Source organism: Triturus cristatus, chromosome 9 (genome assembly GCF_964204655.1).
Source record: "Triturus cristatus chromosome 9, aTriCri1.1, whole genome shotgun sequence".
Taxonomy (NCBI): Eukaryota; Metazoa; Chordata; class Amphibia; order Caudata; family Salamandridae; genus Triturus; species Triturus cristatus.
This window is the reverse complement of record NC_140592.1, coordinates 1183738770-1183810858: the sequence shown is the minus strand read 5'-3', so window position 1 is coordinate 1183810858 and position 72089 is coordinate 1183738770. Positions and strand designations below refer to the sequence as shown.

The 72089-nt window shown below is 46.5% G+C and overlaps 1 long non-coding RNA gene across 1 annotated transcript; it reads left to right on the top strand.

Annotated features, from left to right (window-relative positions):
- Positions 1 to 12013: 12013 nt before the first annotated feature.
- On the top strand, positions 12014 to 70145 carry LOC146799590 (uncharacterized). The gene is made up of 4 exons (XR_014969287.1): positions 12014 to 12562; positions 13103 to 13190; positions 66153 to 66209; positions 69554 to 70145. It is a non-coding gene; the product is annotated as an uncharacterized LOC146799590 (long non-coding RNA).
- Positions 70146 to 72089: the final 1944 nt, after the last annotated feature.

Sequence of the window (72089 nt, the reverse complement as noted above, 5' to 3'; positions counted from 1 at the left end):
AAGAGCAATTTGTCAGAGGTTTTTGTCCGGAAAACCTTATCAACAGAGACTGGACCATACACATTAAAATAACTAAGGGTATATTATCAATAAGGAGTTTAACAATAACCAAACGACCTTCAGAATGATTCTTTTATGGCAAACAATCAGGACCCCATTTTTCTTTCCTAAAGCAGGAGAAGTAAACACATTACCCACCCAACATTTCTTCAGCTTGGAAGCCTCAGGCTCCGAAAGATGAGATTTCTGAAGCAATGCAATATCGTTTTTTTAATTTAGCTAGATGAGATAACTCCCGTTGCCTTTTAATAGGGTTACCTAACCCTTTAACATTTCAAGTAGTAACCTTGAATGTAAAATGAAAATAACATAAACAATCAACATGCCTACAGTAGCAAAATTGAGATCAGGAAAAAACAAATATGAAAGGGAAAAGGAATAGAGATAGAACTTTTGTATGATAAGAAGAGGAAGGAAAAAATGAGTGATGTAAAAAATAATAGGAAGAAGAAAATGATAGAAAAGAACCATATTAGGAAACGCCAAAAAAGGCGAAATACAACAAGAAACAAAAAGACAGTACAAGTCATACAAATGACGACTGAAGAACATACCTACAAACAAAAAGACGAAATGGGGGTTGCGACATCAGAAGACAAAGACAACAGCACTTGAGCTCCACTGAACGTCAGGGCAGCATGAATTGAATAAGGACATCAGCATACAGAGGAGACCATATGGGAAACAGGAAGCAAGAAATACACCAGTACTAGAAAGAAGAAAAGAAAATATGAATAAAAAAAAATTAAAGAGAAAGAAGCAAGGGAAAAAGCAACTTAAAAATTATGCAAGAGGAAAACAAACATTCAGAGCTAGATGTACGACCTTCACATTTTGCAACTCACAGATTGCATCGCTTTGCGTCTCGCAAAATGCAATTTACAACATTGTCTCTGACACTGTGAGCGATTCCTAATGGGGTCGCATTAATATTCATGAGGCAGGTGCTATATGCGACCCCATTAGAAATGGCCAGCACTCACTGGGATGGTGGCCTGCTGGGGTCAGCAGACCACCATGTGTGTGACTGCTTTTTTAATAAAGCCATTTTTTTTATGCAGCCCCTTTCCTTAAAGGCAAACGGGATGCATTTAAAATAAAAATGAAACATTTCAGTTTCGTTTTTTAAGAGCAGGCAGTGGTCCATGGGAATGAATTATACAGAAAGGAAACCAGCCCGAAAAAACTAAACAAAATAACAATCAAGTAGACTTTGAAGTATCCATGATATCAGCCCCCATGCTGTTGAAGAAATTCCTGTAATGCAGCCCACTCCTCATATGTGGGCCTATTTCCTTTGTAAGTAACCTTAAATAGACAAGGGTGAATTAGACCGTATCTGGCATTTATAGTTCTTAGTTGGGGACGGAGATCAAGGAATTTCTTCCCGCGATCTGCAGTGGCCTGAGCAACATCCTGAGGAAAAGAACAGACGATGACCCTCCCAATAGATTTGTTTTTTAGACTTGACAGCCGACATGACTTGTAGTAGGTCAGTATATTGCAAAAAGAACAAGATGAACCCACGTGATTTTGTTGAGACCCTTGGACTGAGTCTGTGAGCCCGTTGTATGTTAAGTAGAGCAGTAGTAGACATGTCTAAAATGTTAGGCACAAAAGTGTGAAATGAGACTGTCAGATTAGAACCCTCCATGTTTCCAGGAAGTCCGTAAATGCGAAGGTTAGTCCTGCAGTTTTGATTTACCAAGTCTTTAGTGTGCTTTTTGAGGAGAGTTATTTCAGACTCCTGAAAAGAAATACGAGAGCATGTAGACTGAAAAGATTAAATTTTTTGTTCCACAATGAGCATGCGTGATTCCAAAGAAGACCATTTGTCATCCAAGTGTTGCAAAGTTTTATTGATTTCCTCCATGAATGGTTTTAATGCATGAATTTCCTCAAGAATCATATCCATGGAAGCTGAAGAGGAGTGCACTGGAGACGGAGGATCTTTTTTAGGTCGTTTAGTAGATCTAACAGGCATCTTGCTTGAAAGCTGTGATTTTGGAATGGCACCTGGTAAAGGATCAGTTTTGTGAGAAGAATTGTCCTCCATGTTGTTGTTAGTAGAGTCTGAGTCAGAGTGTGTAGTATGTTTGGAGGAAACTGAAAGCTTAAGATTTCTTAATCTCCCCATATAGGAGAAAAGGAGGTTATGTAGAGCACTGTGTACGTTGTTTCAATCATGCAATAAGGAGAAGTAAAAGCAGAAGTAAACCACCGCTCTAAAAGAGTGAAGCACACAGGAATATACATAAAAGACCGCAAGGTCAACCTCCCTCTCAGGTAATAAAAATGAAGGTTCAAAAAACATTGTCTAGTATCTATATATTGGATGCCAATGACATATCAGTTATTTGTAGAGAAAAAAGTACTCCATAGATACAAATTACTGAGGAGAACAGGCTTCGAAGCCACGAAGAATAAGGCTTCTTTTACATAAGGGTAATGCCAAAAAACACAAAAAAGAAGAGAAAAAATATGTTGATACGAGGCTTGAAGCTTAGCACATTTTAAATTGCCTGTAGAAACATGAGCGCAGTGTAATTAAGCTGCCTCATAAAGAAAAGGAAAGCACTCGCCTTTCAAAATGGCGGGCGCGACCTAACTGTGAGGAGAAATCTCCTGGGGCGCTTATGGCCAGAAAGAGCACAAAAGTGGGAGTTATGCAAAGCTCCAGCGACTCACTACATCAATAGGGAGAGACGCCGTGAAGTCTGTTACCTCAGAGAGCGCTGAAGCAATCTCCAGCAACGAAAAGGCTCCTCGGTAGGTCAAGCCCAGCGCGGTCATACCATCTTGGATCGGCACCGAAACCACGCCCCCCTGTCCTGCCCCCTTCTGATGTGTTTTCAGATGTCTCTGGGTTGTACCTTTGTAGTGCTGTTCTGGTTATGGAAATATTCTCTTTTTTGTTTGGATGTTTATATTTTCGTTCAGACATCTTTAGCTTGAAGTCCTCGAAAAGAATGTTTCACATAGAACACTGTGGTTATCATTTGTTAGGATCTTTTGGAAGGCTTCTATCCTGACATCTCAGGGATAGCGCATTATCAGGAATTTAAGAATAACATTTGTTTGTAATGAACTTTTATATTCAGTGTTTTCTTCTAATATCACAGTTTTCAGTCCAAACCTCAGGACCAATGAGTACTGTAGACAACTGCAGGCCCCTGGGTATTCCTCAACACTATGCCTGGATGGAGCTCACAGAGTTTCCCTCTATGGAATTCTGCGGAGTTACTGAAAACCTCTGCATGATTCCGTGGAGTTCCGTTAGCGGACGGAGTATGATAGCATGTTTTTGAGGTGTGTAGAAAATAGAACAATCCAAGAAGGCACCTATATAAAGCCAGCCAGTAAACAACAATCCATAGAGATCTTTCAGTTTTGTAAACGTTTTTTTACAGGTTTGTTGGAAGTGGTCCTTTTTGCAGGGTTATCTCCAAACTTTTTGCTGCTTCCTCCTATTTTTTCCTGACCTGTGTTTGTTGGCTATAGGACTCTGGGCACTTTACCACTGCTGATCAGTGCTAAAGTGCATATGCTCTCTGTGTAAACTGTTATTGTGATTGGTTCTCCCTGATAGGCACTGAGTGTGCCAGGGCTTGTAAATCAAATGCTACTACTGGGCTTGCAGCACATATTGTGCCACCCACAGAAGTAGCCCTGAAAAGATGTCTCAGGCCTGCCACTGCGGTGCCTGTGCGCAGTTTGATAGCTGCCATGTCGACTAGGCAAGTGCTGTGTCCCCTGCTTGAAGGAGATCTCCAAGGGCTTGTGTATGCTTGCTTCCTGTTAAGAAGTCTCAGGGACACAAAATACTTCCTGCAAATCTGCTGGCACTGCTGGACTCTGCCATCTGTGAGTCCTACCCTTCCCTGAGGTGCCTCCTTCCAGTTACAGGGCCTCAGAGGTGGATTTTGCAGCTAATCTCTGCAAGAACCGTTGCGAAGCATCGCAAAACTGTGCAATATCTCTCCGAAACTACACCGGATGACGCGAATCCTCGCCGAGTCTCCCCGGGTGGCGCGAAGTCTCGCTGTGCCACCCCCAGCACTGACGCCGGACGGCACGATGCCTCGCAAAGCGATGCATCACCTCCGGTGTGCACCAAGTTTCCACGCATCACCCGCAGACCAGTATCGCCTTGGATTTCGACGCCTCACTTCCCCCTACAGTCCAGGTTCGACGCATCACTTCTCCTGTGTGCAGCAGAACTGTCGCCTCACCTCCCCAAGGACTCAGGAACTGACGCATTGCTGTGTTTTCTAACGCTTCCTTACGCTGCGGCTGTTTGGCCGTGTGAATTTTGACGCATCTTCGGGTACTTTGTGTAAAAGTCACGCATCCATAGTTTTCTATGGTGCAAGTTCTTGAAACATTTTGAAAGTCATATTTTTAACTGTGTATGTTGGATTTTTGTCGTTTTAGTCTTGTTTAGTTTAGAAAAAGATATTTTATTTTTCTAAACTGGTGTGGTGTCCATTTGTGGTGTTTTTACTGTGTTACTGTGTGTTGGTACAAATACTTTACACATTGCCTTTGGGATAAGCCTGTCTTCTCATGATAAGCTACCAAGGGGGGGAGCAGGGGTTATCTAAAGTGTGTTTCTCCCTTACCCTGACTAGAAGCAAGGGTCTCTATTTGGACTAAGGTACCTACCTCTGCCAACTAGAGACCCCCATTTCTAACAAGGTTAATATAGAGCGAACTTGACCGAAGCGCTTTGTGTGAGCGCCAGTGCTTCTTTTTGTTTGGTCTATCTTTAAGACATGGATAGATTCCATGATTTGCAGAGAATCACAGGATGTCAAGCTGATGCAGAGACTTGAACCTGTCTTCCCAATTCTAAAGAGGTCAACGCTAGCCGCCCGTAACGCCACATCCTCTCCCCTTTAATATGCATTACCCTGACAGAGAGTGTTACAGCACTGGAAACTAGACCTTAAAAAGTTTTTAAAGAATGTAAAAGATACGGTTTTTTCGAATGTCTGCTTGTAGACCTCAAAGTTAAAACTGAGGCTTTCTAAGTCACTTATGATATACCCTCAGCTAGGGCCTAATTCCACCTTGATTCTGAATGTAGTGAAACCTCTCGATAAGCGACGGGGCGGGTCTGGGGAAGGATGAGGGGGGCAGGTAAGGGGGAGTGTCAGAGGATTGCTGTTAGTGCAAGTGATAGCAGTTCTAATATGGTGATGTGAACCTGATTAGTGGGCTGAAGTACATACAGTTCATGTCCGTCCAATGAGACCTAGTGCAACTTCGGTGAAAAACCATGGGGCATATTATCAAGCATGGCGTTAGAATTATTGCGGCTTTAGCGGCAGAAAACTGCCGCTAAAGCAGCGATAATGGGCTTGATAATATGCCGCAGAGAATTCAAATAGAAGCCCATGTTGACACCAGAACACAGGCTTTTATGGGAATTCTCGAGGGCATATTATCAAACCCATTATCGCCGCTTTAGCGGCAGAAAACTGCTGCTAAAGCGGACATAATTGTAACGCCCGTTTTTTGATAATATGCCCCCAAGTGCGATGAGGAACGGCGCTGTCAAGGGATGGAAGTCGGATGCAGAGGAATACTAAATGCGTCTCATCTTGCACTGAGCATGCATTACTGGTGGGGCGGGCAGGAAAGCGGGGGTAGCTCAGAGGCTTTCAGAAAAAAATGAAACGTGCAATTAGAGGAAACGTCCTGGGAAGGAAATGAAAATGTCGTAAAGAAAAGTACTGTTGGAAATGTGCGTTGTTCACCCTCTGCACGGAAGATGCTCATGATAACCAGTGGTCGAAGTGGGTGAGATCGGGGAGGGGGAATTCTTTTATTCTTAATAATCAAGATAGTTCATCGCTATACCAATATTACACAATCTTATGAAATCTTTAATGTGCCTCTTGGTGCATTACAATGAGAAATGCAAATGTCCCTTTATCAGAGGTCTGTTCTCTTGAAGATCCATTATCTTGATTAGTCCAATGCAAATTATGTAATTTTCAGAGATCTTCATCACTCTTTGTCTTAAATTTCTCCCACCTTTCATACCTAGAGATGGAGACCTGTCTGTCAGGAGTGGGTATCTTCTTCCTCATCCTCTGGATTTCACTGTTTTCAGACCCCAACATATCTATATTAGGGTTTTCAGAATCTTCACCAACTAGGCTGTTTCATGATGCTAGGCTTGTTTTACACCGCCCTTCTGTTCATGCAACCAGAGATCTGTGAATGCAATAAGTGTACTGAAATATTTCCAGTAAGCATAGATGCTGGCACACAGCCTGCTGGTACGATTCCATCAGGGCAACCCTTCATGGGCACAGGCCTGTACTGTCCGGGCATGGGGGCAGCTGAAGGAAGATCTCCTTGGGGTAGGGCTGTAGCATGAATAGAGCTATCCTGGATGGCAAGCAGGACACTATGGGACCCAGGGGCTGGGTGGACTACCACTAGACTCAAATCGAGCAACCGGGGTGTTGGTTCAAACCTGAATGTGGGTGGGCCTCGTCCACATGAACTCCCTGAGTTCTGAGCCCTATCTATAGACTACCTTTCTGGAGCGTGTTCTTGAGAATTTAAAGAGGAGATATTTTTTTTGAAAACATATTAAAATTTTTAAGTACCACTTGGGCAAGAGCCCGACATAATCCACTTGATAGCAAAACATCAAAGAATTAGCAGCAATGGAAATATCAATGGGTACACTTTGTATACAAAACAAACGAAAACAAACTATGAACTGTAAGCAGACGTTCCCACCTCACCTGCATCTGCAAGCAAAATTCAGTACACATATATGTCCAAGAAAAGGAAACGATGCAACATACATTTTGGCCCACAGGCTTCTCATGAGGCAGTTCCTATGGGGATTGCGAAGGAAGAGGAGGGAGATCAATGCCAAGGTATGTAGCCCACCGAGACCATATCTTTCTATGTTTTTGGGGGCAGCCCCTTGCTTGAAACACTGCCATCTCTGTACCCATACATTTATCTAGCTATTTCCGCCACTTCCCTATCGTTGGGGACGAAGTTCCCTTCCACAACTGGGCTATATCCCTCTTGGCAATGGTAAGGGCAAGAAAAAGTAAGTGTTGCTTATATTGGTTCCCTCCAATGTCCTCTGTACTATGGAGCAGGAACAATCGGGGATCATACGGCAGGTCCCAGGACAACACCTCTATAAGGCATGACGATACCCTGTGCCAAAAAGGCTGTAATGCTAAGCAGCTCCACACCATGTGGAGGAAGGTCCCTTCATCCCTGTTGCAGCGCAGGCACATGGGGGATGGCACGACACCCATCTTCCAAAGCCGAATACGGGTGTAGTACGTGCAGTGCACATACTTGAACTGAATAAGAAGATATCTGGAGGCTACTGCAGAGGCCCGAGGGCTAGCTATCGCCTCCGCCCAGTCGTCATCCGTCAGGTCAAGGATGTCATCCTGCTACGCCTTCCTTATTCTATGTAGAACCGTGGTGGAATGCGTCATCAGCGTCTGGTATATCTGTCATATTTTGTGTGCCCCGAGATCACCCATAAGAAGGAGGCCCTCAAGCGGATGAAATTCAGGGAGGTCAGCAAGATTTGAAAGCGCAGGGACCAGAACATGACGTAACTGGAGGTACCTGTAAAACTGGGTTTTGTGGAGATGAAACTCCTCCTGCAGTCGCTGGAAGGATTTAAAGACGGTGCCTCGCATAAAGTCCCCTAATGTGGAAATACCAATGTGGTTCCAATGGCGGAAACCCTTCAATGCGGCCACCTGGCGTAAATAATTACCATGCCACAGGGCATCGCCTGCGTCAGACGCATCGCCTGCGTCAGACGCATATTCCATCCCATCACTGTTCGGCTGGCGTGCAGTAAGGAGTCAAGCTTCTGACCGCGCTTTAGAGTAGTTGCAGTAGGGGAGTCCTCTCCATGGCTGCATGCTCTAACGCAAACGCCGAGTCGGTAGGTGAATTGTACCACCAATCATTGATAATTAAAAGGTGGGCCGCCACGTAATAGGAATAGACATCAGCAGCTGCAATGCCTCCACAATAAGTGGATTGTGCACATGTCTGCAATGCCACCCGAATCGCCCCTCCCCCCCATAAAAACTTATTATGGATGGCGTTAATTTGTGCAAACCACGCTCTTGGAATGTGGTATGGAATCTTTTGAAGACGGTAGAGCACCCTAGAGAGGGAGTCCATTTTGAGAATGGCAGACAAAGAGGTAGGGAGGCCCAAATAGAGGTCTCCTCGCGAAGGTTGACAAGGAGTGGGTTTATGTTGCGGGCCCATGAAATCTGCGGGAAGGGAGACACATACACCCCCAAGTATTGGAAGCCCTCTGTGGCATGTTTTATTTGAGATGCCCACGTAGTCCTAACTTGATGACCGCATACTGGGAATAGCACAGATTTAGCTGGGTTGGTGTGGAGCCCAGTATTCTGACCAAAGACCCGAAGAATTGGCAAAATACGTGGGCCTGAGATCCTAGGGTCAGTCATAAAAACTAAGACATAGTCTGCGTATAATGCAATGCGGTCCGGCTGTGACCTTGGCCAATCATAGCCTCGGGGCACCGCGTCCCTATGCACCCATGCTACCAGGGGCACGACAGCCAGAGCAAAGAGGAGAGGGGACAGGGGGCAGCCCTGCCGTGTGCCTCTACCAATGGAGAAGAAGGGAGAGCAATGACCAGCGGTGTGAACAGAGGCCATAGGTTTGGTATAAAGTAGGCAAACGTACGCTAGGAAACGTGGCCCAAATTTGATCACCCCTAGGAGTTGGAATAAGTACTCCCAGCTGAGGGAGTCGAAGGCCTTATCTATATCTGCCAAGAGTAAGGCCGCGGGCGGCCCAACTCTGGTGAACACATCGGATGTTATGCTGGGTGGCCCGGTGCGGCATAAAGCCAGATTGGTCTAAATGTACCAAGTCCTGAATGCAGGACCGCAAGCGGTCGCAAGAACTTTCCCCAGCAATTTGGATTCGAAGTTGATAAGGGACATAGGTCGATATGAGGAAGGGTCTTCTGGTAGGCAGCCGGGCTTTAAAAAGAGGACAATTTCAGCCTGATGCCAGTCCCGAGGTAGTAGTTGCTGCTTAAGAGCCTCTTGAATCGTGCCCAATAGGTGCGGGCCCAGCATAGTCACGTGAGAACGAAGAAACTCCATAGGGAACCCGTTAGGCCCCGGGACGCGACCTGAGCGCATCACATTCAATGCAGCTGTTAATTCGTCTAATGTATTAGGGACATCCAATTGGTCTCTTATCTGATCAGATAGCTGCTGGGGGGGAATATCCCGCAGTAACTCAGTGATTACGGCTCCCGAGATCTGTTCCTTCCGGGTGTAAAGCATAGCGAAATGATGTGCAAATTCATCCACCACTTCCCCTGGAGAGGTATGCAGGGCACCATCCCTACCCCTAATGGCTGGAACTGTGGCCGGGGCCTGCCTGGCCCGACACAGTATATGCAGCATTTTGCTGGATTTTTCCCCCCAAAGATAAATTCGATATTGAGACGCCAACCAGATTTCTTTCGCCTCCTCTGTAAGGTGATGATTTAGCTGCTGTTGCGCTAGTGACAGGTTTCTCCGAAGAGTCGGAGTGAGCTCTCTCGTGTATTGTGCCTCTAGGGGGAGGCACTGGGTCTCTAATTCAGCTCTCCGAGCGGCGAGCTTGCGTTTATTGTTAGTCCTATGGCTGATGTCCACCCCTCTAATGGTAGGGTTCAGGGCCTCCCACAGGGTCACTTTGGAGGGAGTGGAGTCGGCATTTAGGGTAAGATACTCTTGGATCACTGTGTGGAGACACTCATGGTAATCCGGTTCACGCAGGTGCCACGGGGACATCCTCCATCTAAGAGGGGGCCTGTGAATCTTTAAGAGAAGCCTCACCGTAACTGGAGAGTGATCTGACAGCCCTCTCGAAAGATGTGAGACCTGAGCAAACCGGTGGACATAGCTCCGCGATGTGAACAGATAATCCAAGCGAGATACGGAGCCATGCACCGCTGAAAGAAATGTGTAGCCTAACTCAGCCAGATGGTATTCCCGCCAAATATCAGCCCATCCCAATACCTCCACGAGCGACGACAGTTTAGAGGGACCAACGGGGGAGGCAGCCCCTGATCCCCAACTTCTGTCTAGTGGTGTCATAGTGTCATTCCATTCGCCACCCAGGAGGGACAAGCCCTCAGGTAGTTCACCCCACAATCTAGTCAAACCTTCTACGAACGTGGTCCCAAGGAGCAGGGGTGCATATACGCTACTGAGCGTGAGCGGTTCACCATAACGTATTCCCTTCAGAAAAACATATCCACCCAGTGTTTCGTATGGAGGAAGGGGACATGACCATGTATAAGGATGGCAGTCCCGCGGGAGCCCCTGGTGAATCCTGCATGGTATACCTGCTGAAACCTGAACCGTGCCAGACATGGGGCCTTATTGCCCAGGAGATGTGTCTCCTGCAATAGAAGAATGTCAGCCCATATCATTTGGCTTGCCTTAAAACGGCCCACCGTTTAACTTTGTTGAGTAGTCCCCATACGTTCCACGTCACCATGTTAGTTCACCAAGATGAGAGACCTTCGCGTGAGAGGCCATATAGCTAGTCTGGGTCTAAGAGCACTGATCTGCCTAGCAAGGAATGGGATACAATTTCTTCGTGTGTAAACAACAAATAACATAACTCTGTTACCCTGAAACCACCCCCCCCCCCCGGTATCCCCCCTCCCACCACCCCAAACTGCCAAAAAGAAGGAGCATCTGTCGCTGTTAGGAGCACCCCAGGACCCCAACCTCGGACCCCAGGGACCCCCCCAATGGATCCCAAACTCCCCGTACAACATAAACCATGGGGAACTAGTGGCGGTGCAGGTCAGCCACGTGCATAGTGTCCACCTCTACCTGGTGCAGAATGTTCAGGATACGTTCAGCCTTTGGGCATACAATAGTGTGCAACTGAGAGTATCACAGACTGCAATTCCGTCAAGATGCCAGGAGGTGAGGAAGCTATTCATGGAGCCACCCTCGCAGCCCTCCGGGAACCCAACAAAATGGAGGATGTTGTGCCTTGCGCGACCTTCTGCATCCTCGGCGCGGGTAGATAGCTCTTTAGAGATTACAGTCAATTTGTTGACCTGGTGTTGGAGGGTCTGCACGTTATCTTCCACGGACGTCACCCGCGTCTCCGCCTCTGTAATGCGGTCCACAGCCTTTCGCAGGTCCTACCACAAGAATGAGACCTCGGTACGTAATGCCCCTATTTTGGCCTCCAGCGTGTCCCTTACATTCATAATGGTCGATAACAAGCCACGTTATCCGGAATAGGGGCCAGTGGAGCGCCCCACCTGAAGACGCAGCAAACTGGTCCAAGGTGCTCTGCTTCGGGCCTGTGGCACCAGGTTTGCCTTTCCCCATCGTGGTGGTACAGAGTTGCAATGCTGGTTTGGACAGGGGGTAGAGCTCGGCCGAACGAGGCAGCACACCGTCGCAGGGGAGCCAACCAGCCTCTTAAGGGGAGGATGCAGCGAGCGCACCAAGGCCGGTCCTCACAGAATCCGCCCACCACTAGGCCACAAGCCGCACTGGATCTAATCTGGCCGCCTCTGCAACCAGCAGTGGGCAGCCAAGCAGGCCCTTCTAGAGGAACAAGACTCGCCGGACCACTAGCCCGTGGCGGACCTCCAACACCCCTGCATCCCAAGGCAGCGTCTCCTCCAGCAGTGCAAAGTTCAGAGGTACAGTGTTGACCCTATGTCCCCTAGGCCCCACGCAGGAGCACACCACCTCCCAGGTCCTGCCACGGGACGTGAACCGGAAGTGTAAAGCGAAGAATACAGCCGGCGGGCCGATGCCTAAGCACCCATTGTTGAGGGGAGAGTGTGAATGGCAGCACACTCGCTGCGCCGAGACCCGGTCCCAGGACCAAGCTCCAGAGGCATCCACTGAACACCAGCTTGTCCTCGGGTGCGGCACACCACACTGGCCCAGGTGAAGGCAGGGTAAACCTCCTTCTCAAGTGGGAGGTCTCACCCCAGCACCTGCACGCGAGCAAAACCCCGAGGGAGAGCTGATACGTGTGGTGCCGGCCAGGCCCTGCAGTTACGTCCAGACAGCTTCCCTACCCCCCACCCCAGAGGCCCCAGAGCAAGCAAGTGCCTGACAACGGACGGCACCCAGGCCCAGGCGAGCCCCGCGACCACAGCATAGAAGCCAGCTGGGCCGAGGAGCTCCCCTACAGCCCGCGCACCAACCCAAGGCCGAAACCTCCGCCCGGACAGGCCCACGGGCGAGACCGCATGACACTGGCCGCCCACACCTAGCCCCTCCTCATTGAAGCAGCAGGCCAGAGGGCGCTGTTCCTCAGCCGCAGTACGCTCCACACGGTGCTTGTGTCTGGCTGATACCCGCTGCAAAATCCCTCTCGGACTCAGCAACGGCACACCGACTGGAGTCACAGTCCCATGCGACCCGGATGAGCTGCTCCAAGATCGCTTCAGGTAGGATAATAGACAGATTTTGGCGGTGGATGCACAAAGCTTATGCAAGCTGTGTCCGCCATTCTGGCTGACCAAGCCACGCCCCCAAAAAGAGATATTTTGAGTGAGTGAATACTCTCTCTCTCTGCTTTCTAATCCAGTTCAGCTCCGTTGTCTATCCTTCTCTTTCATCTTCAGTTACACTTTAATGCCTAAACATTGTCTTTCCATGCCCACCCCGCAACCACCAACACTGGCCCTAAGGATTCAGAACGACTATGAATCTTTTTGTCTGGGGGAAAATGCCTCATCTTGTTTTCCATTTGACATGCTTTCTTAACATGCATACAGCTTATTTAATGTTGAAGTTAACTAGAAAAATAAAATTATTTTGCAACCAAGCTGTTGACAGAGCATTGCATCTGATATGTCACCTGAAAGATAATATTATGCCTGGTACCAGTCAGTAAGGGGAAGCCATTTGCCTTTCCACCGTGAATATATGTGAGGATTTCTGAATAATTTTTTACAATCCCCTATTGCACTCCTCTTTTGATGCAGGAGTGAGTGAGGTGGAGACTCAGAATGGCACCACATTGGTCTGCAGACATGGGGACCGCAGGTGAAGAGATGGCGGCAAGGCAGTGTGGTAACTTTTTATGTTTTCCCCTTTTACTATAATATTTGGGTGCCAAGGAAACCAGAAAAAAACGGCACATTGCCAAATGGAAAATAAGGAAAATGGGCCCTTCAGAGGACCCCAGTAAGTGACCATCCTTCTTACAAGGTGGCTATAGTCTGCATTAGGGGAAGGGGGTTGCCCCCCTGATGCATTTAAAAAAAAAAATGTATTGGCATTTTATGCAAATACAAAACACCTCAACAACAAAACGGGCCTCTTTGCTGTTACAATACTTCAAAATGTGGGTTGGTTGCAGTACATACATTGACACATGATACAGTCGTTGGTCACTTGGCGCTTACATCTTCGGTCCATTGCCACACCAATTACATAAATCTTTAACTACTCATAGACATCAGTATGCAGCAATGCACATTTACAAAACCCAGAGCAGCATCTCACCATTCTTCAGCCTTCGGATTTCCAGTCTGTTCCACATCAACAACTTCATTTTGTCCCCGAGCCCATGTCAGTAATGGTTCCTAGATGTCACGGGTCGAGAAGTGGGGAGGGGGGGGCAAGCTCCCAAAAGACAGTTAATTGTGTATGCCCGTAGGTGACGTCCGCTATCCAACCCTTGTGAGTTGGTGCCCTCCTCCTACCCCAGTGTAGCGCTATTTGGCGTTTAGCATATAATAAAAGCAAAGCATGCAATTTGCGCAGCTTGGGAGGGGTTTCTTTGACATAGCCCAATAATCCAAGGACTGGGGATGGGACCTCCAATCTTCCAACAATTTGGCTCACCGTGGCGAACACCTTGGTCCAACATTCCTCTATCTCCGGACAGTCCCACGCTATGTGCAAGAAAGAAGCAGGGGAAACCCGCATCGCCACAGCTTTCATCCTCTCTGAGCCCCATGCGATGCAGGCCTATAGGTGATCTATAATATCTGTGCAAATACTTGAAATGGATCAGTCGGAGTTTATAGTTGGGAGAAAGCTCTTTTAACTGTCCACAACAAAACTCCCACTGTGCTTCAGGTACTGGGGTGGGAAGTTCTTCATTCCAACATTGGAAGGATTTAGGCCTTACCAAAGGGGCAGATGTCTGCATGTGCGTGTACAGTCTCTTAACAAGTTTCCGAGGGGAGGGGGACTTCAGCAGGTTTTCCAATGCTGACAGGGTCGGAGGGGCGGCAGGGAAGCTCCCACAGAGGGCTCGACAAGTCGTAGGCAGCTTGTGATATAAGAACAGCTCGGAGAAGGATACCATCCGATCCCTGTCCGCAGTCGGAGGTGGTCTGAATTCGTTCTCAGGGAACAAATCTGCAAAGGTGTGAAGGTGCATAGTCTGTGCTAACACCCTGCTAATTCCATCCCCTACACAGGGCATCATTGGGTTCTGAGCCAGCGGGTTCGAGGAAGCATACAGCACAGGGATTCCCGCCCGCTTGCGCAGCTCCTCCCATGCCCAAAGAAGCGTTCCGGCGGAGTCTATATCTCCACGTGGGCGCTTTGACGAATTATAAATGGCTACTTTGAGCGGAACTGGTGCAACTGCATCTAGCTCTACAGCCACGTGAGGCTGAAAGGGCGTGGGGTGCACCCAGAAATGCAAAAAATGAGCCTGAGTTCAAAGCGCATAAAGGTGCATGTCCGGCGCTCCCAATCCCCCCTGTCGTAGCGGAAGTGTTAACATATCCCAGGACGCCCTGGCCTGTCCATCCGCCCATGCCAGGGAATTTAGCTGTGACTTGAGAATATTAAAAAAGTGCAGTGTGAGTGGGATCGGGATATTTACGAATAGATATAAAAACTTGGGCAAAATAACCATTTTGCTAAAGCTTTCCTCCCAGTCAGGGACAGTGGCAATTTTGACCATATCTTTACTTTTTCTTCCAACCATATCACAGCCCGCCCATAGTTCAGATTCCATACCTCTTGTGTATCCCGATTGATCCATATGCCCAAATACTTGACCTCCTCCGCTTCCCATTTTAGAGGGTATTCGGAGTGCACCACCCGTCAAGGGAAATATCACTGATTTTGCCCAATTAACAACACTACCAGCCAAGCCACCCAATCGTGTAAACTCCCTCAAAATTGGGTCTAGATTCTCCTCTGGGTTGACGAGATATAGAGTTACGTTGTTAGCATATAAGGAGATAAGCAGGCTTCTGGTACTAAATCCTATACCTCACGCCGTGTGGTGCTGCCGGATACGGGCAGCCAGGGGCTCCATTGCGAACGCAAACAGGAGTGGGGATAAAGGGCAGCCCTGTCTCGTACCACGAGATATGGGGAAGGGATTGGACAACAGCCCGTTCACCTTTTTTCGGGCTCTGGGCAAAGTGTATAGTAGTCGTATGCTTCTAATGAAAAGCGGACTGAACCCCATCCGACCCAGTATAGCAAAGAGATATGGCCATTCCAGTGTATCGAACGCTTTGGTGTCATCCAAGAACACCACCACAGCGCAAACCTCTGGGTGCAGGTAGTGTAAGGTGGAGAAAATAGTTAGTAAGTTATGGGAGTTGGATCTTCCCGGGATGAACCCCGATTGATCCAGGAGTGCAATCATGGGGAGAAGCGGCTGCAACCGATTCGCGAGCAACTTGGCTAGGATTTTAACATCCACATTTATCATCGATAATGGTCTATACGAATCAACCTCCGATTCTGGTTTACCGGGCTTCAACAAGGTGATAATCACAGCTTTCCTCATGGAGTCAGGCAATATCCCCCCCTCTAGAGCTTCCTCATACACCGCCCGCAACCTAGGTGCCAATTCCGCAATGTATGTTTTATAGAAAGATGTGGTCAGACCATCAGGTCCAGGGGCCTTATCAAGCGGCAAACTTTTTATAACCTGGACAACATCTTCAGCAGTGAAGGGGAGATCCACATAGTCTCTGTGAGTGATATTAAACCAGGCCAGCGCAATCGAGTCCAGAAATGACTGCAGCCCCTCGGGGCATGTATCTTGGGTAGCAGTATAGAGTTGAGAGTAAAAGGTGGAAAAAGCATTTAGGATTTCTACCTGGCCTCTAACTGCAGTGTCTGGTGCGGTGTGTACTTCATGTATAAATTACGTGGATCTAGGTGGTCAGATCATACCCGCTAGTGTGCGTCCTGGCCTGTCCCCCTCTCCATATCGCCTTGCCTCTGCATACTTCCCGAGGAACTTAAGCTCTCGCTGTGCCTCCTCGGAGAAGTCCAGTAGCTTGGCCTTCAAGAGACCAAGTACGGTTGGATCATTGGTGGAGTAAAATCTCCCCTCAAGTTCCTTAATTTGAGTCTCAAATGAAGTAATCGTGCCCCTGATTGCCTTCAAGACTCCCGCCTGTCTGGCAATACACTGACCCCTTATCACAACTTCGAAAGCCTCCCAAAGGGAAGCCTCAGTGGCTACCAACCCAGTGTTCAAAGCGAAGTACTCAGTGATGTCCGTCCGTATCTCTTTTTTAAATGCTTCATCAAGTAGGGCATATGGCGGAAGATGCCAGGTGAAGGCGCGCTGCGGTGAATTTGGAACGATTAGTTTCAGCAAGCAGGGAGCATGATCTGACAATGAGCATGGTAAGTGTGTCATATTAACAGTCCAGGTGGCCATATCTCTAGATACTAGCCAGAAGTCCAAGCGGGACCATGCGCTGTGGTGATCGGAAATACAGGTGCCCTCCCTGGTCTGGGGGTGTCTGGCGCGCCATATATCTATCAAGTCTCCATCAGTGATTATAGCACGCAGTGCGGCACTAGCTGCTGGATGTAATGAGCGGGAGATGCCCCGCCTGTCTAAGTCATCATCTAGGATGGCATTGACGTCGCCCCCCCACAGTATTGTGCTACAGCCCGTCGCCCTTATTTTCATCCAAACATTATTGAAGAACTCTGGGGAATCCACATTAGGCCCATAGACGGCCACAATGACCATGGAGACACCACACGATACCCCCCCGTATGAGGGCATATCGACCATCGGGATCAGCCTGCACCAGCCCCTCCCTCCAGTCCAAACCCCGTTTAATCAATACAGCCACCCCGTGCGCATAATTGGAATATACGGATGAATAAACCTTCACCGACTATGACGGATCCTCTGTGAAGATGTGTTTCCTGCAATACACAGATGTCTACATTGTGTCTGGACAGGTGAGCATGAATCAGTCTAGCCTTTCTACCATCATTTAGCCCACGGATGTTTCAAGTAACGCAATTCAGCACATTAGTGGCGCTATGTGTAGGGTGCATTGGCTTGTTCTATAGGTATAACGGTCCCAACATGACCGCCAACCGTGGACTGCACATTTTAGCCAACCATTCTCATACTTACTGGCATGAAACGATAAAACCCACTCAATGCCCCCCCACCACCCACTCCAACCCCCCAATTAGGTTGCAGAATACCCCCCCAAAAATAGGAACAAAAGGGAAAGAAATCTATTCATTTAAAAAAAACGGGATTCTTCCCACGGCGGCGCAGTAGTGCCGGCAAACTACCTTGTTCACACAAGGTGGCCGGGAGATCTGTGGATGGCGCCAAATGCCCAAAAGCTCATCCATTCAATTCACATAAAAACGTCTTAGCAACAAAAGGAACAGCAGGCCTCATTATGGTAACTGACCCCACATCCGTCCAAACCCCACATTTCAACTTGTTCAAAGTAACAATCAGCCCCTCAATACGATACCCATATCAGCCATTGTCACTTAAGTGGTCTCCTGCAGTCTTCTCCACTGTGCGATTTCCTTTCGCGTTCTTGCCTCCTACGTGTTTGGCGAATTTCAGTGCGGATTTCGAGTCTGTGAAAAAGTGAACAGTCCCATCATACGAAACTTTCAACTTGGCTGGGTATAGCAGGGAATATGAAATCTGTGCCTGCAAAAGGATAAGCTTGGCTGGGAGAAATTCCCGTCGCGCCGCCTGCACCGCCGGGATGAAGTCGGGATAGAAGGAGATGGTGTCACCCCTGTGTTTAATTTGTCCTTTCTCTCTAGCCAGCCGGAGGATACAGTCTCTATCCTGATAGTTCAATAGTTTGTCTATGATGGGTCTGGGTGGCGCGCCAACAGGGGGCTTCGGCCCCAGCAACCGTTGAGCTCTTTCTACCACGAACACAGATGACAGGCCGGGGTCAAATAACTCATGAAGTAGATCCGTGATGAAGGACTCCATTTTAGAAATTGCCGTTGTCTCTGAAACACCAGTAATTCGTAGATTGTTACGTCTCGACCTTGCTTCCAAATCGTCATTCTTAGCTCTGATGACCCCCAAGAGCTTGTCCATGTGTAGTAACTGTTCTTTAGTTTCCACCTAAAACTCATGGAATTCAGTATGGCGGTTCTCGAGTGTGTCCAGGCGTGTCTCGTATGTCATCACCTGGGATTTAACAGAGTCTAGCTGTGATGTCAGGGTGTCCAATTTTGTGTCAATATTTCAAAGGCTGGAGCGCAGTTCTAGCATAAGTGTTCGCAAATCTTCGCCCTGGTCCTCCGCCTGCGAGTCATGTTGACTACTTGTCTGTGCCTCATTCTCTGATTCCGTATGGCGTGTGGTACATTTGTTCTCAAAAGTCAACTTTGGCTGTTTCGCATCTGGCTTGCCCATGTCGATGGTAGCGTGGAGCACCCGACAGGGGAAGATCAAATCAGGGTTACACTAGCCAGATCACCTCTCGATTCACTGTGCCACCAGCGCTCGGCTGTTTTAGGCCGGTTCACCTCCCACCTTCCACGCAGGCAAGCACCTATCGTGCATATAATGACTTCCAATAGCCTCCTCAGGGTAGAGCTCCTAGGTACTCCACTATTGCAGTGGCACCTCCCCCAGGCGGCACAGACCCAGCACCCGGGCTAGTATTCTCCTCCAGTTAACGGCAGAAGACACAAAGGCACGCAGTCACCACGTGCAGTTATGCTAGAACGCTAAGGTAGCAGCCAGGGCACACCTCCACGCCCCCACCTGCAGTTTCTCCAGGTCGCTAGGGTTCCAGCCAGGGCAGGCCTCTACACTCCCACGGCGCTACATCAGGTCACGCAGATGTGGCATCCACAGCGGCAAAAGCACCTCACACGAATCATGCAAATGTACTTACTTCCGCTCCACCGAGGTTCGCGATCACCGCAGGCCTCAAGCTCGCGCCACATCGGTTGTGCATAATATCCTTTGCTGACGATACGCAGTTACTATTTACCTGCGAGAAGGGCCACACGATGAGAGGTAGCGAAATTAATACTTGCCTGTCTAAGGTGTTCGCCTGGTTTCGGCAAAATCATTTGCTTGGCAACACAGACAAATCTGAAATCAACTTTTTTGGCCATAACCTGGGAGAGGAATGGTGCAAATGGTGGCCCTTAAACTAAAACTTGTCCCCCCCCAGTAAGTCCAGTCATCACCGCAAAAAACCTTGGAGTTAAGCTGGACGCTGATATGTCCATGAAGTCCCAAGTGCTAACAGTGGCCGCCACCTGTTGTTTTGGCCTTCTAAAAATGATGAGGAACTTCCTCCCTCTACTCTCAATTGAGCACAGAAAAACAGTGGTTCAAGCCCTGGTCACGTCAAGGCTGGACTATGTTAACGTTTTGTACCTCGGCCTCCCTGAGTATTTATTAGGACGCCTGCAAGTGGTACAAAATGCGGCAGCCAGGGCTGGCGTTATGGTCGGCCCCAGGACACATATGACTCCTCACTTAAAGTCCCTGCACAGGCTTCCGGTGCGAAAGAGAGTTGACTTTAAAGCCCTGGTGCTGACCTTCAAGGCTTTCCACAACATAGGAGCCCCTATATTAACAACAGAATTCAGCATTATGCCCCATCCAGAACCTTGAGGTCTTCAACCCTCCAACTGTCGATCGTGCCGAAGTTCAATCGTTCTCCATTGGGGGGCCGCTCTTTTCAAGTAGTGGCCACTGAACTATGGAACAGCCTATCGTCTTCTATAAGACAGATGCAGGATCTCCTCAGCTTCAGGATTAGTCTTAAAACTTGGCTTTTCCAACATTAACGGAGTCGTAAAGGCAGGTGCAGCCGGTGTGGTGTTAAAAGGGTCTTTTAGCGCCGGGACACCCTTTAGAGTAGCCGTGCGCTTTACAAATACCCAGTAACATAACATAACATAACATGACATGACATAACATAACATAACATAACATAACATTATAGGTGATTTTAGCAAGAGATGCTAATTCTCAGTAGGAAACAAAATGCATCTGAGCATATTGTTTTTAACACCAGTTTTTTTGTCCAAGAAATCAGAAATAATATATGAAGATGAAATATGCAAGATTTTTATCAGGTTTTAGTGCTACAGCGGCCTTTTAAAGGGAGGTAATAATTGTAATAGATCTGCAGCCGGAAGTGTCACCTTCAAAGCTTCCCATCTCCGGCTTTGTAGGCGTTAAAATGTGTTGCTTTATCGTGCAAATTCATGGCAGTGGCTCGGGGCGGCTGTTGTTTACAGCACAGCAGAAGGGAGCTTCGCAGCCGAAGCATTAAATATAGGTCAAACGCCTTCACTTCTCCCAATGAAAGGTAGTCTATTTTTAAAGACAGTTTGATGCACAACAGGACGTGGTGGATGCAAATGTTTGTAGCCTGTGCTCTAATACTCATTAAAATCCGTCTATTGGGGTCTTTTTGAGGCAATTTTTGTCAGCCTTCTTGAAAACCGTCATGTAGGTAACCAGATTTTGGGTTTCAGTGAGCCATGAGCACAGCAGTGCCCAGTGACCCCAACCCATGCCCCCTTTCACCATCCTGTTTGCTCGCATATGCAATTTGACCACCTAAAAATAACACAAGGGGGAACATTTATCAAAAATCCATGAAGCGTATTAAGCCACCTTGCTGCGTTGTGCTGCGTGAAAGGGCAGGAATGTGACGTATTTAACATCATACAGCGCATTCCTGTCCTTTCCATACGCTAGTGCACAATGTGCTGCCTAGCGCCAACGCAAGCAGAAACACCTTCCTGCACAAAAACCGTCCTCTGAGGCATTTTCCTCTTTCTGTGTGTGCCGCGGAATGCAGCACATAAAGAAAGAGAAAAAAACAAAGAGAAATACCGGTATTTCTCCTTGTTACACATCACCTGGGGAGGTGTAGCATTTTGAGTCTCTTCCAGGTCTACCAGTAATTATAAGTCTGGAAATCCATGGTTGAATGCACAGGAACACCCATGCTCCACCCATGGAACGCCTCCCTGGGGCAGAATAACACAATGCATCGATTTGCAATGGGTTGGGTTACTCTAGATTTACCAAGCCACTCAGGGCCAAGCAAGGTGGCCTTGTGTGGCTTAAGGAATCTAATTTAGTAGTTGCGTTGCACTTGCGCCGCCTTGTGTGGTGCAAGGACGATGCAACTCATTGATGAATATGCCCCAAAATACTCTCATCCATTTCATTGTTGTCACAGTACATGGCTTGCTCTCAAAGGCCTATCCATCTGCTCGTCCACCCATCTGTCCAAAATCCACCCCATGCACACCCAATAGATGTTGGCATTCATTATTATTTAACTCTTCAATTGTTTCTTCAGTACTTATTTCTACATTAGATATAGCTAGAAATGCCTTTGAATTGCTTATGAAATTATCAATATGTTTCGAGTCTGGTGGCTTCTTGGAATAATGCGGAAGAGACTTGTGTTTGACCTCCGTGTTTGCAGGTTCTTATTCTGGTTCGTCCATTGAAACTTTCGGACCTGTTGACAAATCTTCCTCCCTAAACCCTCAACGAGTTTGTGGGTTATCCATTCCACTTTCCATCCCGGAAGAGGAGTTTCTCCTTTGCGGGAGTAAAATCCCAACTGTATCCATGGTGGGAAAGGGGAGAATAGTCACAAATTCAAGAGACTGAGGCATTCACAAGAGCCAGTATCCAAACTTTGTGTGAGATTTACCACCCTGTAATTCTATGCATTGTTGTGGAGATTTACGCAGTAGCAGAACCAGTTACGCCTGTCAGTATCTTCCTGTGGATAGCTACCAGGTGTAAATGGAACCTTTTCTGGACATAGCTTAGGCATAGTTTTATGGTCTTACAATAATTTGTGAAACAAGTTCATCACGTTATAGATTCTTCATTACGATTGTTTCATTATTCAAGGTGGTCCGCATTAAAAGCCCGAATAAAAAATTCTAGAGTATAATCAAGGCCATCTTTTGTTTCAATGCTTTCAGAGAGAAAAGCCCAATTGCCTCATTATGGATCCTAATCTTAACATCACCTTGCTTAAAAAGATGCAAAGTATCAAACATGCTTTGCAAATGCAGCCCTTTCAATATCCTTTACTAAATAAAGCTAGATATACAAGTCCTAGCCCAATTGGGATAGCATTTAGGTTCCTTGTGATTTATCACCAACAAAGAATTATGAAAAGCAAAAGTATTGTCTTCAAAGTGGACTGAGGGAAACCTCCATCAATAGGTTCTAGAATCTTATGTTAGAGTATGTTGATATTAAGGAGTGTATTATTTGCAGCACCACTTCTTTTTTACAAACACTCTTTAACTTGTGCATTTGCCCTATTTATTTTGGGGAGAGACAATGATCCTTTGTCAATTGTTAACAAAAGTATCATCAGACACCAATCCATACTTCATGAGTTTTTGCGTTTGCGACTGTGGGCAACTATATATTTTAAGAACAGTTATATTTCCGCTCCAAGTCTGAGGATGCTTATCTTGTCTACAAATTCTTATCCTTACTTCATGTTTTCTGTTTAAAATAGTTCACAATTACTAATTCTATGTGCAGAAATGGAAAGATAACCAGTCAGAACAGCTGTTGCTTTTACTAAATTACAATCTGTTCATTTATCAATTTCTTCAATAAAATGACATGATGTGGGCCGGACAAGCGTCCGACTGCCATCGCTGCGGGCAGGGGACCACCCGGCAAGACTCCAGCGGTCTCACCACCCAATTACAATGTGCCTGCTGGGCTGGTGGACAGAAAAGTCCTTCATAAAACTGCGGCTTTTGTAGCGGCCACGGGAAAGGGCCGCAGCACAAGCAGCAGTGTTATTGATAGCTTTGTGCACATTCACGCACCGTGTGCCAGGCACCATGTGGTGCCTGACACACGGTGCTTGAATGTGCATGGGGGAACTACATGGGCCCCCGGGCCACAATGGTGCCTGGCACGCGGTGCTTGAATGTGCATGGGGGAACTACATGAGCCCCCAGGGCCACATTACAGTGGCCCACGGGGGCCCTGCTTGCGGGCCCCCAAAGTCCCTTTCCAGGTGCTTTTTCATTCATCATAATGACAGACTTAGAAACATTGAGCAGTAATCAAGTGATGAATAAAATGAATGAAACACATCCTACATACACCATTTCACAGATATAGCTAAAAAGCATCAGCTACAAATTGCAAGGTCATTCATACAAATACTCAAATCTTTACCCTATGATTGTAATCTATTGAGTATCATTATGTTAATAAGACCCCCTTATTTAACATTTCTAGTAGCATACATATTCTCTGGGTGCCTATTCTTAAGGAGGAATATAACTGATTCTCATCTATTGGAGTTATTACATTTTTGAAAGATAAGATTAATCATTTTTCCATGCTTCTTAATAATGTTGTCACAAAAGAATAAAGGGCATCTGACCCTCAACTTCACATCATTTTCAATTACATTCAAGTGTTCCTGTGGTTACACACTGCCTGCCAGACAATTAATAGAGCTCATAACGAAACAATATTTGCTCTTAAGCTTGGATCTCACAGGAGGCAATTACATCTACATGGGCCTCTCTTCAAAGTGGATTCTTATGTGAGTTATGAAGAGTGATCAGAGACAGATTTTGGATCACTTGACAGCTTATTAATACAACTTACTTCTTCTTGAATAGTGCTCGATCTCTAAGAAGCAGCCTGGCTCAAAGATGCCAGAACAACTTTCCGAGTCGGGATGCCGGACACTGAACAATCAGTGCAGCAAATGAGAAAAACTCTTTAAACAGGAGAGTGTGGGGGTAAGGGACTCTCTATTGTTTTGCAATATGGGGCTCATTGGTGCATTCTGAAGCACACATTTCTTAATATGGAAATACATGTCCTATGTATGTGGTATGGTAGTGACCATTACAGTGACCATAATCAACATAGAAACCGTGTTGTTGTACTGCAATTTTAATATCACCTGAAGCAACCACTAGAACTTTGCCTCACAGTCTAACTTCAGAAAACGTACGAATTTCTGTCTTAAAGGAAAACTAATGGACATTGAACAGAAGGTTTGTTCTAACACAAAAACACGACTAATCAATGTTAAACCTTTTGTGGTGTATTTACTAGGGTATGGGACTAACAACGTTCAGGCTACCCAGAGGATCCGACTCCCTCCCTTCCTCTCCGAACCAACGGAAATTAACTGCGGAGTACCCCAGGGATCTGCACTCAGCCCCACCCTCTTCAACATCTACATGATCCGCCTCGCCGCCATCGTCAGTCAGCATGGGCTCAGCATCGTATCCTATGCCGACGACACCCAGCTCATCCTCTCTCTCTCGAAGACACCAGACTCTGTTTCCAGGAAGGCATGAAGAACGTGGCAGCCTGGATGAAGGACAGCTGCCTGAAGCTAAACTCAGAGAAGACCGAGGTCCTCATCCTCGGTCCCTGCAACTCCGCCTGGGACAACACCTGGTGGCCCTCTGCCCTCGGGAGCCCACCCACCCCTACAGACCACACTCGGAACCTCGGCATCATCTTTGACTCCTTCCTCTTCATGAACCGCCAGATCAACGCCGTCGCCTCCACCAGTTTCAACTGCCTTCGCATTCTCCGTAAGACCTTCAAGTGGATCCCCTCCGACTGCAGAAGGACCGTCACCCACGCACTCATCACCAGCAGACTAGGCTACGGCAACACCCTCTACACCGGAATCAACAAAACCCTCCTGCGTAGACTACAGACCATCCAGAACGCCGCAGCCAGACTCGTCCGCGGGACACTGTGCCATGAGCACATGACCCAACACCTACGAGGCCTCCACTGGCTCCCTGTTGAGAAGAGGGTCACCTTCAAACTCCACACCCACACCTACAAATCCCTACACAACATCGGACCCAAATACCTCAACGAGAAAATATCCTTCCACGTACCCAAGAGGAAACTCCGCTCTGCTGACCTCGTCATGGCAGAGGTTCCCCGCATCCGCAGACACAGAACAGGCGGGAGAGCTTTCTCCTACAGCGCAGCCAAGACTTGGAACAAGCTCCCTGTGAACATCAGGCGCTCCCCGACCCTGCACACGTTCAGGAAGGCTCTTCAGCTGACTCCGGAGCCACACCCTCCCCCCCCAGTGCCTTGAGACCCTCAAGGGTGAGTAGCGCGCTATATATTGATGTTACAGAAAGACATTTGCACCAGTAAAGTAATAGTTGAAGTCAATTGTAGATATATTGATGGTCATAGACAAGACATTTATTGCTCATAAATCTAATAAAATACATATTAGCACATAAATGCTAGATCATGAATAAACTTTAATAAACATACAGCAATTGCTTTTGCATTGTTTGTACTGCCCTGTAATAATAAATTAAGCAAATTGATTTGCCTCATTTCTAAACTTAAAAATGAAGAATAGTTATTTTCTCTCAGCTTTGTAGTTTGTAAATAAAGCAAAATATTGCTAAATAGTTGTGCTCCACGTTTTACCCTACTCTAAATATTTAGGGGCTTATTTATAAGCCCCATGCGCCGCCGGTACATCACTTTTTGCCAAATTAAAAATGGCGCACTGGAGGGGCAAGGGGCTTGTAAATAAGCCCCTTAATTTGGAGCAAATGGTTCGTAACATTAAGCAAACTATTGCAGTCCAATCAAACCATCTGTACCCAGTTGGAACCTTAGATTGGTCACAAGGTAATATCATAGCTGATAATGTAATAACCTGAAAAATGACCCAACGCAGAAGTAATGCCTGTAATAAATGTGACACCAAGAGAAATAATGACCAACGCTTTGTTGTTAAAATATATCACCAGGAATCCTATGCCAGCAATAAACCTGCCATCAGAAATACTACACACCCAGGACGAATCTTTCTCACAGTAGACTTGTGAAATGCAATAATGCACCTCAGAACCATGTACCAAGGATCAAACCACCTCCTAATATTGGGCTCAGACCATGTCAGAAGACTGAGCTGCAGAATGCGGTCAAGAATGTTACGTAATAAAGTGGAGATTTCATCATAATGATGACGTCATATGAGTTTTATGACAGAGCATATCATCTGAAGATCATGACTGCGTAAATTACTAGAAGAATTTCAAAAAGCATGTTTTACTTAGGGTCTGCATGTTCTTTTCTCCTATGTGAGTTCAAATTAAATTGCTAATATCTGCATTGTTTATGCACTATGAGCATGCAGTGTCCTGGACTTCTATGAGTATTAATACTCTGTTGCTCAATAATAACCAGTCTCTGAGAGCTCTGCTCTTGGTGAGACATGCAGACACACACACACACATATGCACAATTCTGCTGTTGATCTTATTCAGACACAGTTATGTAGCTCTACTTTAAAAAGACAACATATACTAAGCGCGTTGCTCCTGATATATAGTGATGCCCATTCCTCGACTCATTGATGCATGCGTCATGTGAGGCCACGGATGATGCATTCCGTGAAATATCACAGGGATGATTAGTGGAACCCAAACCCTTTTTTCATAATAGAAGGGAACACTCAAGAACACTAGGAAACAATGGATATTAGGAAACAATAGATTTTCTAAAGTGGATACGTTTGCTATATCACAAACCACAGGCCAGGGTAAAGATGGGTCGCACTTTTCCCCCACCCTTTATGATAGAGCGTGGCACACGTCAGGGATTCCTCCTGTCACCGATATTCTTTGGCCTGGTCATGGAGCCATTGGCAAGTAGGCTGTGCCAACAGGCACTGGAGTGGGGCCTACATATAGACCAGCGGTGGCACATAGTGTCACTATGCATGGATGACGCGCTGATCTACATATGTGGTTGGATCAAAGTGCTGTTCCAAGTCAGTAGTATTCCCAATGACACCCATGTCACCAGACCAAAGACATACCGCACCGCATACACCACTAGAGTGGGCGTTTGATACCTTTAAATACCGGGGGGTCCAGGTCTACCACTCAGGTGCAGACACAATAGATGGCAACCTGGGGTGTGCTATCACCAGAGCCCAATCAATTCTCCCATTTGGACTGAGTCTCCCCTTGTCTCCTTTGGAACGAGGGGCCATTTCCAAGATGCTGGTACTCCAGCGCCTCTTGAATTTTTACTCCACACTCCCTACCGTCTGCTACAGAGACTCTTTAAGGATTTGGAGTCGCTCCTAGTCTCCCTGATCTGTGGGATCTCTAGGGCCAGGGCGGCTCTCCATAAACTATTTCTACCACTATCGGATGGAGGCTTAGGCGCACCGAAATATGAACGTTATTATGCCGCAGCGCAGCTACAATGGTCAATGAGATGGCTGGCCATGAGCAACACCATTGAACTGGTGACAGCCGCCATATCCTGGGAACAACCGGTAATACTGGGGTGGCTGTTGGGCACTAATACCATGAGACAGAAGCAACGAGGTAACATCTTAATGAAGACAGCCAGACGTAATTGGACTAGGTACGTGCTGCCCAAAAATCGGACCAAACCAAATGCCCCTGGCCTGCCATTAGAGGTCCTGCCGTGCACGGTCATCTTTCACAGCCGCATGGAGCTTGGGCCCTGGAAGGTGAGGGGGTAAGACACATGGGGTGACATGTACGTAGATTCACAGTTACAAACGTTTGAGGAATTAGTGTCCAACTATGAGGCACCACAGGGTACATTCATGCTACATGCATTACTTACACGCCACTTCCTACAGACATGGGATAATGACCGCACTGAACCACCCACATCGCATCTCCTGCAAACGTTGCTGATGCACAGGCGAAGCAGACACGCAATAACAGCAATATACGCCTCTTCCAGATTGGACGACACACCCTCACTAACAGCACTGCGCGCGTATTAGGACACCGAATTAGCCACCACCATAACTGACAAACAATGGGCGCAATGTGCCAACCACCCTAAAATTATATCAACCAATACTAGGTTGAAGTACACGCAATTTACTTATTTACACCATACGGACTTGAGACCTCATAGCGTTGCACAAATTTACCCTACCACCGTTGATATACAGTCATACTGGACTGAAATAGCTGCAATACTCCCGGAAGCAGCAGAAACCCAGGTGATGGTCCTACCCACTCACTTCTTGTTGGGAATTACAAAACGCAGTGCCTCCCGCAAGGACCTCAATAAACTTCTAGATCTAGCCCTTGGCCTCGCCAAAAGTAAATTAGCCATGGCATGGTAGGCGCACCTGGGCCCCAATACACACTCGTGGCTGCTCAACCTCCGCAGGGCAAAGGTGTCAAAACACACAAATCAATTGGCTAATGCAGCATGACCGTCCGCACCCCGCGCCTAAACCCCACTCAGTGGCAGGACTACTTGACGCTAGTGGAGACTAAGTTGGCTGCGGTACGCCCTCCCTCCTAGCCCAAGTATACTACTCAGCCATTGGACTCTGAAGAACCACACTCCTACACATACACAGCTGTGGGACATGTTGCGCCCCTACCCCTCTCCATCCCCTCTCCCTCTCTGCTCTCCTCCCCTCTTATTCCACCACACGGGCCACCATACCTGTTCAACCACACACGCTCGAACCAATATGCAGAGATCGACTTTAAGTTTCTTCTTTTTTTATTTCCGTCTGCTATTCATATACAGTTTAAAAGGTTAAATTGACTTTTGTAATGCCGGTGACCTTTTTCTTTATACCCCATGTAACTGACTGTAAATGAACCTTGCTGTGGAAATGTGAGACGACTAAGCTAGCAAAGTGTTAATCTTCACTGTATTAGATTTTCTAGATATCCCACCTAAGCCACTTAAGCTACTGTCATTGTAATGCTGACGTTTGATCCTTGTCACACAGTGTTATTTGTACAATTTGCTGAAAATCAATAAAGATCATTTATATTAAAAAAAAGGAAACAATAGATTTATTTTCAAGATTTATTTGTAAAATCAAAATCATATCCTAGCGCACAAAATATGAGTAGCACCTATAATGAAAGAAACAGAATAGTAGGTGTAACATTTACAAGAAGAAAATATTGCAATATATTGGCAGGGTAAATTTGTACTTGCTAAGCTAAACTCAGCACCAAAAGAATAGCTCAATCCGAGTTGTATCAAAGGTTTACGCCAGCAGACCTGCTGTGGCAGACTGATAAGTCCAGCAGGCGAAGCCTAAATGCGCCTGCCATTATCCTTCAGCAGAAGTAGGTGATGCGATTCTGCATGGCTTGTTTTGTCTCAGTCTTCTGGCATTGAGTTCTTCTCTAGCCCTTCACACTGATCTTTGCTTATATTACATTGTATGGTCCTTGTTGAATCTTTCTGAATAAACAGCTAGCAGATAAAGGCCTGATGTCCTTTTATTTGCTTTCATTTTTCAAAACCATCGCCTTTGAATAACAATCAATGAGAAATGAGAAGATCAGCTCGCATTCAAGGAACGACTGGAGAACAACGCTCGCAACAGCAAGGAACTCTTCAACATCGTCAAAGAGCTCTCGAACCCCAGCGCCGGAAACAACGACATCAAGCCCTCGCAAGACTTCTGCAACTCGCTCGCTTCGTTCTTCCACAGCAAGATCGCAGACATACACAACAGTTTCAGCACACAGCCAACGCACCCTACGACCGGAACAACGCCCCCCACCACCACCCTCCGCGCCTGGACCCCAGTCAATACCGAAGACACCATCCGCACGATGAACTCCATCCACTCAGGATCTCCAACCGACCCCTGCCCTCACCACGTCTTCAACAAGGCCGACTCCGTCATCGCACCCCACCTGCGGGACATCATCAACGCCTCCTTCGACACCGCCACCTTCCCAGAGAGCTGGAAGCACGCCGAACTCAGCGCCCTACTGAAGAAACCATCAGCGGACCCCACCGACCTCAAAAACTACCGCCCCATCTCGCTCCTTCCTTTTCCGGCCAAAGTCATCGAGAAAACCGTCAACAGACAACTGGCCGCCTTCCTCGAGACGAACGGATCCCTCGACCACTCGCAGTCCGGCTTCCGGGCCAAGCACAGCACCGAGACCGCCCTCATCGCAGCCACTGACGACATCCGAGCTTTGCTCGACAACGGGGAAACAACGGCCCTCATCCTCCTGGACCTCTCCGCGGCGTTCGACACGGTCTTCCACCGCACCCTAGTGCAGCGCCTCAACAACATCGGTATCCAGGAGAAGGCACTGGAATGGATCATCTCCTTCCTCGCCGGAAGAACACAGAGAGTCCACCTACCCCCGTTCAGATCCGAGGCCACCGAAGTCATCTGCAGCGTACCACAAGGATCATCACTCAGCCCCACCCTCTTCAACGTCTACATGAGCCCCCTCACAGCCATCGCACGCCAACACAACCTCAACATCATCTCCTACACCGACAACACCCAGCTGATCCTCTCCCTCACCAACGACCCCGCCACCGCCAGAACCAACCTACACGAAGGGATGAAAGACGTAGCCGAGTGGATGACGAACAGCCGCCTGAAACTGAACTCAGATAAGACGGAAGTCCTCATCCTGGGATCATCACCCTCCGCCTGGGACGACTCCTGGTGGCCCCCTGCCCTTGGCAGCGCACCCAAACCAACAGACCACGCACGCAACCTGGGCTTCGTCCTGGACTCCTCCCTCTCCATGACCAGACAAGTCAACGCCGTCTCCGCATCATGCTTCAACATCCTACGCATGCTACGTAAGATCTTCCGGTGGATCCCCACCGAAACCAGGAAGACGGTCACCCGGGCCCTCGTCACCAGCCGACTGGACTACGGCAACTCCCTCTACGCCGGAACCACAACCAAACTCCAGAAACTACTCCAGCGCATCCAGAACGCCTCAGCACGCCTCATCCTGGACATTCCCCGACACAGCCACATCTCCGTACACCTGAGAAACCTACACTGGCTCCCCGTCAGCAAGAGAATCACGTTCCGACTCCTCACCCATGCACACAAAGCTCTCCACAACCAAGGCCCAAGATACCTCAACGACCGCTTGACCTTCTACACTCCCACCCGCCAGCTTCGATCAACCAGCCACGCCCTCGCCGCCGTCCCCCGCATCCGAAGAGCCACAACAGGAGGAAGATCCTTCTCCTACCTGGCTGCCAAGACGTGGAACTCCCTCCCCATCCACCTCCGCCTGACCCAAGACCACCTCTCCTTCAGGAAGCAACTCAAGACCTGGCTGTTCAAGCAGTAGCGGACCCCCCTCCCCCAAGCCCCTTGAGACCCTCCGGGTGAGTAGCGCGCTATACAAATGCTTGATTGATTGATTGATTGATTGATTGATTAACAGCTCAATAACAATTATTGAGAAACAAAGTATTCAATGCAGATTAAATCCTGTCAATATATTTAATCAAACTTGATTATCATGTTGTAATGATAAACTATGTTATACATTCTAAATTTGTCACTTATAACTAATGAACATATGTAATCTAAAAAGGGGTCAACCTAGAACAGACAAACCGTGATACTTAAAACAATGCATTAACTGTGTGGGGCCACTAACACCCCTTACTGGCACATGGATGGATGCTCTGTGTGGGAACACTCAGCAGCGGCTCAAACGCTAAGGCAGAGGAGCGTCACCCCATTGAGTTCAAAGGAAAAATACAATGATAATAATGCAGCGTTAATAACATTGCGTTATTATCATTTAGATTTTTTGTTCAGAGCCCCAGCCAGGTTAGGGTGGGGCAGGGCTTGGCAGTCCACCATAAGTTCGCATGATGGTTTTGCAGGCCGTCTTGGGCCCGCCAAACCATCATGCACACTTAGTATGTACTCCACCCAGCTGTATAGCAAGGCTGGGTGAAGAACATGCACAGGCTCCCACTCCCTGTCTGAGTTCCTTACCAGGGCACTTAGACCAATCACGACACTGCTCTCATGCACATGACATCAGCATCGTGATTGGCTAGGGGAGTCTGGGAGCCTGTGTGCTTCCTGGAGGCGACAGAAGAGGACAGAGGAGAGACGGCGACTGGCAGGTAAGTGAGCTTTGCTTTTCTTTCTTTTTTCTTTTTTTGTAAGTAAAAAGAGCCGCATTACAAACATTTCGCTAGCAGTGGCTCCTGGGAACACTGAACTCCCTTACTGCCCCATTGATCCAGGCCTTGTGTGGAGGCACTCTTTAAGGACTTTATTCAATACTGCTTCCCTCTGCAACTACTTGTATACAGTCTATCACTGGTATCACTGGTGAATATATGCTGATCGAGTGTTTGGGCTGTGTTCAGTTCTCTAGTACCACGTGCTCACTCCCTCACCCTGAACACATATTTGCTTTGGTGAAGTAGCTGGCTTACAAAAAACAAAGCTTTATTTTGCTAGCAATTTGTGGTCTTTGTTTCATTATCTCATTGTTTGGTTCTATTAAATATGCCAATCATGCTGTTAATTTGTTTCTGTGAATTACACCTTGATTAACACTTTTTAGATGTAATTATTACCCACTTAATCTAAGATCTATAGGTTGCTGCTGTAGTTTGTTATAACTACAGTATAGCTATCGTTGGACTTGGCCCTTTTTACAGGGTCATCCCAGAACTTTTTGCCTTCCTCCTGTATTTTTTCAGACCTGTCATTGGTGGTTTTATGACTCTGGGCACTCTATCAGTGCTGTTCAGAGCTAAATTGCATGTGCTCTCTATGGTAAACTTGGTAAGAATGGTCTATACCTGTTTGGCATATTTAATTTACCTATCAGTCCGTTGTACAGTGGTATCCCATATACCCAGGGCCAGTAAATTAAATGCTGCTGGTGGGCTTGCAGTGCTGCTTGCACCACCCACCAAAGTAGCCTTTCAAGCCTGTCTGAGGTCTCTACCACTGCAGGGCCTGCGTGTGCAATTTCCTGCCGCCGTTACGTGGCACATAAAGTGGTTGCCACATCTGTGACTCCCCTTTTACTACATACCAGTCACCCCCAAAGTAAGCCCTAGCTAGCCCTATGGGCAGGGTGCGGTGTATGTAAAATTTAGGACATGTGCCTTAACTGATTGGCATGCCCGAGTAGTGACAAACAGCCTATTCGGTTTCTCACTGTTGTGAGGCTGCCCTCTTGTAGGGATGCATTGGGGATTCCCTGATATGAGAGGGGTAGCGTGATCAGGTTTGGTATGTTTGGAATAGTGGTGATAAATACTGCACATTGGTGTAAACTGATTTATTATTACTATTTTAGAAATGCCACTTTAATAAAGTACATACATACACTCAACATACAGGATGAGCTCTAGGGAAACCCCTAACTACCCAGACGATTACATTAATAAAATTAGTGGCCCCTCTCTGTTGGAGCCCAAACCAACCCTGCAATCGAACAACATCTCTCGTAATTTGTTGGATAAAGCTATCTCAAAGCTAGCATAATCCCTACAAATTACAAATCCCCAATGCCCCAGCTATTTTCACAGATAACCCCATGTTCCGCTGCAAATGTTAGCCACTACAGGCTCCAGGCACTGGATGATCTTGGAATGTACACTGCTCTCTAACACATTAAAAAAGAACTCAAACAAATAGCAGTATTGGAAAAACAAATTCTAGAAACTGATGCTTTAATGGGCACTAAAAAAGACCCATAGAAAGTTGTAAAAGACAGTCGCAGAGTTCAAAATGTTTGCACAAATTAAAAAAAATACCAAAAAATTATTTTAAAATGAAAGTATATATTTACCTTGGCAACAGGTATTACAACCACCCTACTCTGATTAACCACCAATGCCTCTGGGGTACATCCAGAAATCAACAGTAACGTTTTCTAAATCAGCAGCTATTCCTTCAATTGCAGTTGATGCTGTTCGGTGTCTCTGCAAGGAGACTCACATTGTTATGTTATTGTGTTTTGTAGCGCGCTCAGCTACTCCTAGGAGTGTCCCGGCGCGAACTAAGAGGGCAGTAGAACAATAGGAAATTAAAACAGGTGGGTTTTGAGGTGCTTCCTGAACAGATAGGAGTCTTGAATCGCACGCAAAGATAGCGGCAATGCATTCCACAACCTGGAGGCCTTAAAAGCAAGAGGTCTACCCCCCATACGTTGAAGACGAACGCTGGGGGTAGAGGCAAGAAGCTGTGATGAGGATCTCAGAAGCCTGGTAGGCTGGTAGAAAGAAAAACGCTTTTTAAGATAGGAAGGGCCTCCATCATGGAGAGCGCGATGTACAAGAACCAGAGCCTTGAATTCAACGGGTTTCCTGACTGGAAGCGAGTGCAGCAAACAAAGCGCAGGTGAAATACAATTTCTGATGGGGAGATTAACCACCAGCCGGGCTGCAGCATTCTGGATTATCTGCAGTTTTTTCAGCAAGTAATCGGGCAGACCGATGTAAAGACCATTGGCGTAGTCGAGACGGGAGAGGATCAGAGCCCGGACCACTGTCTCCTTCGCTGGTCTTGGTAACAGAGGTAAAAACTTTCTCAGAGATCTAAGTATACCAAAGCAACAGCCTGTGAGCTTTTTAATCTGAGTCAGAAAGGACAGCTGCTTGTTGAACCAGATACCCACGTTTTTGACTGGGAGACCCGTGCAGGATGGAGAAGGAAAAGCTGAGGGCCAAAGAGAATCCCTAAAATGAGGCGGAAATTTACCATCGAGTAGAATTTCAGTATTTTCCTCATTACATTTCAATTGGGCGACAGATAGCCAATGAAAGATGGCTGCCAGAGAGCCCTGCACTCTGGAGGTGGAATAGTCAGTACTGTCCCATGTAAACAGGAGCTGAGTATCGTCGGCATATGCAACAACCTTGGCCCCCCCTTCCTCTGCCAGTTGAACTAGAGGCGTAACATATATATTAAAAAGCAGAGGGCTCAACGAAGAACCCTGAGGGACTCCAGTGGAAACAGGCTGAGGAGGAGACACAAAAGGTGGGAGCCAGACCTGTTGTGACCGAAGTGTGAGGAAAGATTCCAGCCACTTCCAGGCCTAACCTGTTATGCCGATAGCGGCTAGCCGAGTCAATAACAGAGCATGAGGAATGGTGTCGAATGCAGCCGACAAATCCAAAAGGATAAGGGCTGCACTCCCCCCTGCATCCAAGCATTCACGGATAGCCTCCGAAACCTCAACTAAGGCAGACTCGGTGCTATAAGAGGCTCTAAAACCCGATTGAGCCGGATGGAGAAGCCTCGAGTTCTCAACAAAATCAGTCAGTTGTTTGTTTACTACCTTTTCACAAGGAAATCGGGCGATAATTGGCAGGATTGCCGGCATCAAGAGATGGCTTTTTTAACAACGGGATGATTTTAGCTTGGTTCCATTCCAGTGGAACAACAGCCTCAGTTAGAGACAGATTAACAAGAGTATTAATCTCAAGATTAACTGTCTCTGCATTAGAAGCCAGGAGCCTGGCCGGGCATGGGTCAGACGGAGAACCTGACTTTAAAGATTGCAATAATTTCAAGGAGTCAGAGAGCGCCACCGGGGAAAAGGCAGAAAATAACACCACCGGAGTAGAGTTGCCGACCGGAGGCTCACTATTGGGAGCAAATGTCGCCTGAATGGTCCGAATTTTAGCAATAAAGAAATCAGAAAGCTTTTCGCACCAAGATGCAGAAACTGGAAGTTTAGTGGGCATGGCTTCAGGAGCCATGAAACTCTGAAAAATTGAGAAGATTTCTTTAGAGTTGTTACTAGCGCCCTCAATCCGCATAGTATAGTAAAGGCTTTTCGCTTCACGGATGGCCTGATAGTAAATCTTCTGGGCATCTCTCAACGTCTTCTTGGCTATTGGACAAAAGACAGTACGCCAGCTGCGTTCGTGCTTTTTACAGTGCCGTTTGAGAAGCTTCAGATTAGGGGTGAACCAAGGTTGTGAGGGAGAATCCCTATGGCGATAGCGACAAGACAGGGGAGACAAACTGTCCACAGCTCGTCCAATCCAACGCAGGAAACATGCAAGAGCCCCTTTAAGGTCAGAAGGAAGAGTAACCCTAGAGTTGTCTAAACAAAGCCGAAAGGCTAAGGGATCAATTTTTGCTGTAGACGGACAGGAATTGAGCCGTTGGTCGATAGCCCCATCATTCACAAACCAAGTAAAACAAGAGAGGAAATGATCAGACCAAGAAACAGGAAGAGGACTATCCAGAGAGATAGAAAAGTTTGAGCAGATATGGTCCAGAATGTGACCACCACCATGAGTAGGAGAGCTGACCCATTGGGTAAGCTGAGCAAGATCAACCGCCTCTAGGAAGGCTTTGGAATCGCTCAAGTCCCGTTGGTCGAGGTGAATATTACAATCACCCAAAAAGAGGTATTGTGAAAAATGTAGTGCACGGGAGACAAGCAAATCTCCAAGACCACTAAGAAAAGGACCAGCATAGCCAGGCGGCCTATAGACTAGGGTGCCGGCTAGTGTAGAGTTGGCCGAAAATACAATGGTGAAGTCGAGGAGTTCACTCTGATCTAACGAAATATTGTTGCTCAATGTCACCTCCCAGACATTTCTGTAAAGAATGGCCACACCACCCCCCCTACCACACAAGCGGTCAGCTCGGCAAATCGAATAACCTGCCGGGATAGCCATCTGTACTATAGGATTAGAAGAGTCATTCATCCAAGTCTCTGTAAGAAACAGCAGATCAAGATGTAGATCCAGGATCAGATCAAAAATATCCTGGTAATGTTTGACTAACGAACGACTGTTGATCAGGCCCGCTTTTATACTAGGGCGGGCTTTAGAACTCACCATCCCTCTAGCGTAAGGGTATATACCTCTAGGGGCCTGGCTGAGATGAAAATGGCACTTAGAACATGATAGAAGACGACTACAACTCACATCCCAATCCAAGTGGGGCGTGCAAATTGGGGGTCTAAGTGCCAATAGATCAAGCCGGCTGTATATCGGCGGGGTTGCCATGAGAAGAGGAGGAAGGACAGCATGGCTGGCGCTGGACGCTACCGGGACGCGGACGGGCGCAGACGGGCTTGCCTTGTGCGCGCCTTCGGCGCGCCCGCGGCGCACCCACTGCGCGTGCGTCCGGCGCGCATTAAATGGTCGTCCTGTGTGCGCAAGGCTAGAACGCCTCAGATCCAAGATGGCGGCTCTCGGCGGCACAGCGAGGGACCAGGAAGTGGATAAAACACACAATACACTACCAAAACAGGTTAAAATGCAGAATGAGGAGCAGAATGTAGTTTAAAAGTATTCCATTTTTAAAGTGCAAGTAAGGGGGCTTTGTACAATTCAGGTGTGCAAAGTAAGCAATTACATGTGCAAAGTAAGCAGTAAGCAATTCGACAAGGAAAACGCCAGACCAACGTGAGGCGTGGTGTCTACTGTGCCTCGAAGCGCATTGGATACACTATGCAGAAAATGAAAGACCGCATAATTCAGCACATAGTAGAATTCACCCCAAAACACAAAACATCACCCCAACTCACACTATTTGTCCTATGGCCATACAGAAAAGAAACATACATAGCAGGTGATTGAGGAAATGAAATTACCACCTACATGGGTAACACAGTTGCTTCTGAATAAATGTGAATGCGGATGCATCACCTGGAGTCACTCTGTGTCAAATGGTCTCTATAGCTTGGAAGAATGGAGTACTACGATTTTCATGTAAACGCAAACCTTTCATTACATACCTGTCCCTTTTCAGTTCAATACACTGTTTCTGATGACAATATTTTCCTACTTCTTATTGGGATCCCTATTTGTCAGATAGAGCTGTGTTTCTGTTTTTTCAACAGTTAACTTTAAACATCTTAAAGATCTCTTTTGAACCATTACTTCTCTCTCCTTTCTAAATACATTTCTTCCCTGCATTGTCCCTTCTTTTTTCTCCTCCTCTTCGTGATTCAGTCTTTTCTATTTCTATTGTGCAGTTTCTTTCCTTGTTTAGTCTGTCAGCCTTTTATTGTAGGCGCAGTCACATCTACATTGGATATGTTTTAGCTGTCCCAAGTGTGTCCTGCCCCGCACCGTTTAATACCCTGGTATGGCCTACAGGCACGTTGGCCCGCTGGCTGTGACCAGCCACAGCCCGTGTAGGTAAGAGCGGTGGGCATGGGGCCAGGTGGGGGTGTATTTCTACAGACGACCAAGAGGGAAAATGCATTATTTATTTAATTTCCCCTTGTGGTTGTCTGCTGAATCCCCGCCAAGCCGGCCCCACCGCTCTTACCTCCCCGGACCACGGCTGGCTGAGACTCACAGCAGGCCGTGATGTGGTACCTATCTCAGTCCCGCTTTCTCGCCGAGTGCCTACTCCTTCCACTACTTTGATGCTAATGCAGATCCTTACATGAACCTCCTCTAGGTGGCGCTCTGGGATCCCACTTCCTCCTTTCCACCCACATCTGAGAGCTCTTGTTTCCCTCTGCGCTCATCGCAGTGCCGGGTTTGATTCCTCTCAGGACCCCTTCCTTTTCCTTACTCCCCTTGAGTGTCCGCAATCCTTGGTATTTACAACTCATTGTGCTGTCAAACTAAAGACTCTGCAATCTATGGCTAGACTCTGGGTCCAGATTAAGAAGAAAACAGGGTTGTCTTATTTCTCAAACTATGCCCCGGTGTGGAACTCCCTGGGTTTACCAATGTGTTTGAAGGATGGGTTGGCATCCCCTTTGAAACAAGCTGGAATTGTAAGGTGGGGAGAGATGTTGGTTAATGACTCATTGGTGACATGGGATGAACTACGGGTCAAGGTTGGCCCCGGGTTATCGAGGTTTAAATATATGCAGCTTGACAGTTGGGCCCTGGCTCTTGGTGGTAAAGCTGTCTCACTGGGAAAATTTAGTAACCTAGAACAGCAGCTTGTGGTAAGGCAGGCGGGCGGTAAAGAGGTGGCCTTTTGGTATTGGAGTATTTTGGAGGAGGTGGATGGAGACTTTAACCTCCCCGACCAACTATGGGGGGAGGAGTTGGGGCGACAGTGTGAGCAACTATGGCTTATTTCATTTACTCTCCTACACAAACTAGTTAAACCTGCTTGGCTAAGGCGCAACCACCTTTTCACCGTTCACCGAGCATACCTCTCTCCTTTACGACTATCAAAATTTCTGCCAGGAAAGAGGTGTAACAAATGCAACCTCTCTTTTGAGTGCCTCTCCCATTTGTCTCTCTTTGAGACCGGCTGCACATCTACAGTGGGAATTCCCCGATACTGTCCATCCCTGGCTGACTTCCTTCACTGCCCTAGGTGCCTTGGGTACCAGGTCTTCTTCTCTCCAGCCCTCCATCCTTCTTTGGCAATTTGTGCCCTTGGATAATACTGGCAGCTATTCTCTAGGCGCCAAGATACATAAATTACGGTATGGTTTCTGCGTGGAATAATGTGCTTTTATAAAAGATAAACCATCATTTATTCATGGTCATATGGCATGGGTAGGACATGCACAAGATCACACTGAGAACGGGCAGGATTCGAGTTCAGAACACGTTTATCCTCTGGCACTAGTTTATCATTCTCCCCATGCACCCTCCCCTCCTCATGACAAATTGCCTGTGGTCTCAGCCAAGGAAAGTGTTTGTTTTGTGGTGTGTGTTTTACAAAGTGACTTTCCACCCAGGGAGCTCCTCGGAGTCAGCCCAGGCCCGGCGCACATCTCATCCATGTCATTATCCCCCAGGGAGTGGAGGCGGAGATACTTTCCAAAGCCCTTTCTCCTCTTGCCCATTTTGTTTTCTAATTAATAGCTCCTTGGTGTGAGGCAGAGTTACAGTAAATTGAATCGAAAGAGTCATTAAAATCTATTGTATGTTCGCGTCACCAGCATCATCATAGTGTGGCCGCCAGCTGCGTCACCTGGCGGGTGCGTCGTGAATCACTGAGGGCCTGTGAGGTTTCCGCATTCCTAATTAAATTGAGTCACTGAGCACATGTGCCGTACAATACTGAGCCTCTCTCGACCTCTCTCACTTTCTCTCGCTCACTTCTTTTCTTCCTTTGCCCCTTCCTCTTTTTTGTTCTCCTCTTTCTCTTCCTACCACTTCCCACCTCTCTGACTTTCTTCACATGAAAGGTCTTGCCTGGCCTGTGGTGGCTGCCATAGGATGACTGTTAGAAGAGGTGTGGGGGGGGGGGGGGAGGGGGGGAGGGGGCAGAGAGTGCAATATGCTCGAAGCCCCGCTAGTTTATTCATAGATTTTAAGGCAAAGGGCCCCCCATTTATTGTAGATGATGCACTAACATTGCTAATAGATCGTACAGGATGAATGTGCTGTGTTTTCTCTTCATGTACAACGGGGCAGATTTAGAAGCCCCTTGCGTGACTTTTGCACTGGAGTTGCGTCTCTTTTTTGATGCAACAGCGGCGCAAACAATGCGGCTTATTTACAACGTGACGCATCTAGGGAGATGCCTCACGTTGTAAAGCCCTGCGTCACATTATACCTTCATCAGGTATAATGTATGCAGGGGGGCGTTCCCACGCAGGAAGGCCTCGTAAAAGTGACTCAGTGAAATCTAGATTTCACTGCGCCACTTTTGGGACGCCACTGCGTCAAAACCTTAAGCCTGCTTCAAGCAGGCGTAAGTAGTGACGCAGTGTAGTGGGAATAGGCTTCAACACGCATTGCTGGAGTTGCGTCGTGCTTGCGACATGACTCCAGCAATGCGTGACTTTTCCGCCAACAGATACGTCAGAATTTCTGACACATCTGTCAATCCTTGCGCCATAGTGTGCCGTGTTGTAAATACGGCACATCTATGGTGGCGCAAGGGTTTCTAAGGGTGGCGCAGGGAAAGTGACGCATCTGTACAGATGCGTCACTTTCTTGTAAATCTGCCCGAAAGAGTTTTCAAGTATTTGTAAACCATCCGATTCGGAAAATCAGTGGGTTTGCAATCCCTATAACCTTTTTTTCAAATGTACTACACCCATTTAACGAATCGACAAATAACTTTCTTATTGTTAAATGAGTTTAGGAAACCATCCTGAATCTGTATTTGGAACGAGCGTGTTTATGGGGACCTTTCCAAATACTGTGCTAATGTTTTGCAACCGGAAAACATATTTTGCTGACTACACAAGGATATTACTAATCAATTTGAAAACAGGAAGGAGTGCCCAAGACATTCCTTTCCCGTTTGTGAGGGTTAAAAAACACGTTTAGGAGTAGGCCATAGTCCCTTGGACCACTGCCTACTTAAAAAGTATGTGAAATTTTTCATTTTTTTTAATAACGCTTCCCATTTTCCGATAAGAAAAATAAGCTGCATCAAAAAACACCAGCAGTGGCAAAGTCAATAGGTCTTGCCTATGTAAGATCTTTTGGCTTGTAAACATTTTTGCCATGCTGTACAGCAGCATAGCCACTGTGCAACATGCCTGAAAGTTATCAAAATAAGAGCTTTAGGATTTTTTCCCTAAGCCTTTGATTATCCTAATGTTGCAAAAAGTGTTTATTTGGATATAAATCAATATGATTATTAAATAGAACCCCCAATCATGGTATTAATTTCTAAATTCTGAGTTTGTGTTTCTCCAGATCAATCACTATTAAACTATACTGCCTACTAATATGGTTGTCATGTGACTCCTACACCTTGTAGTCCTTTGTCTTATGTAACATTTCCTATACAGTGATTTACACACGTAAAATTGATTGTCTCTGTGTATATTGCTGACGACAGAAACTCCATGGCTCGGAAACAAATGGCTTGTGCTTCCACTTTTAAGCATATTTGGGACATTCTATGATTAGAAACATATCTCACTTTGCGAATTTATTTTAATGTCAATAACTCATATTAATCATTAAATAATCATGTGTATCCATTGGTTGTATTACATGACATAATAAGCTGTAACTGGTCAGTGAAATGCCAAACAAATACTAAAAATTGGGATGTTTTGCCAATCCTGGCCACACCTCTAACTCCGCCCACTGATCCAATCCTCAGGTTATTCCCGCCCTCTGATTCTCTGCCCACAGTTCCCCTACATTTTTTCCCCCACTTCGACCAATGGGTATGACGCGGACAATGCTGGCCGCGTCGTACACTTTCAAAAACGTTCAGGCATGTTGTACAGCAACAGTACTGCTGTGCAAAATGGCATAAAACATTGTATGCCCAACATGATGGATGAGTGGGTGGGAGGTGGAAGAAGGATGGGGCACTACAACCCACAGATACCGACTTCGGAGCTGGGAATCTGGGGAGTCTCGGCGTCACCTGAACATCATGTGATTCTGGGCAAATCACTTAAACTTCCATGCCTAAAACAATTGAAGATGTCCTTGTTTAATGTAGCTAGTGCTCATGTAAAATGCCCCAATACATTTGGGTCGGGACGAGTTTGCGATATTTAAAAATGCAAAAAAACAAGACATACTACCTCAATCACAAGGGGAGTAGCAGACAGACACTAATAAAGGTAAATCAATCTCTACTTGTCCCTTGCTTCTCACAAAGGCAAGGAAGTGATGCAGTAGGTGAAGCCTCAAACACGCTTACGAATTAGAAGGGAGCAAAGAAGAGTGATAATGATGCCAAGGAATAGTAAGTAATGGGAGGGCTAAATGCCCCTTTTTGATTTTTGTCAGCATGCCGTGCTGCCTGCAGATGGGACCTAATTATTGCTTTATTTAAAAGCAATCACAGACATGGTGGTCTGCTGACCAAAGGTGGCCCCCATCCTTGTGATGGCAGTAAATCATAATGGGCCACAATTAGGACCTACCTCATTAACATTCATACGATAGGTTGAATTGCAACCCACTACAATTCTGTATTCTTTTAACACAATATTATTACGTAGGTCGGTTTGCAAAAAAACAATACTTTTGTTTAAAGTTGAGTACAATTTTGACCACATTTACCAAATGCACTCTTTGTACATGTGACCTTTATTTGTTTAAACTTTCAAGCAGGTGATCCTACCCAGGACCTCACTTCAGCCTGTTGACGGGGGCCGGCAAAAGTACACCCCCTGCGTGCTTCTGCAATATTTTTACTTGTGATCCAAAGTTTTGAATTCACCTTATTTCCACTTTCACTTAGAAATAGGTGCTAGTATTAAAAACAGATGTTAATGTATGCTACTCTATACCTTACCCTGTAGGATGCATATCATTTCTTCAATGTATCATTTCTTTTTAATACTTTTGAAAATGCATAATGTTTGAACATAAAAAAATACAGATACCATTGCAGTTTATGCTTATCCTGTTTTTAATCCCTGGCGGTGATTGGATGCTGTAAAGCATGCTGAAACATTAGGTAATAGCCAATGTAAAACTGGTGCAAAAAACTTGTTTCACATTATTCTGAATTTTTACCTGAGCTATACCAACCAGGTGCCAAATCAAACCTGAAACCTGGCATTGATGTTTTTTGTGATGGATCGTTTTTGTACTGTAGCTTCCTTTGTGATTTCCAGTACCACTATTAGAGTGGTGTGGTGGGGTGGGGCTGGAACATTGTGCTAGGTTGATATCGGTATTGCTACATATTTTAGCAGTGCTATGCAATCCTTCCCCAAATTACCCATGACAGCTACCACCAGCAACAAGTTCCTAGTGACAAAGGTCAAATGCAAAAACACTGTGTAACATTACTATTGTACTCTCTTCCACATGTATTTGCTCAGACTGATAAATCTGGAAGGAATACCAAGCCGTTGCAAAATTACTGCTACCTAATATCACTTCCTTGGTTTTTACTGGCTGCTAAGTGTGCTCCGTCAATAATTCCTCCAATGTCTATAAAAATAGCACTTGTGTTGGCTAAGAGATTTTTTGTGACTGCCCTTGCATACTGCGGTATGCTCTTAAGCACTACATAAAAACTACTGGACATTGTGCAACAGCACAGTCAGTGCAAGAATTCTCAAGTGGGCCCCGGTTCCTTGTTTGGGAGAAGCTGCAAAGAATTTCTCTCACGAAGGAAAAATAAAGATATTTCTCCTCATTGTTCCTCTGTCGGGGAGGTGTAGAATTTTGCACATTCCCATGTTAACCAGTCTTGGTAAATCTGTGAATCCGACAAAATCCATGGGTGAATGCATGGGAGCACCCATGGGACGCCTTCTCAGGGTAAGGTATCGAAAGGCAGTGACTTGTACTGCCTTGCGTTCCTCCAGATTTACCAAGCAATGCAGGGCATTACCTTGTAGTTCTGACTTAAGGATTGAGCTGCCCTTTCGACACCAGGTGTGACGAAAGGCCAACACAGCCAAATAATAAATCTGACCCTAGATCTCAGAGTCTGGATGGGCCAGGCCGAAGGACTATCTCAAATTCGCATACCAATGAAGTGTGATTCACACACTCACTCTGACTATTCATACCGGCTCATGTGAAAACTCACCATCAGAAGTTCCCATCTTGTCCTGGTCAGCTAGATGTGCTGAAAATCTAAACACGAGGGAACAAGAATGATGAGAAAGTGTACTCTTGCGATGATGATCTCAGAGTCCAGGAACAAGCATAGATGCTGTGAATATGTCTTAGTGATACTTCTGTTGTTCAGCTGTCGGGCATAACCTACCAACTCAACCTTCTGTGTGGGCATTTTTGTAGTGTTTTTGGTGAGGTGGGGCTGAGAAATGATTCTCTATTGAGTACATCAAGTTCAAGTTACATTATTCGAATTATTCAGTTACATTTTACGATTGTATTGCATTTGACTTACCTACTCCTTTTTAGCAGATTCATTCTTTGCCCAAAATCAAATGACTGACAGCCAAGTTCCAATGCTGGGATTAAAAAACAAGTCTACAATTGACAATTAACAATTTAGCAACCAAGTCACATCTGACAGTGTAGATTTTTATGAGAATATAATCACTTCTTAGATGACGAATAAAGTCTCAGAACTTACTGCGCACAAAGACGATACAGGAAACTGTTAGTAATCCACAGTCTTCCGAAAATTCAGAGAACCCACCAGTAATGAGAGCAAGAACACGAAAGGCACCAATCATTCTGTAGAAAAAAGTCATGCAAAGGTATTCGATAACTGTCCAACTGGGGTAGGAAAGGGTAGATATCACCCCCAGATCTAGAGGTGTGTAGGTAAAGGGCTTCCTCCTCTTGTAGAAATGACAGTCCATTTGCACAGGAAAAATCATGTCACTTCCAAAAGTGCACCTTGAAACTCTTTCCTTCTTATGGCGTGCTTCTGGGAATGTGTGTAAATCCCCAAAAGTTGTAAATTTGCCTCCACATATAGACGTAAATCTAGATATGGATGTAAATGTATGGGTAGAGCTTTATTACTTTATTGTGAATTGGGCTGTTGTCCGTAGCGTGTTTCATTGCTCCTCTCTGAATAAAAGACAATTGCTTGTGAAGTTGTATTTTTAGGTCGAGCCTAGCGGCAGCGCGCATGCGCTGATCACTCTGCGAGACTGCTGTAGCAGAGTATGGGAGAGAAGCCTAGCCCACTCCCTCCCATATTTTTCATTGGCTTGTGTTATTTTCTTTCGTAAATGCTGCCTTCTGATTCGTTAATAGGCTTGTTAGTCCCTCCTTAGTACTGCCTTGTCTCCATTTGTAACCTCCCATGGCTACTGGCGCTTTACTTCGGTTGTTACACAGGACGTGTTATTTAGTCTGGAAGCACTATTTACTTTATTGAGTTTCTCTTACTGCAGGCCGGACATGCGCTGCTTCAGCTGAAACCGCTTGTGTTTTTTAAGCAGCACAGCCGTCCCCGTAACACGGGCGACTGCTTTCAATCACTTTAACCCGGCATTATCTTGTGTCTGTTTCAATGCCCCTCCAAGTAAAATGTATTTAGAAATGATTATCCAATTAAATCATGTGAATTCCAGGTAGCACATAATCGTGTGCTAATGGGCTGAAGCTGACAAAAGCACATATGTGTTACATGTCATCTGCACTAATGCCACCTGACGGGTTGTTTTCAAAAGCCTGTTTTATTAACAACAACACCACCACCACCACTAATACCACAAATACCACCACCACCACCAATACCACCACCACCAACAATACCTACTATCTACTTTGGGTAAGAGAAAGGCTGCTAACTCTGATCATCTTAATTAGTAATAAAAGGGCTACTATTGACTACTTTTTGGCTAAAGCAGTGGGAGCCATTTCAACGGAGATTAATAAAGCAGAAAGGATACTCTCTATGGGCTCGGTCGGTCCCTCAGTACGTTTGCCTGGCGAATCATCAGACACGATAGCTGTGGATCACCAGGTTGTTACCTCTGGTAACTCACAGGCTCCTGCTATATGCGTCTTAATGCCTGGGGGAGGTGATAAAAATCTTAGTACTCGCTCTTCTGGCCCAGTGGGCAGTGGCCGGGGAGCAGCCCCAGACAAAAAAGTTGGTTTTGAGCCAGAGGCATCGCCTGCACCCAGGAGATGGCGAAAAGCAAAGAAGAGCCATGAGCCCATGCGGAGAGGGGAGGACCCAACAAAAACAACTAGCTTGACAGATATGGAGTAATTCTGGAACACCCTGAGGAAAATATTCACAGACTTGTTGACAGACCTGCTGTCGCAGCACTGGGACAAACTTGATAAAGTGTTATAGACTCTAGAGATACACTTTGTAAAGTGGAGAGTATGTTGAACACTATTACCAAGGTACCCTCCCCACCAAACACCCAGTCACAGGCAGTACGTTCTCGATTGTCCCTGCAAAATAATTCAAGTTATAGGCCACAATTTAACAATCTACTGACTGAGAAAGGGTCTGTGAGACATGAAAGGGACCCGGGTAAGGCTTCTTGTAGTATGTCTAATTCCCGAACAGGTGGTATGGTCAGGGGTGTGGGGGAGTTGTCCCTATACTGTGGTTCTGGTCGGGGTCCAAGGTTTAGGCACGCACAGGGAGGAATCCACAGATAATTTGATTAATAAAGAGGCACACTGGCTAGGGAAATACAGCAGATTCAAAGTGACAGATCACACCCATATTTTGATGGTAAGAAGGGTTTCTTTGATTGGACAGTCCAAGAAAACATTCAAGGGTGATACTGTGATTGTCACTTTTAGAGTCCCAGCATTGGCATACAACATTCTGAGACATTCTGCTGAGTTCCCCTTTTACACCTCAGAAATTAAACCACTTCCACTAGGTTTCTTTTATAGGCCTACTTCTAACATCTTAGAAAATAGCCATGCTCTTGGTTTTGAGGGGGGTGATCATGCTTGGGAGGGACTAGAGGTGTCACCTAATATCTATGCCCCCCTGTCGGATCTTAATGGTCTGGTTTGACAAGTTGAGGGCACTAAACACAGTATAGTGCAGGCAACATCGACTAACATGCAAACACAGGACAATATGCCCAGTGAGAACTGATCGAGCGAGAATGCAGACCATTCTCTGAGTTGTTTAAATCCTATCTGCCAAATGGGCCCGCGGGGGGAGCTCCAGCCTCTCCCACACCACTTAGTTTGCAATGTGGGGAGACGTCAGTCTGATTTCCTGGAATGTGGCAGGCCTAGCTTCTAAATTTGAAGATTAAAGGTGGATTCAATTTATAACATTATTTAAGATAATTTGTCTTCAGGAGACCTGGGAGGTGGAAAATACATTTTTCTTAGAAGAATACAAGACATTCTTCCTCCCAGCAGAAGGGTCCCTCTCTGGTAGAGCAAAGGTGGATTAATTATTTCCATAGCACTTGGGCTCGTGCATCTGTGAAACAATTGACTTGGAGCTCTAAAGTGGCACAAGGCCTCAAGATAGTGGTAGGGATAATATTGCGGTTCACATTAATAAAATATTATGATGCAAAAATAAGAAACACGGCCCATCCAGTCTGGTGGAGTTAAATAGAATTGTTACAGGGGGATGACCTCCCACAGGAAAACCTTATTTTGTTAGGTGACTTTAATTTTCAATTGTGCTCTGAGACCGGACAGAGCATGGGAGACACCCCCACATGCTCAGTATCAGAGGAATGGCATATGGAGCATTCCCCAGATGGCTGTGACTTAAACACCCTTTTAAATACTCATGATTTAATATTTACATTACAGAAGGCAGTTAGGTCCCCTAATAGTTTTCACCCACCGTCTTATAAAGGAAGGGGCTGTGCCACAACCATTGATTTTATTTTTGTATCATCCTCTTTGGGTAGTATTATTTCATTCTTTAGGATTTTACATAGTGATCATAATCCTGTGACTCTGGGGCTGTGGGCACAGGTTTCCCAGCTAGTACAAGGCAGCAGGATGACAGGGACAATATTGCCAAGTGATCAGGGGAGGCGCCTGCTGTGGTCGCAGGTAGATACTAATGCTCTCAACCAATCTCTTTTTAAATTGAGGCAACAGGAGAATATGAGGTGTCTAGAAATGTCACCCTCAGATGATGATATAATTAGTTTTTTTATTGCTATTGCTCAATTCAGTGGCTGGCTTGTTAACTGTTCCAGTAGTCACCCCCTGCTCGGATAGCCCAAGATGGTTTGACAGTGGGTGTTCCAAGGCGCTGAGGAACCTAAAAACGGCTTTGAAAGAGACTCCCCGTAATAGATCTCTGGTAGCCAATTGATGTAATAACTATAAAAGTGCTCTTAAGGAACGGAGGACCCTACTACAAAAACCGGCCTGGGATGAGCTGATACAAGCTAGTGAACTAAAAGATAGTACCCTCCTTTGTAAGGTTATTAATAGTTCTTGTTTTTCTGAACCGGATAAACCGAATGTAGGTCATTATATCACTTCTAACCAATGGAAGGATCATTTCCCGGCGGTTTATAATCACAGTGATGGAGAACGATGTATAAATGATTTAGTGCCCCTCTCATGTGAGGTGCATCTTAACTTTCTTTCTGATGAGGTTAAAATTGGTATTGAGGGATTGTTCCAGAATGGATGGGATTCCTCAGGACCTGTTTCGGAATAATATAAATGTGTGGGCCCTGATCCTGACTAGGGTATTAAACGAAGCAGTGTCATCATTCATGCCCCATTCCTGGTCTATTGCCATTATTGTCACTATCTTCAAGAAGGGTGACAGGGATAACCCTCATTGTTATCTCCCCATATCCTTGATAGACTCTACTGTTAAGGTGATGGGTCGGGTCTTACTAAATAGGCTATCTGAGTCGGCAGATAAAAATCAAATTATTTTGGAGGTTCAATATAGCTTCAGGATAGGGAAATCAACAGTAGGCCAATGCCTGAACCTTTATCTTTTGATATCCAAACATACAATTGCCAAAGCAGGCTCTATCTATCTAGGTTTTATGGACCTCACTGCAGTGTTCAATAGAGTGAACCGCAGTAAATTGTGGTTGCTACTAGATGAGTTAGGAGTCGGGTGCTCAATAATAAATGTTTTAATGACTCTCTATACCCATACATCAGCTACAGTCCGATTTACTCAAGTGGGGGGACTCACTGATAATTTTAAATGTTCAAGAGATATGCGTCACGGGTGCATTATTGCCCCTTTTTTATTTACATTATATATTAATGGGTCAGAATCTGCCCTGATATCACTGCAGGCTGATACTCCGAAAATAGGCAGTAGACCAGTGCCAGTTCTGTTGTATGCGGACGATGCTGTGCTCATAGCACGTACTCCCAGAGCATTGCAAGTCCTAATTGATGTGGTTGTTTCCTTCATGAATGGGCTGGGTCTGTCTCCTAATTTTACCAAGTCTTTTGTGATAGAGCTAGGTTGCGGAGGGACTAGTTTGAAAACCTACAAGGCAGACACTTTAAGCCTAGCCAAAGTCCCGGCCTTCACATATGTTGGTGTCATATTTGACGCCAAATTAAATTGGAATAACATGAAGGCAGAGAAGCTAAGGGACATGAAAAAAGCCCTGGGAGCGATTGCAAATTATACACAGATTGATTGAGCACATGGCCTCCGGAGGTGATCATAAAATGATATCAGTCCTTCTGTATTTCCAAGTCCTTGTATGGGAGTGAGATATGCGGTTACATGGCAGCTGACAAATTACAGACAGTGCAAAATACATTTTTAAGATGACTCTTAAAAGCCCCACAGGGATCCCCCGCTTACTCTGTACATGAGGAACTTGGGGTCAAGTATATCACTGATTTAGTTGCAGTAAAGCCTCTGCTTTGCTGGGTGAGTGTTTCGCCTAACGAGGATGCATCTTTTAATCAAGCAGTAATTTTGGACTGCCTTTCACTGGATCATGTTTTTAAAATACATTGGTTAAGAAATATTAAGGAAATATTCTGCGCCCTGAGAAGATCAGACATCTTTACGAATTCAAACACAGTGAAGCGAGAGGATAAAAAATCAATTATAGATTTGTTTTTTAAAACAGCTAGTGTAGAGCGTGAGGGCAAGGAGCTGAGTCAGCCTATGGTAAGAGCACATGCTTTAGTCAAATCAGTGCAGGGAATGGAGTCTCATCTTGCCAACTTAATCAGTGCCCACAACCGTTTTTTAATTACTCGTTTTAGATTAAATATGTTTCATCACTTAGTGGCCTCTCCTCCAGGCTCTGTTTCACGAGTTATCTACGCAATCTCCTTACCATCCATCGCCCTATTCGCAACCTGAGATCGTCTGGAGCGATGCTATTCCAGCTCCCTCGCGTACGCAGGACCAGGATGGGAGGTAGCTCCTTTCGCTTTCTAGTTAGTAGGCACTGGAACCATCTCCCTCTCGACTTGCGTATGGAACCCTCTGAAGCCAGATTTAGACTAAAGCTGAAAACGTACCTTTTCCCTAGTGAATAATTGTCTTCTTCTCCCTAGGATTGATTTAGCCTCGGACATCGGCTTTTCAGGGGGACATTAGCATTTCTTAAGCGCGGGGACACACCGTTTTGAGTGTAACCAGGCGCTCTATAAGTGGTTTTATTATTATTATTATAGAGGGCCCTGTGGTTGCGACAATAGGTCTCCACAGGATATTTTACATTTTGTTCTTTTATGTAAATATTTTACGCACCCCAGGCAACTGTATCTTAAACCATATTTAAAATAAATGGGATTCAGGCAGGCTCGTATTGCACTTTTGCAGTTGCACCTTTTTGAGAGCAATGCTAAGATCAAGGAAATCCAGACACGATTGAGATATAGAGCGACATTTGTGATGATATATGGTTTTAATGAAATGGTCATGTATTACGGCTGTGTTTATGTCACAGGATATTTTATATGACTGTATATTGTTTGTTGCTATGAATTCTTTGAAAGCAATACTAAGTAAGTAACTCTAGACACGATTGAGAAAGATTGGTGCATTTGTGATTTTTATTATGCTGAAATATATTTTAATGGATGTTATTGTTTTTGCATTATTGTATTTATGGCTGTGTTCACTGCCGAATAAAGATTGTTTATTATTATTATTATTATTATTGATACCACCACCAATACCACAATACCAATACCACCACAACAAATACCAATACTACCACCAATACCAATACCATCACCACCAATACCAATACCAATACCACCACCAAAACAATACCACCGCCACCACCAATACCACCACCAACACCATCACCACCAATACCACTACCAACACCACCAATATCAGCACCAAAACCACCACCACCAATCCAATACCACAACCACCAATACCACCACCACCAATACCACCTCCACCAATACCACCACCGCCAATACCACCACCACCAATACCACCACCACCAATACCAATACCACCACCACTACCACCACCCCCAATACCACCAATACCATCACCACCAATCCAATACCACCACCAATACTAATACCACCACCACCAATACCACAAATACCATTGCCACCAATACCACCACCAATACCACCACCACCAATACCACCACCACCACTAATACCACCACCACCAATAACACCACCACTACCAATACCACCACTAACACCACCACCACCACTACCAACACCACCAATAACACCACTACCACCACCACCAATGCCACCACCATCAACAATACTACCACCACTAATACTACCACCACCATTACCAATACCACCACCACCAATACCATTACTACCAATACCACCAATACCACCACCACCAATACCACCACCTCCAATACCACAATTGCCATCACCAATATCACCACCACCAATACCACCACCACCACCAATACCCACCAATACCACCACCACCAAAACCACCACTAATACCACCACCACCACAAATACCAATACCACCACCACCAATACCACCACACTAATACCACCACCACCACCAATACTACCACCAATACCACCAAATCTACCAATACAACCAGTACCATCACCACCAATACCAATACCGCCACCAATACTACCACCACCAATACCACCAATGCCACCAACACCACCACCAATACCACCACCAGCAATACCACCACCACCAATACCATCAATACAAACTCCACCAATACCACCACCACTAATACCACCAGTATCAATACCACCACCTCAGTGCCTCTCACTCACTAGTAATAGCAGGGGCACTGTACGAGGCCGGAGCTGCAGCCGAGACCATCCCTCCAGCCCTCCATGCCTGCCATAAACCACAGCCCGCCCTGCACCAGGAGGTGAAGCCAGGGCCCTACTACAGCTGGAGTGTTTTTTATTAGGCAAAAGATAGCAATGACAATATGCAATTCCACACTGCTCACTCAAATCATGGAGAGCGCAGGAAATAGCCCCCCTCCCGTTCTTCCTCCTGAGCTGTGACAGTGTAATCAAAGAGCGAAAGGTGTTGGAACGCTGTGTTAGTGTTTATAGCTCGGATCATATGCAACTCTCACTTCACACTTTGTGTCTGTGTAATTTACAACACTTACACATCTTCTTCACTGCACTATTTATCACTACTTTAAAGATGACGCAGGTTGATCTCTTCCTCTGATATTTACAATCTAACAAGCAGTCGAGAAGGCACTTTATTGCAATGCAATAGGTCTTGCATTTGTGAGAGTTTAACCTATCAGTATTGTAAATGACAATGGCTTTTATTTATGTTTTAAAACACAAAACATACATAAAAGGCATTGTCATTTACAATGCCAATAGCTCAAACTCGCGTGAATGCAAGACCTATTGCATTGCAAATGCTTGTTTATCACAGATGCCGCATTTTTTGGGAACCAGTGTTTTATTTCATTGTTTCATAATATCCTCTTATCAGAAAGAAGGCCCTTTTCCCAGTGATGTCTACATTTCTAAGCATCATTAAACTTCCTCCGTTTCGGACTCTGACAGCTGGAGGTAATGTTGTCTCGCCTCGAGGGAACCTCTGCCTTCATCTCCGATGCTCTGATCGGCCAGCTTTATTGGAATCTGTAGGTCAGATTCAATATCCTGCCTGCAGTAATCACATCATAGCAGCAATTGGGGTCGAGCCATCAGACGTGGTTTTTCTATCCCTCCTTTAATACAGTGCAGTTTTTGTCACCCAGATGAATGCATCACTTCATGGTACTTCCAAAACCCTGTAGCTCAACCTTTCCAAAGGAGTGCATCATATTGTAGCTATTGTTCAACATACTGGGCCTGATCCTCAAAGGTTAACTAACACATTTGTATAGCTTTACAATTTTTTTGCTGTTTAGAAACTACAACTTAATAGGAACTCTATGACTGTGGAGCTTCTGAGGTTGGGGCTGCCAGGCCTATCTTTTTATGTGTGCAGTCACCACAGTCCTGAACTTCCTATTAACTGGTATTTTGTGAATAGGAAAAAAAAGCATACTTACACAAATGTGTATGTTTACCTTTGTGAATCAGGCTCCTAGTCGTTCCTCAATAGTTTGCTGTTGTGATTTTCACTTGGATCAGATTTACACATCTGACGCTAGCTCCTAATTTTGAATCTAAGTGATGCCACAATAGTTTATTTTTTTGGCTTTAGTACCACTAAGGAGCATCACACCATATCATTTTTATATTTAATAGGAAGGGGAGCATGGGCTGGTATGAATAGCTGTTGGGGAGAAACGTTATTCTGTCTCCAAAGTTCACTGTAGCTCTAGCAAAAGCATCAATCAATGAATCAACTTGGATTTGTAGAGCGCCTCTAATCACCTGCTAGGGTATCCAGGCTCTAAGTTCTTTCTGGGATCAGTTGAAGAGCCAGGCCTTGAGTCTTTTTCTGAATTCCGGTAGGGAGGACAATGTACGGAGGTGAAGGGGGAGGCCGTTCCAGGACTTGGCAGTGAGGTAGGCAGTGGCGGCTGGTGAATTTAGAAAGTGGCAGGCTGTAAAAAGATTTTAACTGAGCAAGACAGCAAACATGATGAGCTAAATTTCTAGGCCAAATACAAGGTGTGCATCACAAAAGATTTTTCTTTTAGTTCACTAATTGCACTGTCATCAGATGGGCGGGTTGGGTGTCTATTTCTAAGTGGGAGGCAATGTGGCATAGTGACTACAGCTTCCAGCTGTGCAACATCAGGAAGCAGTTTTGAATCCTGGCAAATCTCCTTGTGCTGAAAATTGTAACGCAGTCTCTTTCTTTTGTGACGCGCTTTTATGTCCTTGGCCAATGTTCCCTCTATGTAAAACTGCCAAAAATAAAATGTGACTGCTGCCTTTCACCAGTTCTCTAATGTCATCCTCCAAGAATTAAGGACAACACATTAAAACTTGATGTCACAAAGAAAGATGCATCGCAGAGAGTTTACTAAACGAATGGGGATGCAGGATATATAGTTCAATTGATTGTAACAGAGCAGCAAACCAGATGCCAATAAGAATAAGACCCTATTCTTTTCCCTGGACTACTTTAATAAATGTACTGTACTGTTTTTCAATGACGGATGAGAAAACGCACTCCCAACAAGCACATGAAACGTTAAAATATGTATTCTGTTTAAGCAGCAGGTTTTATTTAGCAATAACTGTCACATTTATGAGAAGTATTTTAGGCGAGGTTGTCCCTCATTCTAGAAAAAAATGTGTTTCATCATGAACCTTAGGATCTGTCTGAAATACAGCCTTAGCAGAGAAGCTGCTTTGTTGCAGAGTTTGAGGAAAACACTGACTTATTGATAGCGGTACATATGTTATGTTGGGGGCCCTAGGCCCTCATGCTATGTAAAGGAGTGACACAGGACGCATGGCTGGGGTAGTGGGATACACACATAGGAACACTAGAACGTGTCCCTGCTAGGACACTACATTCCTCCCAATTTTTAATAACAAAAACCCAGAGTCAATGTCCAACCTAGGGGAGAAAGAAAGATATACACAGTTGTAATACAGTGACCAAACTTCTGCAGAATCGCTCACGCTTCAGCTGCTTGGAGTCACAGACGATGTTCTTCCTGTCGCGGACGATGTTCTTCCTGTTGCGGACGATGTTCTTCCTGTCGCGGACGATTACCAGTTCACTGTGGCACCAGCCTGGGTGCTCGATGGATCCAGTCTGTTTGACGGCTCTGCCTTGAAGTTGTTCTCACAGTCTTTTCTTCGCTTTACTTTCTTGGCGACAAACGCAGTTGAGTTCTTGTGGTTCACCGCTAGATGTTGCCCTTCATCTTTTAGTCCAGTCCTTTTCTTTATCTGTGGCGTGTGTTCTGTTTTGCAAAAAGACGGGTCATTCGCAAGACACCCCTCTCACCAGGATGCCCCTCTCGCAGGTGTTCCCCTGCCACGGGATATCCCCGAGGCCCTCTTCATCAGATCTGGCCTGGGTTGAGTGTCCTGTATCGTGTTACTCCCATGCCGATAAGTGCGGGTGCGGAGGAGACGACAGGTCTCACCTCAGATTCCGCAGTCAGACCTGGAGGGTAGCTGTTGGCTCCTGTCTTTGCGCGCGACGTCTTCATCCTCGTGGGACCTTTGCTGAAGGGCGGCTGATGACCATCTCTCGTCGCGGGGATACTCTCTCTCACTGGCATCCCTGAGGCCTTTGCCCCTGAGTCACCACGGCTGGCATTGACCAGTGTCCGCATGACCCCAAAGGTGGGTGTTCCGAATGGTCCGGCCTGCTCACCTCTGCAGATCCCAGGTGTGCTGAAAGCATCGTCAAGCAGATGATCTTCTCTCCGTGCCACGGGTGTTCTTCAGGACTTGCGCACTGTGTTCTGACGCTTGTCACCTTCCTTGTCTTTGAGGTGTGAGTAGTCTTGCCACACTCTTCTCTCTTTCCTCTATTTCTTTCTCCGTGATGGTGTCATGTCACTCTGACTTCTTTTGTTGCAGTGGCAACCGTGCCACTCAGATCTCTTTCTTTCCCCTTTTTCTTTTAGTGGCAGACGTGCCACTCTGATGTCAACTTCCTTTTTTTCTTGTAGTGGCAAACGTGCCACTCCGATATCTTCTTCCCTTCGCTTCACGACCTACTCTGGACCATTTCTGTTCTCCTCTTGGTCTGGCCAGGCGTCTCCATGCAGCGCGCGCACTCTGCACGTGTTCCCCCTGGTCTTGTCCTCGTCCGAGAACACTCTCTCCATCTTCCTCAGCATTCCGAGTTAGGGTCGTGACCTTCTCTTCATCTTCTCCTTTTCACCAGTTACTTTGGTTGAAGTTCGTGGGGCCATACTCTTGGTCCGCTTCGTTCTTCTCCTTTTCACCAGTTACTTTGGTTCTTCTTGAGCTTCTTGGACCACTTGACGGTCCGCGCTGCCGATCACTGGCAGGATGCCGATCACTGGCAGGATATCTTCGGTCTTGTTGTCAGACCTCTTGCTTTGTAGCTTCACTGACCCGTGCGTCGGTCACCTCCTTGTGCAACTCCTGGCGAGTCGGCTTCTGTGGGGCGACCATTTGGCAGGTCGGCTTAGCCTTTGTGGTGCGACCATTTGGCTGGTCGGCTTGACCTTTGTGGTGCGACCATTTGGCTGGTTGGCTTGGCGAGGTGTGCCACGTCGTGTGACTACCTGTCTTCACGAGGTGCGCCACGTCGTGTGAGTACCTGTGTTCGCTGCCTTTGTCAGGCGCTGGTGCACGCTCATCTTCGTACCGTCGTGGTACATCTTCAGTGTAGCGTTGCTCCTTGTTCCGTGTGATTTCGTGTTGTGGTGGCCTCTTGGCACCACTGGGTGTGCCTCTGCATCCTTGCCCGCCAGTGTCGGATACTTGCTGTGCCCATCCTCTTCAGTGGGTTCCTCTCCTGTAGGCGCTACAGTGTACTTTCCGCGTCCGGGGTACATCTGCGCTGAGTCCTTTAGGTCGCTCGAGGGTTCGCTCCACTTGATGCGGCGACAGCGCAGTCCTTGTTGGGGTGGATGTGGCTTGACACCGTTCTTCTTTCTTCCTCCTTATCGCTGTGGGATGTCGCTGCATCCCTGTGGCACACTGTCTCCTCTTCCTCGCACTTCTGTCGTGTTCCTGCGCTTCTGGCGCATTCCTGTGTGCCTCCGTCGCGTTCCTGTGCGCTCACCCTCGCGCATCAGTCAGACCTTGCAGTACGTGCCTTGCTGCCTCTTCTTCCTTGCGCTGCGATCCGTCGGTATCCTGTGGCTGCTGGATTCCCTTGGCTTGCTGCATGCTTGTTTGTTTCTTTGTTGCTGCAGTACCACCAGTGGCCACTAGATGGCAGTGCAGGGTATGCTCTTCACTTCCTTCAGCAGCAACCTTCTCTGCTGTAAACTTGTTCTTCCTTGTTCCTCCATTTTCCCAGGCTCAGGTAGAGTGCAGAGGGCTGGAGCCAACAGCAGAGCAGTGGAGTGCAGGACACGGGCTGGACAGCAGGTAAGTATCTTTTTTTTTTTGCATTTACTTTCTTTAGAGGCAGGGGGCACAGGCTTGTGGGCTGCTCAGAGGAAGAGGCATCACTCTGCAGCAGTCAGTGCTATCAGGCGCACAGTTTTGGTGTACTTTTGGCGCTGCGTGCCACTTGCCTCTTGTGTGAGCACTGCTGGGGGTCCGGCGAGGTGGGGCATATCTTCATGGCCGGCGGCGGCCATTCCTGGCATTTAGGATCACCCTCCCTGCCCGCGGCATCTTCCTGCAGTCCTCGCGCGGCAGGGAGGGGGTAGGGGTGCACTCGCGGAGCTCCTCGCAGCTTCGGCTTTTATTTATTTATCATTGCGAGCGGCCAAATGCAGTTCCCTGGGCAGCTCCCTCCCTCCCGTGGCAGCCTCGCTCACTTCTCCTGCTGCGCGGGGGGGGGGGGAAAGGAGCAGAACCGGCGTATTGTGCTGCGGGTGGGCTCCGCTTTTACTTTATGTTCGTCAGCAGAACCGGTGTATTGTGCTGCGGGTGGGCTCCGCTTTTACATTCAGTTAGTCCCGCACCCGCAGCAGGTCTCCAAGCTCCACGGACCGTGCGGGGGGGGCGGGGCTGCTGGTGCCGCTTCACTCGGGGTGGTGCTGCAGGTACCGGACTCGGGTGAGCTCCGTCAATGCGGGTGGGCACCGCACTTGCTTCTACACCATTTCCGCCCCCTCCCGCAGCCGGCCTCCTCACATCGCGGGCCGCAGGGGGGTGCTGGCACCTCTCTCCTCTGGCCGGGTGCTTCACAACCAGGGCTCACCTTCGCCCTGCTGGTCTTCGTCTCAGCGCGGCTCCTCACCTTTCGGCCGGCGGGCCTTCTTCCTTTCCGTGGGTGGGCACCGCGTGGTTCACGCTTCTTGCGGGGGCCGCAGCCGATGCGGGTGGGCTCCGCTCGGCTTGCCATTCTTAGCGGGCACCTCCGGGCACAGCGGCAGGGTCGATGGGGCACCCGACCTCCGCCTGCAGAATCACGGCATCGCGGCCGATGCGGGTGGGCTCCGATCGGTCCGCATGTCTTCGGGGCGCTTCCCCCTCCACCAGAGTCACAGCGGCCAGCGCCTGAGGCGCGGGGTGGGCTCCCGGTCACCACCAGTCACGCTGCGGGCTCTGCTTCGCCCCGCAGGCTTCTCGGCGCGTCGCGCCTTCCCCAAGGGGGGGGGAGGGTGCCCTCACTGCGGACAGCTCGCCCTCTCTCCCCCACCTTCTCGCAGAACGAAGGCTGCACACACGGGGTGCAGTACCACTCTCGTCGCCATTGTTATGTTGGGGGCCCTAGGCCCTCATGCTATGTAAAGGAGTGACACAGACGCATGGCTGGGGTAGTGGGTTAACTGGCCTCGAGCACGTGCGCTCGGCCCTTTTATTAGCAGCGTCACCTGACCCAGTGACGTCTGTGGTGGGTGGGTGTATAGTGGGATACACACATAGGAACACTAGAACGTGTCCCTGCTAGGACACTACATACATAAAAGCATTTATTGCAGTTATATATTAAAAACAGCACCATAACAGCACCTCCCATTTTTACTCGGCAGATTTTTTTTTTCTAAACTGCTCATAATACAATATTTTATATGTTTGCCCCGTTGTGGTACAGCACATTTACTGTGTGTGTACACAGTTTGTGAAAGTATATGTATTTTTTTAAGGTATATTTGATCTGAATTACATATAACACAATGAACTGTAAGAAGCAGGCCCGGTGTTATTTTTCACTCAGAGAGCAGGCGCTGCTTGACAATTATGTTAATCACTCGCTCTGAGGATGTTGCACAGGTATTTCATCTGTGGATTTATAATTGGTACAGCCATACATGGGGGCCTCTGAAAGAATAATGAGGCGCGAGAACAGGGCAGGTCAAACCCCGGTGGCAAGCTCATGTATCTCCACACTCTTGCTTGTTCTCAGACCTGCTGGATGCCCAAGAACGCTACCTTAAACGTGTACTATTTTTTTTTTAAAGCTGCTTTTAGTTTTTTTAAACATATTCTTCTTTGCTGATAATATGTAGTACAATCGCATGCTTACAAACACTCACATGCACATATCCATACACTGACGCGCGCTCGCAGAAACAAACATAAACAACATAAACCTACTCTCACTCACACACAAAAGCTGGAAACCTACCTGGGGTAGGTCTTGATGCACTCTTCACAATGTTCAACTTCCCAGATCCAACAAAAGGCGCCAGAGCGAGGCACACAACATTATGCCCACTCAGAAGCTCAGATAGGATGGGCGGCTGTCCTTTTTAGGTCGAGCCAAGGCAGTGTGCCTTCGCTGTCTTCAAGACCTGCTGTACTCAATAAAACAACTTTATTCCCACCTGTTGCTTACTATAGGTTCACTCCTGCGTCACTCTTCTTTGCTGCCTCCTAAATCGTTCATGCACCCGATACCTCACTTCCATTCAAGGCTGAGGAGCACCACCCAAGTTCAGTTTCCTTACGCTTGCATTCTTTATCAGATGTTTGGGAGATTTTTTTTTTTAAATGTTGCTTTCCATCTGATTCTGTTTGTTTTAATTGTTGCTTACCGCACATTTTGCTTCCCCCTTCCGCTTCGTGTTGTGAGCCCTCCCCCACGCTCTGAGCACAAACGCAGCGTTTCCCTTGATCAGACAGCTCGACAGCTGGGCTCAGCACTCCATAGATGAGATGCCTCCCGCGCAAAGATTAGGGCCATCCGCATATATGGATGAGTTGCCTCCACCGCAAGGATTAGGGCCGTCCGTATGCTCCAACCCTCATACACCCGGAAACCCTGAGTGCCGCTGGCCCAATTTGACTGTCACACTGTCGAAATCTTCCTCAGTGCTGCCCCCTTCCTTCTGCCATCACAGATGGGGACATCTCATGGCTGCATCTTGCCAACCCTCCGTCAGTGCTGCCCCCTCACCCCCATCCCCAGTGGCAGACTCACTTGAGAGTTTTAGGACCAGAAGCGGTCCTGGTGAGTATGCACCCCTTCCGACAGCTAGAAAGAGATCGATGAAAACACAGACAAGTGAAAAAGAGTTGTCAATGTTTGTACCATCAATATTAGCCTGGGCCTTGTGTGCTTTATGCCGGTATGCTTGTTTTCTGCATTCCTTATTGTTTTGTGCAAGTTGACCGACATCAAGTCCAATGTTAATCTTGATGTGGCTGGTGACAGGAGTTAAAGGCCCTCTCAGTATTATAAGATCCCAGTAATTCTGTGGTTTCATTGTTTTTTACATAGACACTCTGGGTGCTGAAACTAGCCACAACGTCTGGTTGAGACAGTGGGGCAAAATGGGGAATTAGCAGAGGAATCAGGTCGTGCATTCCCTTGTCAATTCAGTTTCTTTGAGTGTGAAATACCAGGCCTTTTTCTGACTGGGTTTTTCCAAGCCGTAGTGGGATCCTGAGTGGTTTTTGTTGTTAATAGCTGAGTCCATGTGTTGAGGGAGCTTTGGTACCATGTCGAAAGCCTTTTAGCACTCACTTTCAAATGCGTCTGATGGCCTCTTCGATGCCACACATATGTTTAGGCCTGTCAAAGTCTCTTGTACGTTACAGCACAGTTCCTCCAATCTCCCTCAACCGGGAGAAGTTGGGGAGAGGATATGGCATAATGGCCAGAGCTGCCTACTTTGGAGTTAGGGGACGGGGTTCGAGTCTCGGCGTTGGCTCAACATACTGTGATTCTGGGCAAATCACTTAATTTCCCTGTGCCTACAAAAATCAATGTGTTCTTGTGTAATGTAACTAGTGCTCATGTAAACCGCTCCAATACCTTCGGGTCGAGTTTGCCTTATATAAAACTGCAACAGAAATAAAGTTGGCTTCTCGGATCCCATCTGGTTTTAATGGTCATGGGCGATGCCATGTATAATACATGAATTGAGGTTCTGTCTTCTTGTGAACTGTATGCTCCTTTTATACTGCGCACCTCAAAGTATTCTTTCATGTCCTTGCTCAAAGAATAAGCTTGCGTTTGATCAAACAAAAGGCGTACCAAGACAGAAACCAGAAATTGTGCCCAATAGCTAAATAAAACTAGCAGATTTGACTTCAAAATGCTGCTAAACAAGCAGAGCCGCATTTCGTTAGGGTGCAATGGACTTGCCTTTCAGATTGGCAAACGTGTTGCTCTGTTTTAGCATTTGCCAATCTCATTTACAATTATTATTTTTTAATCTGAAATTTGAAATCATGCATGATCACCTTGCAAACTGTTGCCTCATCCCCTGACACGGGTCCTTTATAGAGAAATCATTTGCCTTTTTAAGAATGGAATTCTTTTACAATTCTGAGAAAATATTTATAGCGCCTAGGGTCATTCAAAGGCTCAGTCATATTTTAAGTGGTAACATTCAGGGCATCACTATTCTTATACCGCAGCGTTATTTGAAAACTGTTACTGTTGGAATTTTTTGAAGGAAAGTTCGACGGAAATTCTATTTGGAAGAACAACTTCACATACTGTGCCCTACTCTATCTGCCATCTGGCCCTTAGACTATCACAAACAACCCTTACTCCATATGGTTGGAAAAATAAACATTGCTCTCACATCATTTTTGACCCCTGACAGCTGCCACTCTGCCCCAAATATTCCGCAGTGTCTGTGCAGGGCTCATCCCTTTAGAACACCTGACTACCTGGTCATTTGAGACCGAGTGCATGGCACTGCTCAAGGAGCTGGCGACCAGACCATCTTTGGAGCATGCTGGGATCCCAGAGCCAAAAGCCAATGCCTTGAGGCTGGTTCTACACATGGACTGGGTTTCAATTTTGAAATGAGATGTTGTTGATTTGATCTGGGATTAGCAGCCGCAGCTGAGTCCCAAGACCATATGAATATTCCTTTATGTTTAACAATTCTTATCCCTGGAGCTGCAGAAACTATGCTTCCCAGAGGCAAAAAGGATGTAATAGCATAGACCAGGAAGCGAAGCTTTCCACCCAATGTAGGTGTCTCTTGCACCACCCAAGAGCAACATTATGTTGCAGCTTTAGCAATTATTGATATGCTACCGTAGAAGGAGGCCTACAATCCACCCAGAGAGATTAATCTGCAATCCGTGGATTATTGGAATTCAGCACAATGGTAGATTTATGGCACCTCCTTAAAGAAATACCGTAGAAGAGAGTCCTCTAGGAGCAGTGTGCAAGCAGTCCCAAGAAAGTATGATAAATACCAGTCACCATGGTACCATTTTGCTGCAGTCTTTCATTCTGACTTTGGTGGTTTTGCTTGTGAATCTCCGCAGGCACCAGTCACCATTATCTGACATGCTGCACTGCATGACACTAATGCATCATGTCAGATATGTATTGCATCTGTGAAAGGATGAGCTGTAACAGCCCACACCTGACACATGCGAAATACAGTCCAGGGGAGTCCTCTTCTGGAGCACGGTGATACTGCAGCTTTCACTTGTGAACAAGTGATCAGTAGATTATTATTTTTTATGCGAAAGCTGTAATATGTAGTCAGCAAATTGCAGAGTGAGGCGTGATAGTTTGGAGGGTGCCCCTAATGAAGAAACCGCCACTGGAAGTAGGAGAAGGATCGCCCTCCACTGTAGCTTCGGTGGATGTGGTGAGGGTGTGCGAGGGCGAGGGTGGTGAACCGCAGGTTTCTCGAGGACTGGTGGAATTTCAGTCAATTTTGAATATAAGCTGGTCTTGTGTCAGCATCTTTAGTTGACATCTATTCATGGTGGGGCGCCAACGGAGTTTCTTGCGGTGGGGCGTGATGTGGGTCCATTTGGGAAGGTTGAGGATGAGTCGAGCAGCTTTGTTTTTTATCGCATGGAGTCTCTTCAGACGTTGGGTGGTGATTCCTGCATAGAGCGTGTTGCCGTAGTCCCTGTGGCTGGTAACTAAGGCTTGAGTGACAGTTCTCCTGGTGCTGATGGGGAGCCATCTGAAAAATTTTCCAAGCATGCGGAGGGGCTTTGATTCGGGCTCCTCAGATGCCCATCTTTACCAAGAAAGTAGCCAACAAAAAGTGAAATTCTTGATGTTTGATCCATGCTGTTGAAACACAAAGTCCCGGAAAATTTCCACATTGGTCACACATAAAGAACCTCATTTAGCTCTAGGTGGGAGGGGCACCAGTGCTTAATTAGTAAAATATTAAGTGCTGGTGCCCACGCTTTTTTTTCCGAAGGCTGCACCTGATGATGTAAACTCGTGGAGTTGCTGAATACCAAGGCTGTGTCGGCTTGATTCCACCTCATGCCTCTTTTTTTTTCACTTTTTTCAGGATATTTTTTATCTCTGTTTTCTTTTGTAGTCACTGTTTTTCTGTCTTTCTCTTCCTTCTCCTTCTCCTTTCCCTCTTTTGTGTTTTTCCTCCCTCTTGCGCTAGAACAAAGTCTGATGAGGACAAATAAGTGCCAGTTCTCATATGTGAGAAGCAGGTCTTTGTTTTGAAGTATTTCACCGAAGCGCTAAGACGTTTCTTCCAGTGTATTTAGGACACTGATCATTTTGTTGCCCCTTACCTCCACTGTGATCAATGGTAGTCCCTAGCAGGCAAAACACAGTGGCCTTTGTGTTGGATGGTATCCCCAGCATGTGGTGTGCCTTCCAGTGCCATGTGAGCCAGTGGTTTTGTGCCCACGTGGCGTTTGTGACTGTGGAGCCAGCTGTGACTCTGCAATGAAACACAGAACTAACTCTAAATTTGGCATCAGAAATGAAAAGCTGGTAGACAGAACATGTACCAATTATTTGCCGATTCCCTATAACTAACTCCCTCTAAATGTCTCCCTAAATCCCTTAAATCCTCCTGTGCTAAGGTGCTCTGCTCTGACCTAAATCTCTAGTGCTAAGGAAGTGACCTCCAAACCCTAGGAATGAGAGGCAGGTAAACACCTGGGGCTTACCCGTAGGTTCTCCCAAAGAGGGCTGTCTCAGAAGAGTTTCAACTGCAGGTGCCAGCCTTCTGTCAGCCGATTTATGGCACTGATGCAGCGGAAGCGGTGTTTTAAAAAAAATCATCTTATAACACCATACCAATTACTATAACACTAACGGAAACGGAACTCTAATGACGGGCCCATAAGTCATTTATCGCTCAGTTAGCAAATCAAAGGTTCTCCGATGGATCTTTGGTAGAGCTAAAAGGGACAAAGTAATGAAAGTCTGAGAGGTATTCCCTCATGAGGACCTACAATGAAGAAATAGCCTGAACATCAATAAACAATATTATCATGTCAAAATAATTAATAACTCATGAATAAAGACAGACACTATTCTTTTCTTATATATTTCCTCTTTATTATTCAAAATATGAATGGTCAATTACACAAAATAGAATGTCATCCCTTGATTCACATTTGTTCCAGATTAGTTCCACAACAGAGCAAATACTCTAAATCGTCAAAACCAAGGTATAGAGGAGAGAGAGTGACAAAAAACACATCAACGTAATTTCAGTTCACTTACGAATCAGAGATACTAATGCACAGCGTGCAATTAGTCAGAAAAGCTAACCCCACTGCCGTTAGGGTATAGCACGAGCAGCTTCACCAGTCGATGATGTGAAAAGTTTAAGAAAAGTCTTTAGGATTTGCAGGATATGCCAGCAAGAGTAATCAGAAATCAGCGAGGTATACAGCATACCACGAATCCTAGTACAGGTCACCAATCTTGTGAACGAGCCGAAGAACACTTTCCCACAGTTGACTGTTATAGTACAGTTTTCCTTTATCTCTGATAAAATGTTTCTATTACAACTCTCTAAAAGCCTCTCCTTTGGACACTGACTAGAGGAAGACGATCTCCTGACAATGATTTTACAAATATTTTCTAAGCATCCTTTGTCTAAAAATTGTATAACTTCCTAGAGAGGAAGAGGAAGAACTACAGTTTCATTTGTATATAAATGTTGAAACTGTTTCATTTGAGTCTATGACATCCTTCGTCTAGACAGGAAAGAACCTATACAGTTTATTCAGAAATAGACTAATATCTACATTTTAGGGAAGCTTTTGAAACATTACAAGGACAGTAGCACATCCACAAGCATTTTCTAAGGCCTACATTATTTTAGCAAAAGAAAATGTATTCTCTAAAAGCTTATGAAAACTTTCACGAAGAATGAAGCATTCCTTCGGTGACTAAAGCACGTTTATGCAGTTCAGGAGACACAATAACATTCAATTAGACAAACAGGATAATTCTCTTTTGAACATTAATTTCGACAATCATTCTTATTCTTTAATTAATGCTCCTTGATCTAACACGATCTATTTCATGTTATTATTTTTCCAACTAGGAAAGCCATCTATCGAGTCTAGCTGCTTATTTCATCTTGTACATCTGATATCGCACGGTGAGCGTTTTGTTTTCAAACATTAGTATTTATTTTAAAAAGGAACGCACGGGTTGATTTAATTGAGCAGATTTATTTTACTAAAACCATGTTCCATCAGCACCGGCACACCCCTGGCATGCCAACGTCATCAATGGACGCGCCGCTGCTTATCACGTATTCCTGTGACGAGGAAGAAGTGCAATGAAGGCTCTTGAAGCCCAGCACTACTTCTCAGAGACACAGCAACACAACAGAGGGGAGACTCCTCCTTTTATAATGGTGGTGCTCCTGAACGCATCCCTGATGCAGAATGATAGTCCCTTACCAGTAATCCACCCACTAGACCCAGGCGACGAGAAGTGGAGGGGTGCCCCCCTGCCAGTAGGGGTCAGATCCGCAAGAGGCCCACATATATCCCCAGACTTTAGCCTCCCCTGTTGGAGATAACACCTGATTAAATAGTACCTGCCAAGCACAGTAATCATTTCCCTTTGCACCCAATAATAAGGGCCAGGCTTCCCTCCTCTCTTGAGAACAAATCGGGTGGGACCTGTTTACTGCCCTGGATTCACAGGGACTAAGCCGTGGCGTAACAGAACGTGATGGGTCCCTCCTGCAAAGTACATAGAGGGCCCCCTCTGGACTCACTCAGTGGCTCTCAGGCCAGGCTACTGTGCTGAGGGACCCTCCCTGAAGCTCGTGCCCCCGTCCCTCCCCCGCAGTGCAGGGGCTACGGGTGCCTTTGTTACATTACTGGGACTAAAAACTGCTGCACAGAATAGGTTCTCTCTTTTTTTGATAAACCATTTTTATTGATTTTTAAAACAGTAAAAAATTGTTAGAAATGGGATCTCTGGTTGGCTAAGGCTTGCACCAAAGCCAGGCAGAGACCACCACTCTAGTCAGGACAAGGGAGTTACACGCCAAAGATAACCCCTGCTCACCCCCTTTGTAACTTGGCATGAGCAGTCAGGCTTATTCCGGAGGCAATGTGTAAAGCGTTTGCGCATGCACACAGCAACAACACCCCAGGCACACCATAAAAGGCACTCCACACAAGGTTATATATAAAAATAGCCTTTGTATTATAATAAACACATTAGATCATAATCACACAATATACACTGTGCCAACTGGCACTAGGCAGTATTTACAGGGGAATTATATACACACGACAGGGCCAATGGGGCCGCTGTCAAGACCATCACAAGTCACCAATTGTAAATGTAGCACAAATAGTAAATGTAGCGCACAACCAGTAACTAGTGGTAAAAGAATGAACTTAGCATTAGATCCTGCAACAGAAACCATAGAATGCACAAATCATATTATGCAGGAATCTCATCAGGCATAACCCACATGAATCACCTTAGGTAATCATTAGCATGAACACAGTGTACCCCAATCGGGGGCACACACACACTAAAACTGGCCCTAGGCCAACTGGCCTCTCACAGGGGCCCCAACGCCCTATGTCCAACAATGTCAGGGCTGGCTGCAACAAGCAGCGAAGCAAAGGGCGCAGATGATCCGGCCTAAACATGACAGCTGCCCACTAATGGCTGGGCAGCTGTGCAAAAGGAGCCCTGGCACCAGCGTGCCTCCTGGGACCCTAAATGACAATGAACGTGCCCACCATTGCAGCTGCCTGCAAGCTCGCAGGGCAGCTGGGGAAGATGGCCAGCAAAACAAGCACTGGCACTATACGTGCACCTCGAGTCCCACTGGGGCTTTAGAAACAATATGCCCCCAGCAGAAATCAGCGCGGGCACCACGGTGCCTGGGGGAGCCGCTCTCTGGGGGACTCCTGGAAACCAATGCCCCCAACGTTGGAGCGGTCCGCTGCCCTACGGGACCGCTCAAGAAGAACAGGGAGAGCGAGCACAAATTTGCCAGTGAGCCCCACTCCGGGGACTCTTAAGTTAAGAAAAAAAATGTCTCCCAACGTTGGAGCGGTCCACTGCCCTGCGGGACCGCTCAAGAAGAATAGGGACCGGCCATGGGGGGTAACGTCCCACTCACCTGGGACTCCCTCGCGGTCTCCTCTCTCCGGGCGTCGCAGTTCTCCTCCGCCTCCTCAGCTGACAGCCCGGGGCTCTTCCTCGCTCTCGGGAGCCCCGTTGGGAGACGCTGGCTCCTCCCTCGGCAGCAGAAGCTTAGTTTGGCACTCGGAGCCCTCGAGGCTCCGGTCAGCTTTTTCTTCCTGGCGATTCCGTGGGCGTGGGGCTTCCCTCGGGAAAGCAGAAGTCCCGCCCAACCACAGGCAATACGTGGCCTGACTTCCGGTTTCTGCATTCTTGGTGGCTCGGGCCGGCGGCGGTGAAACGGGGCAAATGAGGGGTAGGCTCCCTCTCGATTTGGAATATAAAGCGGGGTTGGCACCCGCTCAGAGTGAAGAAAGGCAGGGTAGTCTCCCGATCATTGAAGTCACTTTCCAAGGCGGCAATGACGCGGGGTGGGCTCCCGCCTGGCAACTAAGCACGGGGGAATCCGTAGGGATTCCCTCTTGATGAGAGGCAGCTCAGCGCTGCAAAGCCCCCACATGCTTCGCTTCTTCAGGGAGCAAGAAATAAAGTGCCCCTTGGCAATGGAAAATAAAGTGCTCCCAGCAATAAAGAGCAAAGTGCTCTGCCAAAGGAAAGGCAAAATTCAGGGGGGCACAAGGCTGGGCTCAGGCAGGCCAGCACACAGGGCCCTCCAGCAGGGAGGCAGTCCCTTGTGGCGGTTCCTCCTGGAGCCCAGCAGCAGCAGCCCCCCAGCGTCAGGACCAGCAGAGCAGAACACCGTCATGGGGTCACAGCCCCTTCTTTTATACACCCTTTTCCTTTGTGACACAGCACAGGGCTGGGGGAAAACCAGATGCAACTGGTTTAGGGGGGATTTGGAGCACTCTGTTTATCCAGCTCCTCTTCCCCTTTCACAGTGTAGGGCAGGGACATCAGACGCATCACAGGAGGTGGAGCCAGCATTGTGGAGGGAAGGTGATGGAGCAGGGTTTTTACTTTAAAACCATATACCTGTTTCATTTTCGCATGTTATAATTAAAAGTACTACTGATTAATTAATAACTACTAAAGATTTGTCGAGTCCTGTCTAACCAACCTTATTAACAGAAGAATTACACGTGGGAATGCTATTGCATGGCTAAAATAATAAATGAACTAAGTTGGTGAGCAAATTGACGAAATAAATGTTGCTTATGTGATGTTATTGTGTTTTGCGCTTATAATTAATATGCCTTAATGGCTTTTGATGTCGCAAATGGCTAGATAAATACATACACATAAGGGTATTAGTAGGGGAATAACACTGTATAATCATTTCCGTGCAGTAATTTTGTTTTGTGTTTCATTTTACTTAAGTTGACCAATGTGGCCTACCAAAATATGGCTACCACCCGCAGCCTGCATTTGAGTTGATGGAAATTTTGCAAGGAGGCTTCGCGCTGCCTGTGACCTTGCCCTCTTGACGAACTGAAAAGCCATGATCATGACGACAAATCCAGGAAAGATGCCAAATGCCCCTGAACATGAAATTTGTTGCTAAACAAAATACTGACTTTATGAACTTGTAATGATCCCATGAATGGGATACAATTTATCCAAAAGAGACATCCGTAGAAGTAACGAATTAGTTATGGACCCCTTATTTCTATTCATAATTTGAGACGATCAATGTGTGTGAAAATGTACTGATGTATCCCAATGTACCAAGACGACATAATTTCCGCCATTCATCCGTTTTGTACCATATGATTGCAACATTTTCGAATGTAATTTTAGTATAAATATTAGTAGACTAGAGAGGTCTAGTGCCACTTCTTCCCGAACTGATGATCCGAGGTCCCGATGCTGACCGGGAGGACGGTGACTCTACATGACGGCTAGAAACTTTGATTATTTTGCTGAGGACCGGTTCTGACTTAGGATCTGACTTTTAGCCAGAATAGGTAAATATGAGAGAAATGAATTTGCATTTAATTGGCTTTTCATACAATTTTAGATAAACAAATATTCTGTTTGAATCACTGTGTCGGGTGGTTATTTTATTGTCATGTTTATTGCATTTATTTGCATGTCAGAAATGTTTACACCAGATCTATAGCAACTAGTTGATGCCATTGACCTCAGAGTACATGCAGATTGGTTAGGTATCAGAAAGTGTTTCCCCTTATACATGGCACGGATAGAGTGGTAGGATGAATGTTGGTGTTATGGGCCCCACCAGCGTGTGATGTGTGTGTGCGCGTGTGACTGTGAGATCACTTCGTCCGTGGAAGTAGAGGGGATTCGGAAGCTCTGATCTGCACCAAAGGCCCAGCCCTATTCAGGTCCCAGGTGCAACTCCTCCCTCCCATCTAGATGCAGGTCTCTCTATTCACCACTGGGCTGACTCACCCTGGCCCCTGGAATTCCCCACACCATCCAGCGCCTGTAAATCAAAAGGCCAGACAAGCACTCCACATCAGCCAGGCAGACACATAGCACACAGAAATGCCAACTTCTAGAAGTGGCACTTCTCCACCAGTCACCATAGATCTATTCACACCATTGCGCAGCATTTATTCTCACGAGTTCGCACATACTAAACTCGACCCTGCACTCCTCTCCCACCAGAAATTACCATGGACACACATATCCCCCATGCATTCCTATGGGAGGGCAGGCCAATCTCACCACACGTACTCAGAGAGCGCACACACTTTACTCTGGACCACCAATACCAGGTCACAGGAAAGGCAAAAGGTTTAGGGGTGAACCTGCCAAAAGGGCCAAGTCCAACAACAATCATACAGGAACATCAGTAAGTGATCCCGTCTAGTCACGGTGATAGAAAGCCAAATCAATTCTCATTGTTCTACAGTCTAAACCACTTACCTCAAATTCTAGTGTGTTTGGCGGGCAACCTCCGGAGTGGTAGATAGGTTCTTCTTGCTGTGCGCACAAGTCCATATCCTAGAAGGTTCCCTATTGTCATAAGGTTGGACTTCCCAAATAAAGGATGGTTTGACTACCCCTATACCTTCAGCCTCTCCTACCTTTTCCTCATCCCTCCCTGGATAGACAAATCTGAGGGGTTAACCCCAAATTTTACTGGGTATTTGCTTTACATTTCTGGATTTAGTTACTCCGGGTTAGCAGTCCAATCACTGGTGAAGCCACTGAATACTTACTGAATGGCCTAGTGTTGTTACGGCTGCGTAATAGTAACAATATTGCTACTGTCATCATATTTGCACGTATACAGAATGCTTTCCATGTCATAAAGAGAAATGAGGGGCGATGTGAATATCTGCATAAAAATGGAACCAGCTCTAACCTAGAATTTTGAAGTAAACGACCAGGATTCCTGGTAAACATTTGTATTTTGACTAAACTGGGTCAGAACCCTTGAGTGATATTTTTGTGACTGCATTATACTGTGAGCAAGCGCTCCATCTTTAGGAGTGGCACTTTCTGTGCCACCAATGATTCGAGATGCTGGTCTTGGGTGGTCAGCAGGTGATGTGAAATCTAGCGGTTGGTGTAATGCACGTTTTAAAACATATGACGTTGTATGTCTCAGTAGACACAGCTCTTAGCATGTTTCCATATCTGCATATTCCAGGAAAATCTATGCTCCCTCGCTGGTTCCCATGCCATTTATCAGGGAGAATAGAAAGACATAATAGATTTTAGGAATTATTAATAGGCGGGACAATTTTGACAATATAAATATCATAGTCCAAAAGTTTGCAGGTCTGTTAAAGATTTTTAGGGTCAATATAAATCTAATGGACGAGCAATATTAGGCTCTTTAAATCCAAGAGACATATATTAAATGTTCCTAATTTGTTAAAACATTCATTAAAAAGGATGAATTTTCCATTTGAATATAGGAAACAGTCAAGCATAAGTA